At 36.2% G+C, this 72089-nt stretch overlaps 1 protein-coding gene and 1 non-coding gene across 2 annotated transcripts; both read right to left on the bottom strand.

Annotated features, from left to right (window-relative positions):
- Positions 1–4132: 4132 nt before the first annotated feature.
- TRNAK-UUU (transfer RNA lysine (anticodon UUU)) lies at positions 4133–4205 on the bottom strand. Its single transcript has one exon. It is a non-coding gene; the product is annotated as a tRNA-Lys (tRNA).
- A 15729-nt stretch (positions 4206–19934) lies between these two features.
- Positions 19935–46172, bottom strand: TMEM64 (transmembrane protein 64). The gene is made up of 3 exons (XM_028165294.2): positions 45135–46172; positions 28942–29097; positions 19935–22836 (listed from the first exon to the last, which is right to left on the bottom strand). Exons 1-3 carry the CDS (start codon positions 45936–45938, stop codon positions 22645–22647), a joined length of 1152 nt encoding a protein of 383 aa, XP_028021095.2. The 5' UTR covers positions 45939–46172; the 3' UTR covers positions 19935–22644.
- Between the last annotated feature and the right edge of the window lie 25917 nt (positions 46173–72089).

Genomic DNA, 72089 nt, shown 5'->3' with positions numbered 1-72089 from the left:
GTAAATAATGCTGCAGTGAACATGGACATGTATATATCTTTTTAAGATAGTGTTTTTTTCCCCTTTGGATAAATACCCAGAAGTGGAATTGCAAGATCATATGCTAGTTCTGTTTTTAATTACTTGAGGGACCTCCATACCATTTCTCATAGTGGTTTCACCAGTTTACATTCCCACCACAGTACACAAGAGTTCCCTTTTCTTCACATCCTTGCCAACACTTGTTATTTCTTTTTTTTTTTTTTGATAATAGCCATTCTGAAATGTGCGAGGTGGCATCTCATTTTGGTTTTGATTTGCAGTTCCTTGATGATTAATGATGATGAGTATATTTTCATGTACCTTTTGGCCATCTGGATGTCTTTTTTGGAAAAATGTCTATTCAGGTGTTCTTCCCGTTTTTTAAATTGGATTGTTTTTTGCTGTTGAGTTGTGTGAGTTCTTCGTATATTTTGGATATTAACCCCTTATCAGATATATGATTTGCAATTATTTTCTCCCATTCAGTAGGTTTACTTTTCATTTTGTTGATATTTTCCTTTGCTGTGCAGAAACTTTTTAGTTTGGTGTATTCCCAATTGTTTATTTTTGCTTTTTTGCTTTACTTTTTGTGTCAGATACAAAAAAATTATTGCCAAGACCCATGCCAAGGAGCTTACGGACTATGTTTTCTTCTAGGAGTTTTATTGTTTCAGGTCTTATATTCAAGCTTTTAATCCATTTTGAGTTAATTTTTGTGTATGGTGTAAGATAGTTGTCCAGTTTCATTATTTTGCATGTGGCTGTCCAATTTTCCCAACACTATCTATTGAAGAGACTGCTCCTTTCCCAATGTGTATTCTTGGTTCCTTTGTTGTAAAGGTTCTATAGTCTGTTCCATTGATCTATGTGTCTGTTTTTATTCCAAAAATTATATTGTTTTAATTACTATAGCTTCATAATATAGTTTGAAATCTGGAAGTGTGATGCTTTCAGCTTTATTCTTTCTCAAGGTTGCTTGGCTCTTTGGGGTTTTTGTGGTTCCATATAAATTTTAGGATTGTTTGTTCTCTTTCTATGAAAAATACCATTGGAACTTTGATAAGAATTACACTGAATCTGTATATTGTTTTAGATAGTATGGATATTTTAACAAAATTAATTTATCTAGCCTATGAACATGGAACATCTTTGTATTTATTTGTGTCTTCTTCAATTTCTTTCATTAACGTCTTTTAGTTTTTAATATACAGATCTTTCACCTGCTTGATTAACTTTACTCCTAAGTATTTTGTTCTTTTTGATGCAATTGTAAATGGGATTATTAATTTCTCTTTATGATAGCTCATACACTAATAAGCATACACAGCATATTTTTGTATATTGATTTTGTATCCTGCAAGTTAATTGAATTTCTTTATTAGTTCTAATAGTGTTTTGATGGAGTTTTTAGGGTTTTCTGTATATAATATCATGTCATCTGCGAGTTTCTTCTTCCTTTCCAATTTGAATTCATTTTATTTCTTTTTCTTGCCTAATTCCTCTGGCTAGGACTTTCAATGCTATGTTAAATAAAAGTGGTGAGAGTGGACATCTTGTCTTGTTCCTAATCTTAGAGGAAAAGCTTTCAGCTTTTATTATATTGAGGTATGTTTCCTCTATGCATGCTTTGTTGAGAGTTTTTATCATACATGGGTGTTGAATTTTGTCAAATTCTTTTTCTGCATCTATTGAGATGATCATATTTTTATCCTTCACTTTAATAATGTGGTGTATCACACTGATTGATTTGCAGATGTTGAACCATTCTTGCATCTGGGGAATAATCCCATTTGATCATGGTGTATGATCCATTTAATGTATTGTTAAATTTGATTTGCTGATATTTTGTTGAGAATTTTTGCATCTATATTCATTAGGAATAGCTTGCAATTTTCTCTTTGTGTGTGTGTGTGTATGGCAAACTCGTCTGGTTTTGGTATCAGGTTATACTGGCCTTGTAAAATGTGTTTGGAAGAGTTCCCCACTATTCTATTTTTTGGAAGAGTTTGAGGAGAATTGGTATTAATTCTTCTTTGAATATTTGGTGAAATTTCACCAGGAAGCCATACGGTTCTTGATTTTTGTTTGTTGGAAGGTTTTTGATTACCGATTCAATCTCCTTGTTAGTTATTGGTCTGTTTAGATTTTCTATTTCATCATAATTTGGTTTTGGTAGGTTGTATGTCTCTAGAGATTTATCCATTTTTTTCTAGGTTGCCCAGTTTTTTGGCATATAATTGTTCATATTGGTCTCACAATCCTCTGTACTTCTGTGGTATCAGTTATAATATCTCCTTTTTCATTTTTGATTTTTATTTATTTGAATCTTTTTTTTTCATTGACTCTAGCTAAATGTTTGTCAATTTTGTTAACTTTTTTCCAAGAACCAGTTTTACTGGTCTTTACTATTGTCTTTTTAGTCTCTTTCATTTATTTCTGCTATAATCTCTGTTATTTCCTTCCTTCTAACTTTGGGCTTTGTTTGTTCTTCTTTTTCTACTTCCTTAAGCTGTAAAGTTAGGTTGTTTATTTGAGATTTTTCTTGTTGAGGTAGGTGTTTATCTGTATGAACATCCCTCTTCAATCTGCTTTTATTGCATCCCATAAATTTTTGTATGTTACACTTCCACTTTCATTTGTCTCAAAGGATTTTTTGATTTCTCTTTTGACTTCTTCTTTGACCTATTTGTTATTCCACAGCATATTTATTCTCCAGTTTTCTTTGTGTAATTAATTTCTCATTTCTACCATTGGTTAGAAACAATGCTTGATATGATTTCACTCCCCTTACATTTATTGAGACTTGTTTTGTGGTCTAACACATGATATATCCTAGAAAATGTTCTGTGTACACTTGAGAAGAAGTTGTATCCATTGCTTTTGGATGGTACCTTTTGTAAATATCTGTTAAGCCCAACTTGTCTAACATGTCATTTAAGGCAGATGTTTCCTTATTGATTTTTTTTTTTTTTTTGTCTCAATGATCTATCAATTGGCATAGTGGGGTATCAAAGTCTCCTACTATTATTGTATTGCTGTCTATTTCTCCCTTTGGGTGTGTTAATATTTATATATTGAGATGCTCCTATGTTGGGTGCATAAATATTTTAAATGTTATATCCTTTGGTTGGATTAACCCCTTTATCATACCCCTTTTTGTCTATTATTATTTTTGTCTCTTAGTCTTTGTTCTAAAGTCTATTTTGTCTGATATAAGTATAAATACTCCAGCTTTCTTTTGGTTTCCATTTGCAATGAATATCTTTTTCCACCCCTTCACTTTCAGTTTGTGTATATCCTTACAGCTAAAGTGTGTCTCTTGTAGGCAGCATGTAGATAGGTCTTGTTTTTTTAATCTACTCAGCCACCCAATGTCTTTTGATTGGATAATTTAGTCCATTTATATTTAAAGTAATTATTGATAGGTATGTGCTTATTGCCATTTTGTTAATTGTTTTCTTGCTGTTTTTGTAGTTCCTCTCTGTTCCTTTCTTCATCTCTTGTTCTCTTCCTTTGTGATTTGATGACTTTCTGTAGTGGTATGCTTATATTCCTGTGTCTTTACCTTTTGTGTACTTTCTGTAGGTTTTTACTTTGTGGTTACCATGAGGCTTACATATAACAACTTATATCTAAGTCTATTATAGATATCTATAAAACTCCAAGAAAAATAAAATAAAAATAAATTGGGAAAAATACTTCCTATACAAATATCAAAGGGTTAATTAATCAATTAATCAATAAATTACCCCATTTTATGGAATATGAAAATTTCTAAGGTATTGATAAAAGATTTAAGAAAATAAACATTGAATTACTGAAAGTAAAGAAAGAAACTAATTTCTAAACCTTAATGACTGTACTTATTACACTGAGCTCTACAATATCCCTCAGTGAATTTGTGAAAGTATTCAGAAAGTTTCTATTAAATTCACAAAAAAATTAAATGTTCTTGTTTTCAATAATGCAGAAAAGGAAAGAGTCTCTGGTATAGTATAATTATGAGTAGTAAATTATATTCCCTAACATTTGTATCACATATGAAAAGTGAAAATTTATTTACAGTCAACATTTTTTTTGGGGCCACATCACGTGGCTTGTGGAATCTTAGTTCCCTGATCAGGGATTGAACCCGGGCCCTCGGCAGTAAAAGTGCGGAGTCCTAACCACTGGACCACCAAGGAATTCCCTAGAGTCAACATTTTTGAACATTTATTAAATACAGTGAAGTAAGTAAATCATATTCCATCTACACAAGGTCATATTAATTTTAGTATTCAGTAAGTCAACAAATGTTTGTAATGTATCTACTTGATACCAAGCACTATTCTAGGTGTTGGCAATACAGTGATGAACAAAACAGGGAATAAGACAAGTGCATCTGAGAGAATGAGGGTGTTGAAGTAAAATAATTAAATATGCATTAGTACCTATGACTAAGACTCCATGGAACATCTGGTTTCTGTATTTCTGCTTCAGCTGAGCCCTAATCAGTGTCCCTGGTCTATTCTAAGAAAGAGAAGAAAAGCAGTTGTGTACAGGCTAGTGATAAGGAAGAGAGACTTTCTCCAGCTGGCCCCTTCTTTTACTCTGTGCAATGGCAAATACCATTCAAGTAACTCAATATGCTACTACTACTGATTTTACTATTAAAATTTTGGAGGGTTAGAGCCAGGAACTCTAGCTATGCTTGTTCATAAACATGAGAAGGACAGAAAACACAAACTGAGGGAAATGTCAAGGCCAAACTCCATTTAGTGAAGTCTTTCACAGGTGAATGGCAGAGCTGAGATAGAACTCTTTCTATTAAATTGACAGATCAAGTAAGATTCTTCAAGTCTTTCAACATCAGCTTTCTAAAGATCTCTCTTAATACAATTTTGTAAGGGTGTACAAAGTACATATCCTATGGACACTGGACCAGATATCTTCCTTGGAATCACTATGAATATCTGTGACATCTTCCTAGAAATCCCCCTGCCAAAATGTCAGCAGGATCATCCATTTTATCCTGCTCCTAGGAAGAGCTGTTTTAATGGCTACTTAGTTTTGTTTTTCTTTCCCATTCACCAGTTACTGGGGTACCCAAAAAGCCAACGACCTATCTTTAAAAATAAAAATGCCAGCTATTTTTATTGAACTCGTGTAATAGCAAACATGTAAAATATATAAAATCAATCCACATATGTTTTGTATCTTTCAGAGACAGAGTTAAAATTTTGTGAAAGAATACTTAAGTAGTCTCAAGCTAATTATATTTCTTAAGAAAACTCTCATTTACAATCCCCTTTGATGATTATACTGATAGTGAATTGAAAGTGAGAGTAGTTTTCTCTCTCTTATATATGTAATAAGGCAAATAGTTATGTTTGTTAACGCTAGGAAGCTTCTAAATGAGCCCCAGGAGAAACAATAATTCCCAAGTTCTTATAAGGAATGAGCCTATTATTGCATGTGCAAATTTAAAACCAGATTTAGAGCTCATCTGTTTTCAGCTACTATTGCAATGGAGGATAACGCTGGAAGGAAGGCATGGTCAGTCCACGTAGCCTGAGGGAAAATTACCGTAGAGAGAGAGGAGCTGACAAACCTAGCACTCTGGCATGCCTTCCTCTTGGATAAATATGCAGATCCTATCTACTTTGCATTTTAGAAGTATGGGACAGATGAGCAATTATTTAAATAGGTTCCATCAGAATTGGTCTACTTAACTGCTTTCCTCCTTTAACTGATACACAAATGTTGGAGATCATCCAGGTTTAATTTATGGACTTTCTTTCTTCAATGTCTACTCTTTCTCTGCAGGTGATCTCATTCATCTCAATGGCTTTTATATGCTAATAACTCCTAAATTTACATCTCTGCCCCAAACTTCTACTCTAAGTTCTAGACCCATATAACCAATTGCCTACTAATACTAGGATTCTTAATTATAACATGTCTAAAACAGAACTCATGAATTTCTTCCCAAACCTGTTAACCCCTCCTTCTTCCTTGCTACACTGAATGGCTAGCCTCCACTCAGTTGCTAAAGCCAGAAACAAAAATTTATTTTTAATAACCTCTTTTGGAATTCCCTGGTGGTCCAGTGGTTAGGACTCGATGATTTCACTGCTGTGGGATTGGGTTCAGTCCCTGGCTGGGGAACTAAGATCTCACAAGCTGGCTGGTGCGGCCAAAAAAACAAAAAAAACAAAACAAACAAACAAAAAAAACCCACCACCACCAACAACAAAATAAACCCCTTTTTTTAACGCCCCCCATATCCAATTTGTTAATGAGTCATTAATTCTATCACTTAAATCTACCTTGAATCTATTTTTGCTTGCCAAATCTGCTGGCCCACTCTTTCTCATCTGGGCACCTGTGAAAGTCTGGAGACTTTACTTCTTGGCCTCTTCTAATCCATACTCCACATACCACCAGATTTACTTTTTGAAAAATGAGAATTCCAAATTTACAGGAAATTTTCAGGTATAGGGCAAAGACAAAGGTCTTCCTGAACTCAGTTTCAGATATGATGATGCATTCATAGTCCCTAAATTCTTCACTGAGTATTTCCTCTCCTGCCATCAAAATGTTTTTACCATCTAATACAAAGAATTAATTCAAGTGTTCTGATTATCTTGATAGTGACTTTGTGACTAAGAGATTCAATCCAGGATCACATGTTACATTTTAGTTGTATTGTCTCTTTAGACTTTTTTAACCTGGAACAGTTTTTCAGTCTTTTATTTTCATACTCTTAATACTTTTGAGGATTACAGGTCAATTATTTTGTACAAGATGCCTCAGTGTGGGTTTGTCTCATGTTTCCTCATAAAGAGATTCAGATTATGTATTTTTGGCATAAATATCACAGAAGTGATGCTTTTTTTCCCCTCATTGCCTCATATCAAATTGTCTTCCAAGAAAAAGATGCTAAGTTGAATTAAACATGAGACTTATTGGGAGAAATGCCTGTGAAGAATAAAGGGGAAGAAGCAGGAATTGGCAGAGAGAGGGTCTTTAGACCAATATTTGGGACAAACACCTGAGAAAGGTGAGAAGGAGGTAAGAACTCACACTCTAGTGCAGTTCTGAGAAAACCTCAAGACAGACTGATGGGGTGTCCCCAAGAAAATGTTTCCTGTTAGAGGAATCCCACATCAGGCAGGAATGGACAGGCTTAAGTATCCCCACCATCCTCAGTGATTGGCTGGGAGTAGACTAGGAGAAGTAGACCTCAGCATTCATAGGGATAGTGGCTGGAAGTGTCAGCAGCTATTCTCTCCAAGGTATGTTCTCTCAGCAGGGCACTTCCATGGCCACCGTATAGGTGGTATATAATTTTGATGATACCATTTCTGGTGATATGCACTTGATTAAAGGTGGTACCAGCCAGATTTCTCCACCACAAGTATGGTAGTTGCTGAATGGTGATTTTTTATTTCCACAATATCTTCTAGATTTATTAGTTGGCATTCTGCTATAAAGTAGAGCTTTCTCTTTTCCCATTTCTTTACTAATTTTTTTTCAGTATTGACTCATATACTCCTATTTCACTAATGGGCTATGACTTGTTTTTATCTTTATTTATGCTGGTGATCAAATTGTTCCAGATTTGGCCAGCAGGAGTCCTTTCAGGCTGGCTCCTGGTTTTTTTGTTTTGTTTGTTTGCTTGTTTTGAGATGTCCTATCATTCTTCGATCACTTCCTTCTCTTCACCACAAAAAACCAGCTCCAGGACCACATTGTCCTGCTCTGTTCACAACAAGAGCGAGACCAAAGGAGGGACAAAGTGGGGTGGGAATGAGGCCGGGTCATGGTCAGGCTGGGTGAGAAAGTGTCTGAGAAGGAAGAACACAGCTGCCCTTGCCTGGTGAAAAAAAAAAAAAAAAAAAAGCTAGGATTAGCCATTTGTCCCAGCTAGGATTAACCATTTGTCCAAGGAGCACTGGTTCCTTCTAGCAGAGAATGGCATTTTGAAACCAAGATCTGGGTACTAGGTGTTCTCATTATTATTGGAGTGCCATTGCTCCCAGACCATCTCAGTGAACAGAGATAGAAAAAAAAAATCTATATGCATATAGAACATATGTGTACACGCACATACTTATATATAAATATATGTTTATATATCTCTATCTCTGTTTAGAAAATCAAGACTGAAATTCTAATCCAATGTCAAAAAGTTCATTCTGACATTCCTGCTTTCCATATTTGTAGCTCCTTCCTATCACAGTGAGAAACATGACTTCCATTATACACAGTGTGTTTATTTATTCCTCATGTATAAAACCAACCTCATGACCTCATTAGGTCACCACTAGACTTTGTGCTCCTTCCTTGAGCAACCCCAGGCTTTCCTCTGAGACACTGTTGCACTCCATCTCAAAATATTTTATAAACACCAGGTCTTTGAAACAAGTTATTATCATCATTGGAATAAATAGTCCAATCAAGAAGTGAAAGAGTGGCATGGACTTATATATACTACCGATGTAAAATAGATAGCTAGTGGGAAGCAACTGCATAGCACAGGGAGATCAGCTCAGTGCTTCGTGACCACCTAGAGGGGTGCGCTAGGGAGGGTGGGAGGGAGACGCAAGAGGGAGGAGATATGGGGATATATGTATATGTATAGCCGATTCACTTTGTTATAAAGCAGAAATGAGCACACCATTGTAAAGCAATTATACTCCAATAAAGATGTTAAAAAAAAGAGAATCTGTACCTTTTAGAAAAACAAACAAACAAACAAACAAAAACCAAAATTGAATTTTGTGAAGTAGTATATAAACTTAAGGAAGAAATACAAAATACGAGGGGAAAATAACAGAGAAAGAAAATGACAGATAAGCTGAGAAACATTAAAGATATTCCTTTATTTAATCCTTTAACAGTTAATTATATAGCACCTACCACGTGGCAGGTGCTGTTTTAAGAGCAGGCTATGCACCAGTGAAAAGAAAAGATACAGACACAAATATTTGAGTAATAGAAGTGCTAAGTAAAGAATTCACACACACAAAAACCCCCAGAATCACTAATAAAGGGTACAACTGTAAACTGAAGATGCCTTTCAATATATTAAGAAATATGATTTGAGTTGGGGAGGAAGTAAAGAAGAAAACCAACAAACAGAAACCAAGATCAAACATGTCCTGGGAAAATTTTCAATGTCAAGGATGAATCACTGACTTTAACTATAAAGCTATAAAACTTTTAGAAAAAATAAGATAGAAGAAATGATTGATACATCCAACATCCTGGATGTATCTCCAGAGAATTATACTGGTGAAAAAAGCCAGTCCCCAAAGTTTACATCCTGTATGATTCCATTTTCATAACATTCTTGAAATGACAAAATTATAGAAATGAAGAACAGATTATTGGTTACCAGGGATAAAGGAGGAGGTGGGAGGAGGGAAATGAGTATGGCTATAAAAGGACAACATGCTCTGGCTATAAAAGGAAAGAAATTCCCTTTCTTGTGATGGAAATGTTTAGTTTCTTGACTATATCAGTGTCAAAATCCTGGTTGTGATATTGAGCTTTAGTTTTGCAAGATGTTACCATTGGGGGAAATTGGTAAAGAGTACACAAGATCTCTCTCTTATTTCTTACAACTGCATGTGAATTTAATTTACAATTATCTCAAAATAAAAAGTTGAATTAAAAACTAAAAGTATGTAGTCAAAGATTAGTCTGTTTACTCTAGCTATCATCTGTGTATAAAAGTACCTAAAAACATTTTTAGACCCGCAATATTTATTACCCAACTATATGTTTCCTGTAAAGATCTCTAGAAAACTCAAGAGAACCTGTGGACAGGGATAAAGCGGTCCCAACAGAGGCAGTTCAGTATTTAGAATAAGTATTATGTAGTTTAGAGATGAGTAAAAAAACTTTACTATAACTAGAAATTGATGTAATTACTGACAGAACAAGAGTAATTATGAATACTCTAGAAGGGTAAGGGATGTGATATTACTACTTATTACGAATACTGAAACATTAGTTAAATCTAACAACAAAAAGACTTTCCCATTTAACTAATGATGAAGAATGAGGGAACAGAAAACATCACTAAAGAGCATAAAATCATTTTTCTCTCCTTAAAAAGAAACAAAAATATAGGATGCTTGATTAGATAGTTATAAATTGATAATTGCAGTATCATGACTGTGAATTGCTTTAACTCATTTATAAAGTGTTAAAAGTAGGATATTTACTTTCAAACTTTATTAAAATATTAATGTAAATAGAGTGCACATCATACAAGTAACACCATAATGGAAAAAGGAAAATGGAGAAGTATAATTTCTAAATTATAAAGTAAAATAACAAAACGTGCAAGTGGTAAAAATTAATCAATCAAAATAAGTAGAATCTCAGATAAAAATAAAAATAATTTGAAATAGTATATTCTTTAAAATAGATAACAAAGTAGAAAAAATCTTAAATGCAGCCTAGAAATTAATTTAGAAAAGAATGATTTCTTTACAATTTGGTTTCCAAATAAAACCACAGGAGGTCTTTTTGTTTTGAACTTCAAAATGAGAGAGTTTGAGTCTAAAGGTTATGTCGTTTCTAAAATATATTGTGTAGAGAAAAAAAATTAAGGATTGTGATAGTATGTATCCATTTTTGTCAGTGAGATAAATGCCTACAAACATATTTAGACACACATTTATAGAGAAAAAAATCCAAAAATCTTTACACTAAATTATTAGTTGTGAATTATATATACCTGTTAAAAAGATAAGATTTCATTAAAATAACTAAAAATACTAAATAGACCTAAGACAAATCATACAACATTAAATAAAATGGAATGTAAAACGTAATGAACATACATGTCTGCATTAAACAATATGTATAGGATAATAGTTGAAAAAATTAAACATTTTAGGGAGGTGGAATTAAGGCTTGAATTATTTTTAGAAATTTAAAATTTATCCTTGTTCATTAATTCTGAGGGTAGCACCTTGTAATTCATTTTTTTTTCCACTTTGAATCTTAAATTCACCTTAATTTTTTCAAAAGATAGCTTGTTTTCACAATGCTATTTATTGATATCACCTTCTTTACATAATATATTCTTATGTATACATGGGTCAGATTCTGCACTTTCTCTTCTGTTCCATTAATCTAAGTATTTCTTCTGATTTCAATGACTTTACATATGACATTTTTGCACAGAAAGTCCTCTTTTGTTACCTTTTTTAAAAAACTTTCCTGGACATTTTCACACTTTTATTATTGCAGATGATCCGTGCATCAGTTTATTAAAATAAAAATCAAGAACAATGCTTTGGAATAATTATTGTAAGAAGACTAACTTGACAGGATAATTTGAGAGAATTCAGTGTGTGATTTAACAATGGGATGAACTGCCTCTTTCATGTTACAAAAATAGTACAGTCCCGCTCACTCATTCTCAGCTAACAGAACAGCTAAAAGTTTAAATATATTATAATCCCTGTAAGAAAAATAGTACAACATTCTATTTATTTTTTTATTTTGAATGATGATATGAAAGAGTAAGTCAAAATGAGAGAGGTGTTTCTAATTTGATTATAAAATTTTAAAATGTTTTATCAATTTTGACTTTGACTTCAAGTTAAATCAACACAAAGGGTTTTCAGCTCATCTGTCAGGAGTAACAAGGCAAGAAATTTAGTGTACTTATGTGATACTAAATGGTAGTAAAAGCTGCATCTAAATAGGCTAATTCTTAACTGATGAGCCAAGAGTAGCTCTGATACCCAACAGAGACATAATTTTAAATTATTTGGTCTCTTATATCTCAGTGAGAGTATTAGAGCCTCCCTTTTGCCCATGGAGCCTCTATACAGTGTCCCCTGCAGAAATGGTAATTAAGTCTGTCACTGAAAAAATGGGGAGCAGTGAGGGAAGGAATTCACATTTCTTAAATGTCTGTTATGGGATAAGTGCTTTGCTTTTTACTTTTTTGGGGGGGATACAGTACAAAAATTGAATCAGAAGCCAACTACTGTTCACTTTCCTCTCTGCAGAGTTAACTCATTTAAATAATTCAGAACTTTAGGTTAAATGATTTGTCAAAGTAGTTTCTATAAAATTTCAACTTTTCTGTAGTATTACAACTAAAATTGTTTCTTTCAATCAGTTTGAATAAATCCTATTTTAGTTCTAATTTTGTCTATCAAATCAATAAGTACAAAAAGTCCATAAGCTAAGTCTGATAATAAGCTCAGTTGATAATATCTACTCCTGAGTGTTTAGTGCACATATTTAACCTTGAAAGCATTTTATAACCATATGCATACTTAGAACTTTCACTATCATTTCTTAAGCTTGAGACTAATGCTGGAGCCGAAATGATCTTATAACTGAACTGATTCCCTACTTCTACATCCAGGAGATATGATAACGCTTGCATCTGCTACCTAGGAATACTTTTCCTTTTCCTTTCAATTACTTTTTATAAATTTCTATGTATTTTGAAAAAAGATTTTGCTTCTTTTGCTTCATGGGAATTATATCTATTTTTACACATAACAAATTTTTTCTGAGTGACACTGTCTAACCTAAGTGCCCTAAAATTCATTCTTCTTGATCTCAATGACAAATATTTAAAACTAAGAGATTGGAATACATATTTTTCCATTTGCCTCAAACTATTTTGATAACTATTTGTTATTATTATAAATGCAATTTTCTAGGGCTTGATATTTTCAAAGTGAGTTTAAAATTCAGCCTTAATCAAATTATGTCAAGTTTAAGTGGATATGTAATAAAACTTTCACTTAATCAGGGTGATGGTCCCTGGGCTTTGTGGTGCTTCTGAAGCTTCCCATATCACCAAGGCAACACAGGCTGGATGCTTTTGTGTCACTGCTTATGTAGGCTTCCCATCTGCCAAAGAGTGGACTAGTATAGAAGGCACAGAATGGGGGAATAAGATGCACCATTGCTAACTTTCTCTGATCCTGTGTCCTCCTCTTTCAACATGAGAATGCAGAACTAGATGAATCTTCATTCCTTTCAGCTTTAAAACACATTTTTCCAAAATTGAACAAACTAATTTAAAAATAAATTTCCCTGGAGTGTGAATGTTGAGAGTAGAAGAGAACGCAGTAAATGCAGTATGAGTTTCCTCTAAGCTGTGCAGTTCTCTTAGGATGTGCTTCATCCTGTAAACATTTTGAAATTTTTATTTCAGAGATGGAAGAAAAGGAAAGTTAAGGAAATATCCTAAGATTAATTAGAATTGGAACTATATTTAACTGCAGATACAAATTAGATACTTACTCTAGAGAGCCATGATTCTGCTCAAGAAGTAGATGAAAAATAAAATGAAATTGAGATGGAAATGGTCCTTAGGTACAGAATCATAGCCTTCACACTGTATACATGTGTGGATATTTTTTGACTTGCACAAAATTATATAGCAAATTGGTGAGAGTCAGAAATAAAGTGCATATGTCTCTTAACCCCCAGGTCAATGATCTATTTAATTCTCTAATATCAGTATCTTCTTATATAAGCTAATGGTATCTCATATCAATAAATTATAACATATAATCAATAAGCTATATAAATTATAGATTGTTCATCTTCCTCAGTATTTAAACAGTCTTCAGTCACTCCCATCTTAAGAGAAAAATCTTTTCTCAGTGGTTTTCAACCTTCAGTGGGTATCAAGGTACCTGGAGCTCTTAAAAAAAAGTCAATGCCTAGGCCCTACCCACAGAGATTATGAAAATAAGTAAGGGTAAAGCATGGATATTTTTTGAAAGGTGTCCAGGTGACTCAATGTGAGAGAACCACAGTCCTACCTCCTCCTTTTTCCCCACTCCCCAGCTACTGCTTTCTCCTCTTTAATTCATAGCCTTTTAAAAACTTTAAATGACATAATTAATGTAGAAACTATACAAGCAATGCAAATTTTAGAGTAGGTAAAGAAATGCAAATCTTTTTGAAAAGCAAGTCCTTTTCTAATTAATTTCAATGTTAATTGTAATTTTCCATGCTCCCACTGCCAAGTTTATTGAGAATGGTCTATATTTACAGTCTTCATTTACACTTTAACACACTTGCACGTGGCTTGCACACCCCCTACTTGCTTGTAATTACTGCCACCAAGCTACCAATGACTGCCTAATTGTCAAACCCAATGAACACTTTCAAATTTTTAACTTATTTGGCCTCTCTGTAGTATTTAACAGCCTCCTATTTCTCAAAACTTTTTATTTCCATTGCCTATGACACTCCCTCCTGGTTGCTATTCTCTCTGGCTGCTCTTTATCAGTCTCCTAGTCACCATCGTATTCACTTGGTACCAAATCCACATCAAAAGCCTCAAATACCATCTATGTGTGTTGATAATTTCCAAACCTCTATTCCCAGTCCATATCTCTGGACCCACATATCCACTTAAGCAGTGTCTCTTGATCTCCATACCTCATAGACATTTCAAACTCAACATCATCTCCCCCACCTGCAAACTGCTCATAAATATGTCACCATTCACAGAATCTGAGGAGCCATCACAGCTTCTCCCCTCTTTTTGGCACCCTCATCCTATACTCATCAAATTTATTTTCTATACCTCTCAAATGTAACACTTTCTCATTTTTAATTTTTTAACTTTTTATTGTTATGTCTTATTTGTGGCCTTCATCATTTCTCCCCTGGTCAGTCTTCAGAGTGAGTAGTAGTCTTGACTCTTCAATTCCTCCAATATTCTTAGTGTCATATAAAATGCAGACTCAATTGCCACTTTGATATCTCCTCATCCATGAACATAAAATCCTAACTTCTTACTTTTTAATATTCTACATAAATCTATTCATATGATATATATGTGGGTATATAACACACACACATACACACACATCATATATGTAATTCTCCAGCCTTAATTCAATATTCCCCACTTGCTCTCTATATTCTATTCTAGCTGTATTTAATTATTTGCCATGCTCTTGTGCTTTTGTCTTTAGAATGCTCTTCTTTCTCTTCCCTTGGACAATCTGCACTTATCCTTTCAAACTCAATTCAGTTATCACTAACTGTGGAATACTTTCCTACCCTGGTTCATTTCCCTCCCCCTCCCCCCAACCCCCCCCCCCCCACCCTTTAGTTCCCTCTGTCCTTGCTGCAACTCCTGATTCTAATTTAACCTTCTGCCTCTACGGTATAAACATTTATCATGGATCTGATCATATTTTATTGCAATTGTTCCTTTACTCTTCTACCTTTCCCACTAAATGAGAGTTCCTCTAGTATTATTCCTATCTCTCTAACTCCAAAGCCTAGCAGAATGTCTGATATCTAGCTAATTTTTTTTCAGTATTTTCTGAAAAAATGACTGACAATGAAAATTCAGAAAATTCAAATCTTGATAAAAGGGTAATATTGGCATCACAAACCACAATAAGGCAATAAACTTAAGGTCAACTGTTTATGAAGGAAATAACTTAGGTTCATAAGATATCAATTCAAATAAGTCTAAGCTATATGTTGGCTTAAAAAATTAAAAGAGCTGCTGGTAGAGAAAGCAGTCCACTGGGGAAAACTTACTAGACTGCAAACTCCTTCATTTTCCAAAAAACAAACAAACAAACAAAACCAACCCTCAAATAGCATAAAGTAGGATAAATTACAGGTTTCTTTGGTGAAATTTATTTTCTTATTAGCATTTAGAAAGTGGCTAGCCTCACAGACATGAATAGAGTCTATGAGGTGTAAAGGAAGAGGAGAGACATAAATACACTGATGCACCAATTCAAACGATGTACACAATAAGGAAAGGAATAAAATTCCTATCTGCACAACTTTCACCTTTTACCTAAAAAGACTAAGACATAACAATGTCTAAGACAATGTCTAAGACAATGTCTAATGACTAAGACTAAGACATAACAATGTGTCTTAGTCTTTTTTAGTCACAGATCCCTTTGAGAACCATGTACTTTACAGCCCCTATCTGCAAAAATACAATAAGCTAAATAAATCTTCTTTAGAAAACTTCCCCAACCTCTACCTAAATTCAATGATCTAAGTACTCCTTTCACTAATTACACAATTTGTGCTATAATTTTTCACTGATATTTTACCCTGTACATATTATATAGTAGTTATTTTGTGTATATGTTGTCTCTCCAACTTCACTGTGTGCTCTGTAAACACAGGAGCCAGGTAAAAATTTTAATACTCTCCCCTATTCTGGTCCATAAATGATCAACTCAATGTAGTCTGCCAAATATACACTCAAATAGTCAAAGTGCTTCTCAACTCCTAAAAGGTTGGTTTTGGGTAATAATACCTAATGCTTATTATATACTTACTACCTACCAGTTATTACTCTCAGCACTTAACCCATTTTAATCTCTTTAATTCTCACAATTACCCCACGAGGTAGGCTATCATCCAGGTGAGGAAACTGAAGCACAGAGAGAAGTTAAGTAACTTCTTAATGTTTCAAGGTCATGTAGCCAAGAAGCAGTGGTATTGGGATTTGACCACTGGCAGTTGGCCTTAAGAGAGCCAACTTCAATATTGTACTATATGACCTCGAGTACTTGAACAGAATAGCTATCAATTGGGATGGTTTAATAAGAGGATGACTTCTACCATGCCAAAGAAAGGAATATAGGTTCATTTTACCTATTTAAAAAAAAATTAGTGCAATTTTTCCCACTTTCCTTTTGGCTTTATTACCTTCATTCTCTCTCCTCTTCATTTCTTCTCTATTAGTCCCCCACACCAGCTCTCCACCATCATCAAAATAACCCATCTTAAGCTAGTAGGTTTCTTTTCACATTTTTCTCTCTACTCATTTAATCCGATATGAAGAGATGCACCTATTCACATGCACACAAATTCATGTATAGAAAGTCACATACACATACGTACTCATGCACAGGAAAGTGAGATAGGACTTTTTCTCAAAAATGTGGTATTTTTACTTAGTTTTCTGCATCTCATTTATTTCACAAAACAATACTTCCTGGAAATCCCTCTAATTTACTGGTATAAATCTGGTTCTTCCTTTCTAAGGAAGTGGCTAGTCAATCTCCCATGGTATGGATGGAAAATTATTTATTTAGCCATTCCCCTATGAACTGTGCTCACTTTGTCTCCAGTTGTTTGGCACTAAGAACAATGCTGCAATTAATATGGGGCATCAGAAATGCCAGAGGTGGAATGTGAAGTAGGCTCGCTGCAAATTCCTTCGAGGAAGTTTTCAGGAAGCTTCTCTGTATATGGTCTTCCTGAATTCTCTCCTGTTCGAGCAGCGAAGAACATTAAGGTCATTCAGCTCCTTCTCAGCCTTTTAGAGGTCAGGGAGAACTGACATATTTTTGTGAGACCGATATCAAACTTCCATTAGGAAACCCACAGATTTCAAAGCTGAAGTCTCCCCAAGATCTGCAGCTTTCCAGTCTTTCTTACCAGCATTTGCCAGCCCATGCAGGAGAAACCCCTGCTCTGGTTTTCTATACCAAGACCCCCACAAACTCATAATAGAGTTGATCCTAGCAGCCAAGTGGAGGGAAGCAAAGACACTCTCAGGTTCAATGTTACCAGAATCTGTTCCAAGTCCATTTAATAATTTAATGCACTGCTATGAAACCTACTTAGAATGCTGATTCCAAGCAAAGCTGTCCTATTATATATTTAAAGTAGAAATATGATAACATAAAACCAGTTAGTTAACTTAAAATCAGAATAAGTAACTAAAAAACCTTAGGGGAAAACTACTCAGTTCCCTGTCCTCCCAGCTGTGGTCAACTTGAGTGCAGGATTGTAAGAAATGAGCATGAAACAGGTCATGCATCAAAACATTTCTACTGAAAATGGCTTTATAACTAACAAAGACAGAATCAAAGAATTCACTCTTATGATGGTTATGAGTTTTATGCATCCTCGGATAAATATACTTACATTAAAACATACCACTCTAATTGTATACCTACTTCAAGAATTTTATAATTTTCAAATTACTCTTTTTTTTGGTTCAATATATATTTTACTCACTCTTTTCTATTCAGCTTCGTGCATATTTTTTGATTTTTAAGGCTTTCAACCAACAGGTTATCCCACAGAATATTAGTCACTGTTAAGACAGTAGTATCAGTTAGTAATTAGTTAATTCACATAATCAACTTTGTTGAAACATGACAGAATGATTAAATATAAATTTACCACATACATATATCCTGTTTTAACACTATCACACATATAATGCTTTCCCTAAAAATGTTCAATATTTAACTCATAATACTGTATACTATTGAAATATGTTTTCCCCACACTCTTGAGTGCTGACAGGCACCCTCAGCCAAGGAGGATGAGCACGGCAGAAAGTACTGTACAATCTTGGGTAATGAACACACTGCTAACACATTTATCCAGTGAGTGCTCCACTGCACCACCCCAGCTGAAGGCAGTCTGCAACATGTGGTGTCCCGTTTTTGGCCTATTTTATGTTCTAGCAAGCAATTTTGACCTAAAATGTCTAGGAAAAGTATACATGCAACAGGATGGGATCTGCTACAAATAAATAAGGACAAGTGTCTTTCTAAGTATTAAGACAAAAGTTTTATGGCAGCTGGAATGGGCCCTCAAGGAAACAGTCATAGAAACAGGGTAGAGGTCAACAGGAAATTAGATTTACCAAAGTCCTGTAACATTATGAAAGGCATCATAAACATTACTGCAGCCTGAGATAAATGACTAACAATTGTTTGACTGGCAGGTAGCATTTCATGATTTGGGGATATTAGAAAAAAAAACACTGAAGATCGAGTGTCAATGTAAGACATCAGAACCATTTATCCACAGGGCCTCTGCTATAACCATAACCACCCCCATCTAAGGTCAATTACCAGCATTCCCATTTTTAGGAGCATGTCCTCATTTGCTCCTGAATTGCTCCCTCCCCTGGCATAACCTTTTATTTTCTCAGGCACATAAGTGACCTGGGATACCAATTATCAAGAGATTTTACTGATTTACCTTTAGAATTATCTATTTTAAATCTTCAGCTACCTTAGAAAACAGTTTGCAGCAATCACTTTGCAATTCAGAAGTACCAAGTTATTATTTAGTTGTTGAATTATTTAACAGTTTTCATTCAACATATGTGAGGTTATTGGAGCTCATTAGCTTTAAATATCCTGTGGAACAAGTGATTCCACTCCCTTCTTTTAAGCTTTTCAGGTTAAAGACATGACCTTTAAAAAAAATATATCCTAAACAGTTTTTTATAACAGAAATTAGCAATGTCCAATTTAAAAACCAGATAGTGTTATTCAGACCACCATTCTGGTGCACTGAGTGGCCTGTGTCTGAAACAAAATTCCATCATTGAAGTCATCAACCTAGGTCAGTATCATTGCTCCTGAGGTCCTCATTAAACCTCTCTTATTCTCTGCAAATGCTGCCTGGTTTTGAACAGCATGGATTTACCATGCATCTCAGGATTTATCTGCATCAGCCTGGCACATACCTAGCAACTTTCAGCATTCTAAAGAAAGTCCCACAAATATTGACGTATGTAAGCCATAGCACCTTTCCTAAGAATAGTTACAATCAGCGTTGCACATTAACAAACACATACTGGTATATGCTTGTAGCTCCACCACTTAACTTAATAGCTTCTCAGGGAGGGAAATGTTTTATAGTCATAGGCTTGATCCTATCAGGGGAAAGTCTTCTTAAAAGGTTTACAGTTGGTTACAAAGTGCAAAAAGGAGAGTATGGTTGGTTCTGAACAAACCCACAAAGTCACTTCTGAACATAAACTCAAAATACACATTCTAATGACAGAGATTTGGTTCTATTATTTTCACAAACCAAAGTACAGATTTCAAGTTATTTCACAAATCAGATGATCAAATGAAAATGGACATGAAAACATTTAATAAATTATTATGTAAGTGTTTTTAAAAAGAGGTGCTGCTGTTTAAAAATAATTTACATGACAGAACTTGGCAAAGAGTAAACAAAATCATTAGTAATAAACCAGAAAATGTGGAAAACTAAGAAAAAGGCCCAACGAATTAAAAATAGAACATATCTTTCATCAGATTTGAGATAAGGTATATTGTGTGCTTTTAAAAATATGCATAAAGTAACTTTATACTGCACTTAAATGATTTGAGAAATCCAAAATATTTTCTCTTATAAATATATACTCTGTGACTGGATGCAATATTTGGGCAACATAAAAGGATCCTGTAGAAATTTGTTGCTGCCAGAAATCTGGGATACAGGGTTAAAGATGGAGTGAATAAGGCATGGTAATGCTTTGTACAATTTATAGACAGCTCATATAAAAAACCAGCTATCAAATAGCATGACTATAAGGGATAGTAGTTTATGTGGAGGCTAGAGATGATGAACAAAAGGAAAACTGCAGCTTTAGATTAGTATTTTAGAAATAGTAAATCCATACTATTTTAAGTAAAAATGGATGATTTTATTATATAAAATTATGTTGGCAGAATACAGAAAAATTACTTCTCTTTTACCTTTACATATTTAAGTACTAAGCAAAATGCAACAGTTGGAAGAACTCATGACAAACTACCAAAAGGTATTCATTTGGCAAAATTATTCAAGTTACAAAATGCTAATTAAATAAATGCACTTCAAAATACATGAAGTGTAATACAAGTGTATGAAAGTAGTAATCTTAAATTATTGATTTCTTTACCAAAAACTAAACACAAACGAGAAGCACAAGAGAAATACTGTCAAGTTAGACAGAAAAGAATAAATCAAACATATTGTTTATTGGGATAATTAAACTAAATAATTTTTAAAGATAACCAAACAAGTAATTAGGATTCAAAAAAGAATAATAATATTCCATTACTATATATTTTTTTCTACCAATAAAAGAAGGAAGGATTTGTAGGCCAATTGAATGCTATAGACCCAGGTGCCTATAAGATCATTTACACTGAGTTCTTCTTGGTATGGACATATGAACTTCACTGTTACTCAAAGGTGAGCAAATTTAGGCATTATGAAGGACAGGAAAACAATTATACCTGCAACAGGGCAAAAAATTTACACATTAAAGTGGCCAAATGCATCTTTAGCATAAAACTAAAATAATCTGCTTACAAATAATTATTTTGCACTTTAGTAAATCAGGGCAAAGATTTTACCCTAATGAAAAGGCAAATGGGAGGTCTCTGATAAGGTGACATCTTCATAGCTAAAAAAGAGATACCTATCAGAAAATTTGCATTCATATCTATAATAAGCTACTGTAAATAATAAGCTATAAGCTATTGTAAAAAAAAGAATCATTAAGTTCACAATTAAGCTATTTTAAAAATATAAGGTGATAAATGAATAATATGTCATATGAATCATACTGCCAAATCATTATATTCTATACACATAAGTGCTATTAATAAATACACTCAATTCATTCTACAGGAGAAAGAATTGCGAGACTTAATTTCACATTTCAGAATTCCTGAGTCTTATCAGAGAAAAATAAGTACCAAAAACCAAACAAAATAAGCCTACTCTATAGTACGGCAAATAATACAAATCTGGGCATTAAGTTAACATTACTTATAGTTTTAAAGATGAAGACTATGGGAAAAATATATATGTACTTCAATGGAATTATAAACATGATTTTAAAGCTTAGTTTTTTTAGAAAGGCGTTTTGATCAAACAAGGTCACCTGAGTGACATCTTCAATGATGGTAAGCCCACCACTTTAAAGGAATAACATCTTTATTTCAAAGCCTAATTATGAATATAAAAAGAAAAAGAAGTTTATTTTAATAAAATGTTTTAGTAAGACTGCAATAGGACAGCCCTTTGATGGAAGACCTAAGGAGGGTAAAACCAATGTAATGAAATTAGAACTCAAGTTCTAATTTGAGCCACTACCAATTTAAATAAATTTCCCTTTTGCTTTGCATATTACACAGTGAAACTAAAAAAGGTATCTTAAGAGCACTTCAGTCCCACAATGTAGGATTTAAGCTTGTGTGTACCAGTATAAATGGCCCTGCAACAATATGATCCTTACAAAAATACATTCAAACAAAAGTTTATGTCTATTTTCTAACTAGCAAGGAAAAGGAAAGCAAAGTGGTCCCACCTAAAACAATTAGAAAAAAAACAAAACAAAACACCGTTTATCCTTTCTGGAAAGACTACCAAAGCAAAGAATGTCCAATCATATTATACATTTAAAATTGCATACTTTTACTCATCTTTATAAGTAGGAAAGATGCTTACAACTGTTCATAGACTTTATAAATAAAGACACTAAGCAAAAAAATATTTGGATTACTTCTCTGTTCATAAGTACCCATAAAGAAAACAATGAAGAAAAACTAAAGTGCAGACCTATAGGCCATTATGGGTATAATAAATGATAAAGAGTTGCAGCCAAAACTGCATCTACATTTACACTTACCTATCCAGAAAATGATTCTTGCTTTTTAAAAAATGTGCAATTTAAAAACTAGCCAGTTTCTGTTTTGTTTTGTTTTGTTTTGTTTTTTTGTGCTGTAATACAATTAGAACTTGCATCTGCCCACTAGTGAGGGGATTGCTAGACCTTGGATTGTTAGGCTCTAACAATCATACATTTCATTAGAATCATACAATATTGATTCCACCTCCAGAAAATGTTAGGGTCCTCTTGTTGTAGGATGAAGAGCCACTGATATTTGGTTGATTGCCTTTAACCAGAGAGGTTTTCAGTTCCATTTCACAAGCTACAATAGCTGCATTCAATTCCACTTGAGCTCGATGAACTACATAAAACATGAGGCCTATACTTATAATAATCTGTGAATAAAAATAAAATATTACAATTAACAATATTTTACATGGAAAAAGGGGAGAAATATATCCAATAAATATTTGTCTTAGAAATGTTACAAACAGGATGCTTGTCAAATATAGTTAGGTAAAATTTTTAAATAGTTTACACACAGTTGTCATTTATTCTTCCTTTGGCTGCTGGGTGTGGAGGGCCAAAATCTACAGGGTAACCATTATATGGTATCCGGTTAACACAAGGCAACTATACATCCCTTTTAGTCCATATTAAATGATGTTTGTTTGATACAAGTCAAGCTTCTCTCTTTGTACCAAAAAGTTTCCTTCAAGGAATAAAAAAAATTTCTACAATAGAGGTAAAGCTGGCTAAACTTTATTAATGTAATAATGTAGTATTATTTCTATGCAGAACTATAAATGTCCATAGGTATTTTTAAGCCCACTTAGAGAGAAGCACTACCATTTGCAAATGATCTACCTGGTGCAGCCAAAATTAAAAATATTAAGAAACACTTTTAAAAAATGAAATGCTGGACTTCCCTGGTGGCACAGTGGTTAAGAATCCACCTGCCAACGCAGGGGACACAGGTTCAAGCCCTGGTCCGGGAAGATCCCACTTGCCACAGCGCAACTAAGCCTGTGTGCCACAACTACTGAGCCTGTGCTCTAGAGCCTGCGAGCCACAGCTACTGAGCCCACGTGCCACAACTACTGAAGCCTGCGCACCTAGAGCCTGTGCTCCACAACAAGAGAAGCCACCATATGAGAAGCCCACACACCACAACGAAGAGTAGCCCCTGTTTGCCACAACTAGAAAAAGCCCGTGCACAGCAATGAAGACCCAATGCAGCCAAAAATAAATAAATTTAAACAATTAAAAAAGAATGAAATGCCAATAAGCTTCAAAAGAAATTAACCAGAGATTGTGAACACGAAACTGTCTATACTTTTCAAAACAAAAACAAAGGAACATGGTGAGGGGAAAAATGCCAGTCAAAGGGATAACTAGAAAAAGCATTAAACTGAAAATCAGGTTCTAGTCTTGGTTTAGCCACTCACTAGTGCTGTGATTTAAGGTAAGTCCCTTTAAACCACATGGGCTTCTCCCATTGTCCAAAAGTTGTGGTCCCTCTGTGCTTAAACATTCTACATATAATTCAGCACAATGAATGTCTAAGCAGTCTACATCTTTTAAATGGTATTTATTCCAAAGTTCATTTTAAAGCAGTTCTTTAGAGTTCGGAGCAAATATTCTCAGAGATATTGTTTAATGTCCCAGCAAGCTTTCAAAGGCTGCTCTAAGCATAGTGATCCTTAAATATAACACTGTTTCAATTAAGCCTACCTATAATTTTATGGGAGAAATATTCTAGATACAAGTGTTGAGGGAGGTAGGGGGAAGGGCAGGATACTGGGAGTAAGGTAGGTTGAGTAGATGGGGGAACCTGGAACTTGCACAAGGGAATCTGTACATTAAGCGAATACCCATTACTTAATACAATTCTAAGCAAATTAGTTATTTTATTTTATTTTATTTTTTATGTTATAGGAAACAAAGATATTTATTTTATTCATCCTTATTTAAAACATTTTCTTTTTTAATATTTTAATCTTATTGGAGTATAGTTGATTTACAATGTTTTGTTAGTTTTAGATGTATAGCAAAGTGATTCAGTTACACCCACACATATATTCATTCTTTTTTAGAGTCTTTTCTCATATAGGCTACCACAGAATATTGAGTAGAGTTTCCTGTGCTATACAGTAGGTCCTTGTTGGTTATCTATCTTATATATAGTAGTGTATGTATGTTCACCCCAAGCTCCTGATTTATCCCTCCCTCGCCATTTCCCCTTTTGTAACCATAAATTTGTTTTTGATGTCTGTAAGTCTGTTTCTGTTTTGTAAATCAGTTCATTTGTATCTTTTTTTAAAAATCAGATTCCACATATGAGTAATATCATATGATATTTGTCTTTCTCTGTCTGACTTACCTCACTTAGTATGATAATCTCTAGGTCCATCCATGTTGCTGCAAATGGCATTATTTCATTCTTTTTTATGGCTAAGTAGTATTTCATTGTATATATATACCACATCTTTTTATCCATTCCTCTGTTGATGGACATTTGGGTTGCTTCCCTGTCTTGGTTATTGTTAATAGTGCTGCAATGAACATTGGGGTGCATGTATCCCTTTGGATTATGGTTTTCTCCAGATATATGCCCAGGAGTGGGATTGCTAGAGCATATGGTAGTTCTATTTTAAGTTTTTTAAGAAACCTCCATACTGTTCTTCATAGTGTTTCTACCAATTTACATTCCCACCAACACTGTAAAAGGGTTCCCTTCAAATTAGTTATTTTAAACTTAGGCCTTTAAATCTTGTCTTTGTTCTCTAACATGTGAGCTCTCTTAAAAACACAAGATATACTTATTGAACACCCTAAGTTTGATACTATGTGGATGGTGATACAATGTAAAGATATGAAAAAAAGTGTTAACTAATTGGGGGACGGTGTGGATGAGATGCTAAGTTCTGCTTAGCTGAATTTGAGGTGCCATGCTGAATTTGAGGTGCCTATTAGATATCCAAAGCAATTCAGTGAATGGGTCTAAAGGTATGGAAAGAAGGCTGAGCTGAAGATGTGTATTAGGGAGTCCTTGCAATAAACATAATAGCAGCCACCACAGTAACTGGATTTACCAAGAAGAAAAGTTTTCAGAGTGAGACTAAAAAGCTCTGGCTAGAATCTTGTGGAAGACCAAGTTAGGGATGAAAAGAGAAGGAGGTGCTGATAAATGAGCCAGGCAAACAGCGAAAAAGATCAGGAGAGTGGTATCAAAGAAGCTAAGAGAAGAAGGTGTTTTTAAAAGGCATCGTCAACAGAATCTTAGGTTGCTAAGATGAGAACTGGAAAGTGTATCTGATTTAGAGAAGGTTAGTGATGAAAGCTTGAGGGAAGAATTTGGCGAGGCCACAGAAAATAAGTTTAGAACCACTGAAAAAGTCTTTCAGGTTCCCAACAAGGGTGAATGGGCTACATCTTTACATGGAATTTTCCCCCAGATGCCTTTCTGGAGCCCAGGGCCTGGCAATGTGTAATGACTCTTCCCAACAGCCCAGTGAAGTAAACAAAACAAAAAAACAAAAAACTTTTTTAAAAGATTCCCTATTAAAATGAAAGAATTAAACACAAGTAGAAAGACAAGCTTTAAAGAGGAAGGCATACAGAAAGTGATTTCTTCCACCATTAACTGAAAAGCAGGCCGAGAGTATGAGCAGAACATAAGAGGGTTAGTACATTTCTTAGTTGGAAATTGAGGGCTTTCCCATTTGAAGGCTTTTGATTTTTCTGTTAAGCAAGAGAGTTAATCTGTTGAGAATGAAGAAGGAAGCCAGGAGAGGAGGAAAAAACTGTGAGGAGGGTGAGGATAAGTTTGAAATAGTCATTGAGGAAAATGGGGGAAAGGGAAGACAAAGGAAACAGAATATAGGGCAGTGTTGAGAAACCAGCTGAAGGTTTGCAACCATGAATTAAATATCACCAATTTGCTTGGTTGTATGACTTCCCCAAAAGAGCAGGTGCAAAGCAGATCAAAACTTGCATTTATCCAGGATTGGGGTTTTGGCCGATGAGCACACACAAAAATATATGGAAAAGATTAACTAAATTGACAAACCACAGAATCTAAGTTGGATTTCAGTACAGTAAATAGTTGTGCCTTCCTCTGAACATCTGTTTGGTATTTCTTTGATTTTACAGACACTGTGGACTCTATTTAGGTGGCTACAGTGAGAGGCAAATTTGTGGCTCATTTCTAGTGAATATGAGGAACCTCATGTTATTTACTCTGCTAACTTTAACCTATGCTTCATCCTTTTTTCCTATGCTAATTTTCTCCTTCAAGATGACTTCTTTCTCCTCTCTTTTTATTCTCCTGTATATCTTTTGTAAGCTAAATTAAATCCTCCCTGAAACAATTTACAAGTAACATCATCAATATATCCAATCAAGGCATAAACATGCCTTCACTTTTTTGTTGTTGTGGTGGTTGTTTTTTGTAAATGTCTGGGCTAAGAAACATTTACCTTTTTCTCCTTGTTTTGTATCCTAAGCTTAAATAATTTGCCAGTTCAAGCAAAGGGGTAAGAAATCGCTTAGAAAAAAGAACATCCTATATTTTAAGAAGCACCACTGACAAATGCATGAACTAGTTTGTTCTATTATAATTCCACTGATTATAGTTGAGTAATTTACTAAGATGCATAGAAATATAAAGTATCAAATAGTGAATATCTTCTGAAAACTACTAATAATGAGGAATTCTAATTACAATGACAAGAAAAAAAGGTGTTTCAAATTGTTTTCAGGAAACTTGAAAAACATAAAATATGCTTAAATATACTAAAAAAATCAATCTGAGAATGTAGTGTACATCAGAATCTTAGAGTACCTTGGGATGATTATAAACATAAATTATTAACATAGATACTACATAACACAGAAAGTTTAGTATGTGATTGGCATGCTACATTAATAAAAATAAACCAACTGTAACAAAAACTCTAAACCTATAGCAGGTTATCTTAAAAAAATGTAGCTCTGAAGAAAAAAATAGTAAAGGAAAATAAAAACTGACTTCCTGAATATCAAAAATATTACAAAATTTTTGTTAAAGCAAGCCTTTTCACTGACAAGCTTTATTTATAGTTTAATGTAAATATTCCTGGGCTTACTTTGTTTACTAAACTTGTACTGCATAAGCACAAAGAAAATTAACTCTGGCTTTATTTATCGTAGTATTTTTAATACAGTATAGTACCTCAATAAATTGAGAATAATACCACTAACAGTAAATTTGCAATGTGACACCATATATTCAATAACAGTATAAATTAAAACTTACAAGTCAAGGGACCAGTAAGTTAAGTCAGCTATCTCACTAGTATTATCTGCTCAGTAGACCACTGGTTATGAGCATGGTATCTAGAACCAACTGCCTTTGTTCAAATCCTGATACTACCCCTTGCAGCTCTGACATTAGATAAATTATTATCCAATGGTGTGCTAGTAAACTAGCTCTTAGGGATCAGAGGTGGGGAGCTTGACTTAGAGCAATTGTCATTTTCCATAACTGTAGATACCCCCGTCATGACTAATTTCAAGCTACCAGTGTGACATCACTGAATGTACAATTGGCTCGAGATAATAGATAATAAAATTATATGCCTACTAAGGTTTTGGTAGGCATTAAATGAGCTTAAATATATGGCATATAAAGCATTCAATAAATGTTAGCGACCATCATCATCATCATCTTACTAAATCATCAAAAATCATGGTGATTTTATATTTTGGTAAATCTCAGGAATGAAATGTATCACAAGCAAATGAATTTTTAACTCTTCCTGCATGTAATTTAAGGCACTGAATAAGTCTGCCGACATAGCAGGATTTTCCTCTTTTATTAACCTCTTATGTTGAATTGTATGTACCCCAAACTATGCTATAATCTGCATGGTAGTAATAATCTATTATACAAATATTATTTGAACTTGTAATGGAATACTTCTATACTTTTTATAAAGCAATACTTTCTAAAAAAATTTTTGTTCACATCAAATTGTACTAGAAAGAAATTTACATTGCCAGTATAATAATCTAAAAAATACCAATAGAAGAGTTCAATACCTTCAAAATTTGAAGGTAAAGTAACTAAGATAAAAACCTAACCCCACCAAATCTCATTAAAATTATCTTTAGAAATGTAGTATTAACACTTCATACAAACTCAAAATAGAATATTTGATTTAGTCATGACTTTGAAAATAATCACTGCAAAAAGAACCCTATTTTTGTCATTCCTTTTTTTTTGTTTAAGAGAATTTTCAATAAGTGTCAATTCAGTTCTATATATTTCCATATATCCACACAATTAAAAATGTAAATGTTGTCAAAATATGAAGTAGTATTGAAAAAACAAGAAAAGGTGTAAAAAGGAAAAAATCTTCTTAAATTATTTTCAGTGAAATTTCTTAGATTTAAATCAGTAATGTCATACAAAAAGGAAACAAACAAAACAAGACAAGCCTTGGTCTTAAACTCACCTGTAAACAAAAAACAAAATATCCACTAACACTTTGTTCTGCAATGACATCTTCCATGGTCCTCAGAGTGGTACCCAAATAAGAATTCAGGAGCTGGGTAGGAAGCAGTCCAACCGAAGATGCCATCAGATAGTTGGGTAAGGAGAGATCAGTAATCTAGAAGAGCAGATTAAATGGAATGATTCATTACCACATAAAATTTCAACTTCACATAAAACTGTGTGTACAAATCTTGCTAGCAGTTTTCCCTTGGAGTAGAGGAAGCTGAACTACTTTTCAAAGCATTCTGGTTTTTAAAAAATGATTATAAAGGGAATACATACAGAATGTAAAAGATTTAGAATGAAATAAAAGTTTAAAGAAAAATTTTAATATTCTATTATTCTGCCATTGAAAGCTAACATTTGTGACTATTGTTTTTTCCTTACACGTAAATAAAATGTGCACACACACAGATCACTCTGTAAAAACAGTTTTTTAAGTCTTCCTCATGTCATTAAATATTCTTCATAAGCATACTTAAATGGCAATGTGGTCACTGGGCTTTGAAGCCAGGTAACTCTAGAATGACATTTCAGGGCTGAGTCTTTGAATATCAGTTTTTTTCATTTGTAAAATGAGGATAATAACCATTACCTTACATGGTTGTTGTTAGGATCAGAAATATTTGTAAATATCTTAACAAATGCCTAGCACATGACTGACACTCAAAAAGGTAGAAATTATTATTATTATACAATTACACTATTGGGTTGGCGAAAAGGTTCATTCGTTTTTTTTCCATAAGATGGCTCTAGTAGCACTTAGGTGTCTTTAACTTCATTCGAAACAATTTTGTTAGATTGTATTGTGACAGCTTTCATATCAGTGTGCATTTAAAATATAGCTTATCAAAATTGAATTTTTGTGTAGCCATTTTAATATTAAAGATGGAAGAAAAAAAGCAACATTTTCGGCATATTATGCTTTATTATTTCAGGAAAGGTAAAAACGCAACTGAAACGCAAAAAAAGATTTATGCAGTGTATGGAGAAGGTGCTGTGACTGAACAGTGGTTTGTAAAGTTTCATGCTGGAGATTTCTTGCTGGACGATGCTCCACGGTCAGGTAGACCAGGTAAGTTGATAGCGATCAAATCGAGACATTAATTGAGAACAATCAATGTTAAACCACATGGGAGATAGCCGACATACTCAAAATATCCAAAACAAGCGTTGAAAATCATTTGCACCAGTTTGGTTATGTTAGTCACATTGATGTTTGTGTTCCTTGTAAGTTAAGCAGAAAAAAAACCTTCTTGACGGTATTTTCTCATGCGATTCTCTACTTAAACATAACAAAAACATTCTGCTTTTAAAACAAATTGTGATGGGCAATGAAAAGTGGATACTGTACAATAATATGGAATGGAAGTGATCGTGTGGCAAGCGAAACCACACCAACCACACCAAAGGCTGGTCTTCATCCAAAGAAGGTCATGTTGTGCATACAGTGGGATTGGAAGGGAGTCCTCTATTATGAGCTCCTTCTGGAAAACCAAACGATTAATTCCAACGAGTACTGCTCCCAAGTAGACCAACTGAAAGCAGCACTCGATGAAAAGCGTCCGGAATTGGTCAACAGAAAATGCATAATCTTCCGTCAGGATAACGCAAGACTGCATGTTTCTTTGATGACCAGGCAAAAACTGTTACAGCTTGGCTGGGAAGTTCTGATTCATCCACCATATTCACCAGACACTGTACCTTCGGATTTCCATTTATTTAGGTCTTTAAAAAATTCTCTTAATGGAAAAAAGTTCAATTTCCTGGAAGAATGTAAAAGGCACCTGGAAGAGTTCTTTGCTCAAAAAAAGTTTTGGAAAGATGGAATTATGAAGTTGCCTGAAAATGGCAGAAGGTAGTGGAACAAAACAGTGAATACGTTGTTCAACAAAGTTCTCAGTGAAAATGAAAAATGTATATTTTATTGTTACTTAAAAACCAAAGGAACTTTTTGGCCAGCCCAATAACACTGTGTGGATGTAGCACAATTTAACCATTCTTTTGCTGTAGAACATTTAAAACTGTTTCCTTAATTGTTTCTTTGTGTATATGTGATTATGTGTTTTTTTTTTTGCTATTATAAATTTTTTAAATCTATATGAAAACCTTTGTATATTAACCTCTGTGGGAGAACAGTATCTAAAATATTCCCAATAAATCCATCTCGTAGTATTCATGCCCTTGTGTGATCCTCTCCCCTAGAGTGTGGGCTGGACCTAGTGCTTTCTTCTAGCAAACAGACTGCACAGCATAAGCGATGAGATGTTAGTTCCAAGATTAGGTTATAAAAAAAACAGGACTTCCATCTCTCCCTCAAGAAGGTAAGTTACCATGTTGTAAGCAGCTCTATGGAGAGGTCCTTGCTATACCAAGGAATTGATGTCTTCAGCCAACAGCTAGCAAATACCTGAGACCTGCCAACAGCCACCAGAGTAAGCCTGGAAGCAGATTCTCCCCCAGTGGAGCCGTAAGATGGCTGCACCTCTGGTCAACATCTTGATTGTAGTACTGAGACAGAACCTGAATTAGAGGCACCTAGCTATGCTGTACAGGAATTCCCGACCCACAGAAACTGTGAGATAATAAATGTTTATTAAGCCATTCAGTTTTGGAGTGATTGTTACACAGCAAGAAATGCCTAATATGCAACTCCATTATTTTAGGAAAGATCATTCGGAATGGAATTACTGGATCAAACAGTAAAAACTGTTTTCCCAAAAGGTTCACACTGTTTTACATACTTATCAGTAAGTAATGTATATGTGTGTCCATTTCATCATACTCTTACCAACTTTAAGTTTTAAATTTCAATCTTTCTTAGTTTGATAGGGGTAAAAATAATGTTTGATCATTGTTTAATCTGTACTATGTTAATTTATATTTACATTAGTTTTAAATATACATTTTTCTATTTGCACTTCTTTATGGCTTTATTTGTTCACATTTGCTCATTTTTATTGAAATGTTAAGTGTTTTCTTATTATTTTTTTTTAATAAATTTATTTATTTATGGCTGTGTTGAGTCTTTGTTTCTGTGCGAGGGCTTTCTCCAGTTGCGGCGAGTGGGGGCCACTCTTCATCATGGTGCACGGCCTCTCACTGTCGCGGCCTCTCCCGTTGCGGAGCGCAGGCTCCAGACGCGCAGGCTCAGTAGTTGTGGCTCACGGGCTTAGTTGCTCCGCGGCATGTGAGATCGTCCCAGACCAGGGCTTGAACCCGTGTCCCCTGCATTGGCAGGCAGATTCCTAACCACTGTGCCACCTGGGAAGCCCGTGTTTTCTTATTTATTCTTGATATTTACTCTTTTTATAGTAAGGGCAACTTTTTGTCCATTATATGTGGTAAATATTTTCCTTTAAAGTGTCCCTTTAATTTTATGTTTTGACATACAAATGTTTCTAAATTTATACATATATTATTAATTGTTTCCTCTGATTTTCCATTGCTTTTAGCTTTAGAACGTCTTTTCAGATCCCATTGTTAATTTCTGCCTATATTTCTTTTCTTATTATATTTTCGTTTTTAATATTTACCACTTATTCCTTCTGTAATTTATTTGAATTAAAGGTGAGGATTCCTTATTCCTTATTCCTCCCTTTCCCCAGTAACCAATTTTCCTAGCATCATTTATTGAATAATCAATAACTTCTCCAGCAACTTATGATGTTTACTTTATTATAAATGAAGTTACTGTATATAAAGAGGTCTATTTGGGGCTCTAATACTGTCCACTGATATCTTAAACCTTGTGTTGAAACCAAATTATTGTAAAGACTATCAGTTTAATATCGCATAAGGAATTTCCCATCCTTCAAACCCCTATTATTACTCTTCTTTTTAAAATTTGCATAACCTTCTTACCTATTCATTTTTACAGATACATTTTAGGATCACTCTGTCACTCAAAAAAATTAGTAAATATTATACTAGGATTAAGGTAAATTTATAAATTAATCTGGACAGAGATGCAATCTCCAGAATATTCAGTACTCTTATCAAGAAATGTTTTCATAATTACTTTAAAATCCTCCACATTTCTTACTAAAGTTTGGTGGTTTTATTCACATATATCAGTTATTTCTTATTAGTTTATTTCTAAGCATTTTGTGTTATAGTTGTTGTTGCTACTGCCATTAATTTTGAGAATAACTTTTCCACATCCTTATCTGGGTATTACTGTTATATAAGAAAGCTAGAGGCTATTTTACTAAATTTCATTTTTATTAATTTTAAGATCTGGTATTTTAATCAGCTACAGGTTACTCTATAACTACAATCTAACCTAATAATTATGTAAATCGTGTTTTCAATAAAGATACATTTATCTATACTCATAGATGATTAATTGGAGATACACCACTGCTGGTTTAGAAAGAATACTGCAGTGACTGGTTGTTAAAGATTCACCTAAACAATTACTGACTCAAAGACTGCTCCATGCAAGATGCTCTGGTAGGTGCCTGCAAGAGAGGCAGTACAACACAACTTTTACCTTGAAGAATTTGCACACTGACAAGTACACACACAACTACTTCAGAAACAGGCAGAAAGGGAGCCTTGAGAAGAACTACACAGAAAGTATTAAAGAGTAAACAGGGGTTAAAATCTCTGTAGGAGTAGGGGGCCAAAGGGCAACATTGTGGAATAAGAGGAACTTGAAATGAACTCCACAAGCTAATATGGGTTTGGTGGGCAAAGATAGGTGGGATGAGGAAGTTAAGGTGTTCCAAGAAGAGAATGAATAAGGACAATGTGGTAGGGAACATACAGGATGTATTAGTAAAGTTAGCAGTACAGTTTGGATTATTTATAGGGCAAGGGAATCCTGTAAAATAAAGACAGGGCAAGTATTTGGGGTGATACTTGTTACGGGCCTTGGGTGAAAGGGGAATGAGTTTGTACTCAGTAGAAAAGCTCTGGGGAGTCTAATCAAAGAATGACATGAATGGGGCTAAGTATTAGGAAGGTTCCTCTATCAGTCTGGAGCACTTACAGGAATGGAAAACTTTCTTTAGAATTAAACATGTCAAATGTATAAAATAAGTAAATATGACAAAAATGAATCATAAAAATTATTATACTGCAGTTAATAATAACATTATATGTTATGGAAGTTATTTTTAAAATAAATATTTAAGTTCTAAAATATCAGAATGCAAAGCTTCAGTTCATAATCTTTAAATGTAATGAAGTTTCTCCAAAGAGAACACATAATTGACATTCATGGATGACATCAATAATATCCAAATGGCTATTTTAAGAACAGATATCTTAAATCTGAAACAACCCTGCCACTTAACTCTTTAACAAGACCTTTGTCCAAAGCATAAATCAAAGTTTATCTAACCTTTCATGACCGAACCTCATCCTACAGAAAAAGCAAGTGTTATTTACATACAGTTCTTTTCTGAAAAGCTGCATAGCTAAATAAAGCAAAGAAACTAATTTCAGGTAATCATTGTAAACTGTTTTGCTGGTGTGTCAAATAATTTAACCAATAGAACAAAACAATAATACACACACATACAGGTTTTCAACTATTACTAAGTGTATTAAAGATAAACAGGTTCTAAATTATTCTAATATGGCATTTCCTATAAGCCATGATCCTATTCAGAATCTGCATCTAGTTCCAGTCTTTGACAAACAAAGCTAATTTAGAATACCTGTTCCCACAAAGAGACCCATCCAGCCTTCTTTCCCCGGTAAGCCTTTACCCACCGACTTTTAAAAAAACATGTCTCCTTGTCCTACTTTCCAAAAAGACATTAAATGTGATCCTAGAATATTCCCACTGGAATTCCTGACTACAATACCCTGGGATCTTGGCTCAGGACTGTTTACCTATTCCAAAGACTCCTAGAAATCTCAGCCTAGGATGTCAGTGTTATCCTGCTGGTTAGTTTCTGTGATCAGAAATACTCCAGTGAGAGTTCCAGGGATGGTGAATGCTACCTGATTGCCATCTTCCCATGCTTTTAAAACTCTAGAAGCACCATGAAAGTATACACATTCTTATTCTCAGAGGTACTGTGATTTACTTGGAGATGTAACTCACTTTTCTGGGTCAGTAGGGGTTACTGTAGAATATTACTTTACCATATACCAGATAGATCCTGAAAACAAAGACATGCCCATCTGAAGAAAAAAAAAAGAGAAAGAAACCCTTAATTCTGAAGAGCAAGAGCTGATTCTTCTCTGAACACATATTTTTGAAGCTGACAATAAGAGAACCTCTGTCTTTAGATGGATCACTCAGATGCTCACTGAACCTGAGGCCTGCTGTCCTCTCAGGCACGGCACAAAGCACAGCTCCCCTGGCAACCCTGCCTCCAGCTCCTCTGCTTTCTCTATTTACGGCTGTTTACACAACGGCTTTACGGGCTTTAATTTAACACACTAAGAAACTTCATCATTTTTACAAAGACTATCTTGACACAGATCGAATGAAGAATATAAAGGTGATCTGTGTATGGAAGACCTCCAATTTTATCCATAGCTTTGTGAATCTCTATTAGTTTTGGCAAATTACACCTTCCTGTATAGGTGTGTTTCTTAGTTTATATAAAAGCAATGCTGCTTATTGACAAAGTTACTATTAAAGTAAATTCCAATTAAAATATATATTTAGCAATATTATACAGAAAAAATCATGAATCCCTATAATAATTTTTAAGGAATGGTCAAAAGAAGTTAAAATGACTACATTTGATCTTTTCATCTAAATATTATTGATAAATTGTATATTTTATAATATATATCCTAAATATTGATACTTACTATCAATATTTCAGAAACAGAGAGGGAGAAATAGTCAACAAATGGCAACTAGTTTGCACTTCCAGAAATATGAAATTTTAAAAACTGGTTAAAGGAAAAACATTAACTGCCCATTCCCTTCCCTCCCCAAAATACCTCTTTCAGTGTTCCCAATCTCAGTTGCCCTAGCTAGACACTTCAGAAGTCAGTCACACCACTCATTCTTCCCTCATTCTCACATCCAATCATCTACCCTTTCTTATGGATTCTACCTTTTACATATGTTAGAAATATACCCATTGTCTGTCCCTATTCCTATTCAGTCTCCCCCTCTCTAGTCTTGATACTCTAGACCTACCCTCCACTCACAACCTATGCTAAATTTTGCAGATATCTTTTAAAAATGCAAATCTAATCCTGCTTAAACTCCTTCCTACTGCCATCAGAATGAAGGTCAGGTTCTTCAACATGCAAACTGCTTCATGACCTGGCCTCTGAATGTCTCATGCTTCACATCACACTATGTTCCAGACACATCAAAATTCTCTTGTTCTTAGAACATTCCTTGCTCTTTTCTTTTTGGGCCTTTGTACATTGTTCCTTCTGGCAAGAACACTTATACCCTTCCTCCCACTCCTTTTATTTGGGCAAAGTCCCAAACTGTCTTTCACTACTCGGTCATCAATTTCTCTAGGACACCTATTCCAAGTTCCCAAGTCTGCATTAAGAACTGCTTTCAAGTTCTCTGACAGAACACTATTACTCACCAAGTCCCTTCACACTAGAGAGTAACAGAAGGTTTCACCATCTGTTTGCCCTTTACCCCTTCCTCAGACTATAAGTTTGTAAAGGAAGGGACCCATCTGTCTTGTTCCTCATTGTGTCTCTAGTCTTTAGTATGATGCCTACTATATATCAGATACTAAATATATGTTGATTGGATGTAGACTGTATCAACATTAAAATTGTTTTGTTTATAAATGTGGAGACTTATAATAGTTGCCAGTTTATAAACAGGCTAGGATGCAAAGTCCACTTGTAATTGGCTGTTCAGAAACTAAACATGCTTTCCCCCTTCCCCTCAGAGAAATAATGTATTAAATGGAAATTAATTCATTGTCAGCAAAATATTAGCCTTGATATATCCAGAATGCTTTCTCCCCTAGACTGCAAGCACCCTAAAGGATCTGGGATGGCTTTATTCATTGCTATTGTATCTCTAGCATCTAGAACAGCAGTGGGCACAGAGTAGTACCTATCAGTTACTTGTTGAGTGAATACTGAATGAACACTAAAAGCATTTCCAGTAACCTCTGAGGCCAACCTGATATCAAAGTTAAGACCCTCTGTGCAGGCAGCAACCCTGAATGTACTGAGAAAAGTCTTGCTACCGGAAAAAAACAAAAAAACAAAAAAAAAAACCAACAAGGCAAGGGCTCTGAGAGACCCCACTCTAACAGGTGGAGAGGGCATCAGCATAGAGGCTTCTACTGACAGAGATAGGACAATAAATCTGTCTACAATGCAGAAACCATCTTCATATATACAGATTTTTTCATTAGTTCACTATCCCTAAATTAGGAACTGCTTTTAACAGTTCCTAAATATTTTAGGGGTCACTGATCCATTTGAGAATCTGAATAATACACACATTGAACCGCCTCTCCAGGGGGGGAAAAATATATACATATATATATATATATATATATATATATATATATATATATATATATATATATATTATATATATATCTTACTGCATATAATTTCTGGAATATAAGTTAAAAAGATCTTCTTTATAGAGTTATGACAAACTATAGGTTTATTACTTCTACTCATTCAACAAAAATTTATCAAATGCCTTCTACACATAAGGCCCAGGTCTAAGCAGGGATAAAGATACAAAGATAGAAAACCACAGCTGACTGTGTGGTCATTTTAAGCCATTTTGTAGTATACTTAATGACCAAAATGTTCATTACATTCAGTAAAAAGTCACAAAAATCATTTATAACATTCACCCACAATGTTATATAATGAAAACACATGCATTAACAAATGCAAAGACTAGAAAAATAAACACTGAAATGTTACTGATTTTTCTTCTTTGTACTTACTATACTTTTCAAAGTTTTTACAATGAATACTTATTTCATAGAAAAAGCAAATACTGTTAAAATAAATTTTAATAAGACTCTCTGCCTCTAAAGAAATTTTTTTTTTTATCTAGGAAGGGGTAATAAGACATACTGTATTTGTTACTATGATACAATTGGCTAGAGATATAGATTTGTGAATTCTAACCCCATATATGACACATGAAAACAACAGAAGCTGGTGAGATAACAAACAGGAGAACACAGTTTTGAGGAAGTAATAGCCAGCTATACTCAGTGGTACTGTGAGGTCTAAGGATGTGGGCTAAGGTGGCATGACATTTTTCAACTTGGTCATCATGTCTCAACCTTCAAGACTTGATGACTCCAAGCTCCTTCAAAACACAGACTGTGCCTCTGTCCTTCTATTCCATCTGAACTGTACCACTGGCAATGAATCAGTATACTTTAATAGTAAGAAGAAATAATCATTAGATATACGGGTACAGTGACAAGTAGCATGACCCATCAACTGTGTATGAATGAATGATTATGTCTATAACACAGAATAAGAATTTAAGAAGATGAGAAAACATTTTTATAAAACATACTATCACCAAACTGTTAAATAAAAAGTAATGCTAGCTACTCAGAACATTTGTCTTTTTAAGAGCAAACTCTGAGACCCTGTCTAACCTCTCTCATTTTACAAATAACAAAAACTGGAGGCCAGATCATTAAATGACTTCACCAAAGTCACACAGGAGCTGAGACAGAACCTAAGGTCCCCAAATAGTCCATGAGGCTAAGATTTTACCATTTTTCCGGTCTTTCAGTCACTAGCCAATAAAATACTTTTATTTAATTAAAATAAATTTTAGTTTGATTGTGAACCAAATTACTAGAAGTAATGTATCTTTTTCTTGATTACTCAAGGCAAACTCTAGGAAAATACATTACAGTTACATTTGCTTTAACTTTGTCTTTAATCTTATTTTGCTATCATTAGTCAGTACACCAGTTTCACAGCTCCCTGCCCCTCCCAAAACAAACAAGGAACCTTTCTGTTGCTGCTTCTAACCTATTGTGGGCTAATAAAAATAGCCAAAGTAACTAACAGTTAGGTAACATAAAATTCTTTAAAGTGAGAAGTGAGCCAGGATGATGGGTCAGGCCTTGCACTTTTAAATTTACTCATTTCTTTTCTTTTCTTTTCTTTTTTTTTGCATTTTATCCACATATGGTCTTTTTTATAAAAAGGATTTTGCTAAATACAAAGGTAAAAAGATATATATGAGAGCTTAAGGGCCTCTTCCTACAGTTGCAGGGGCTCAGGCCTGGTGGCTGTGACTGCTGTAGCTCTCAGGCAAACTTTTTCTGCAAAGTGCCAGGTAGGAAATATCTTAGGTTTTGCAGGCCATAGGGTCTTTGTCGCAACTACTTAACCTGCTGTTTTAGCTTAAAAAGAACCACAAATCGTACATACATGAATGAGCATGGCTGTATTCCAATAACACTATTTACAGATGTTAAAATTCCAATTTCATGTAATTCTCACATGCACAAAACATTATTCTTCTGATATTTTTTCAAATCATTTTCCTGGGATGATGTCTAATTCAACTGTGTAGAACCTTGCCCAGTGCCTGACACATGGGAGGTCCTAGGGCAAGTGCTCTGCAACTATCAATGGAATAAGGAGATCTCTGAGCAACCCAGCTCTTCTCAGATCAACAATAGAATCTTAGGTAAGTTCATGACTCTACAATTTACTAACTGTATGTTCCTGGGATAGTTATTTCATCACTCTGCCTCAACTACCTTTGCTTAAGATGAGGATTAGGGTTTATATGAGTCTTAAATAAGCAATGTGTACATATTAGAAGAACAGTGCCTGTCAGTTAGTAAGTACAATATAAATAATGGTTAAATTACAACAACAACAACAAAAAAAACTTTGAGTATCAATGTCCTTTTTTTGGAACGCAGAGGATAGACAGAAAGAAATAGTAAGTAATGAGCAAGCTATATATTTTATCACAGCTTTGTAGTAGGTATTAGTAAACACATTTTACAACAGAAAGTATGGCTCAAAAGAGTAGCTCAAGATGTCAGAGTAAATGTTAGAACTAAATCTAATTTCAAGTGTGTGATATTTTGTCCTCTATATAACTGCCTATAAGTCACTAATAACTCCTCAGAGGACTGTTGTGATGATTAAGGAATATCATGTATGTAAATTTGCTCTGCATACTGTAAAGTGGTATACAACATATGAATAAGAGGATCTTCCATGCTATTTTTTATGTTTTTATTTGAGGTTTCAAAGATTTAACCATGATGGACAGAAAAATTCCCATGTGGAATTGTTTGAGAAGTTTTTCTATGACCGAAGTGAAAACAGAGAATGATTTTTAGGATCTCCTATGGAACAACAGCAACAACAAAATCAAACTCTTTTGGAAGTTGCAAGCACCAATATGAATACCGTTACCCATAACAACCAATTATCGTGTAATATATTTGGATTAAAGTTGACATTTCACTGGTGGTAACTTTAAACTGTAGAAGTTCAGATGTCTCCAAGGGGGCATCTTATAGGAGACCTTACAAGAATGCTTTAATGCTTACTCAATACAGAATGGGATGTTATTCTTATGAATGTTTACAGTTTTCAACTTTATCAACAAAAAGGAAATCCTGAAATTCTGAGGCTAAAGACAAGATTTGCTATGTCTGAATCAGAAATAATCATGTCTACCTCTTAGAATGAGGATGAAATAAGTTAACACATCAAAGGGCACTTAGTAATTGTGGAATGATAAGAGAGAGGCTATAGAGGTAAGATGAGGGTTGGGAATTTATCCTGAGGGGACAAGAAAACCCACTTGAGAGTTTCCCTGCAGGGAGTACCAAGATCGGATATGCATTCTAGAAAGATCTTTCTGGAGAGAGAAAAAATTAGAAATCCTTGTTTAAGAAGCAAGGAGACCAGATGGGAGGCTGAGATGCCTGAACCAGGGTAGTGGCAGTGGACTGAACTGAAGGGCCTGGGAGGCAGAATCCATAAGTCAAGTGTCAGAATCATGAAGACTGTTACCAAACACTCCAGTTCTCTCTCCTTCCTGGCACACACACTACCCCTTTGAAGTTAGCTGTGGCCAGGTAACTTGTTCAGGCCAGTAAAAAGTGAGATTACTTCCAGGTGAAAGCTTTAAAAACCAGTGTGCAATTCACCATGCCACATAAAGCAAGTGAAAGATGGCGGCTCTGTCATCCTGGATCCCAAAGTAAAAACGACATAAAGCAGAGACTCCCCACCCCTTCCCCAAACCAAGTTGAACCCGGATCTGTGTCAAGTAAGTAAACAAACCTTTGCTTTTTTCTTTTTTTTCTTTTATACTTAAAGAACATATATTTATGAGAAGTCATGAGAAAAATATGGCATCATATGCAATATAGAGTCTATTTAATAAAAAAAAAAGTTTTAATTGTATTATAAATGCTGGAAGCATATATTATAGTCCCCCAAATCATAAAAGCTGAATTCAAAATATAAATTAAATTTATCTCCCTCTCATCATAAACAATAATTCAAGCTACATTTTTTACAAACCTTTGCTTTTTAATGCACTGAGGTTTGGGGGTTGTTACTGTAGCATAATTTAGCCTATCCTGACTGAAGCAGCAAGAAATAGTCATCCTAGATATGTGCCCAGACAAGAACAGTACCTAGAAACACCGACTACACGTCTAAAAATCTGTCTTAATGTACAATAATACCTACAGATACAAGATTACATCAAAAACACTGGTCGGGGGGGAGGGGTTAACTATTTCCCAACAGAAACAATGAGTGCATTTTTAAAAGTGGAAAAAATTTAAATATGTCCTTGGGAAATTATATTTCTTATAATCTAAGAATTGATACAATGAAGTGTTATGTACTTATTTTCCATTTCAAGCTTTTCAAAAGTGGAGTGTCAGTTTGCTTATCCCTTTTTAGCACACATGGGAGAAGGAAAGAAATAAAGAAGTTAAGAATAGATAGGAAGCAAGGGAGAGCGCCTTTCCTTCTTCCATACATTCACCTTTTACAATCAGTTCCTGCCTCTAAAATATAAAAACCACTACACCTCTACCACTAAGAATAATAATTGCTAATAATTTTTGAGAATTGAGTACGTGCCAGGCAAATACTCAATGCCTTCACTGCATTAGCTTATTTAAGCCTCATAACTCAGCACAGACTAATCAAGGACTGTCTATTTCCAAAGCCTGTGCCCTTCATGACCACTATACTTCACTTCCTCTTTGAAGTAGGCCCAGATAAATTTCTTTAATCATGGGCACTGATTAAAGATCAATCAATCGTGGACACTGAAGATGAGTTTTAACTGAAATAGCAGGGAAAAGGGATAATTTAAAAGATAGGTAGGGAAGAAGAAAACAAAAGAAATATGCCTGGAAAGGGGGCAGCAGTGGGTAGCCTGAGGGGTAGGAGGGCAGAGACGGTAGAGGCAGAATGAAGTTCTAGAAGGCAGAAGGGAAAGTCAGGCTAAAACAAAAATCAGCCTAAACTAAGCTTTCTTTTCACTCACATACCCTGGGTGAATTCAGTAAACAGTTTTGGTTGAAAGAGCTACTAAGCAGACAGTTAATATAATAGATAGATATAATATATATAAATATAATTATATATATATATATTATATATTATAATTATATAATATATAATATAATAGATATAATAGACTATATCCAATGGCTCCACAACCCCCCTGCTTATGGCCAAGAGTGAGAATTTCACACAGTACCATGCACTTTTTCAGCTGATCTGGGGTTTATAACTCAGCTCACCACTTGGTAGGTGGGTGATCCTGAACAAGTTCCTGGATGCTTGAGCCTCCATTTCTTCCTCAGAAAAACTGTACCAATAATACCTATTTCAAGAGGCCAGTTTTCTTTTTTTCCTTCTTTTCTCTTGACCCCACAAGGCCAACTGAGAATTGCCCCTTGTCAAGTTTGGTTTCAATTACATAATTACCTTAAATTATTTCCAAGTACAAAGTATAACTTCTTAATCACATGTTTAATATGTTTAAGAGATTACTTTTAAAAAAACCTATCTTATTTTTAATTAATAAATATATAGAGTCCACATTATATACCCGGGACTATACTAGGTACTAAATATACAATGAAGAAACAGCGTCATGGGTTGAGACCCTATCTTCAAACCATAGTGCAAAGTTTGACTCTACCTAGGTGACCCTGGGTAATAACAACAGTAATGACGACAAAAGCCAACATGTGAGTGTTTGTTAATCCAGGGTCAGTAGCATGTATTTATTTTATGTAATTGTCTCAATAATCCTATGAAGTAGGTACCGTTACTTTCCCCATTTTGCAAATAAGAAAATGAACCACAGAGAGGATAAGTAACTTGACCAAGGTCAACAGATTCTATGGGGACAGTAGATTTCCAGAGCACCACCCCTGTGTTCTAGACTATTAGACAATAGTCTATGAAATATGTACAATCACCTTCTGCAGGGTTAGTTTAGATTAGAAATAATATGTGGGAAAGAGCCTAGGATAGTAGGCACATGGTAGGTGGACAAGAAAATGCACAAGGAAATAAACTATACTAGAGAGGAAGCAAACTAAAGGAATGAAACTATTCAGGTTCCTTAGTTCCCACTCTCTTTTAAAGTCTTAGGATACTTGATCTATTATTATCCAAGGTTGGGTCAAAGTTCATGTTTATAGGAGGTTGTGAAAAGGTAAAATTTTAAGGAAGAGAACATACCAAACTGCCTGTAAACACCAAACTTTATCTGTACAGAAAACTCCTTATCTATTTCCATGCCTCCACAAGCTTCAATCTACAGTCATTACTGCTGTTGGTTAGAATCAACATGGGATTTGCAAAAGGCATTTAAAAAGAAAAGAAGAAAGATAAAATCTTAACTTCATCACAGAGAGCTGGGTTGGTTAGAACTATTCTTAACATAAAACAAAATGAGAAAGTTTCTAGAGACTAACAATTTATTTTTGAGACAAAACAATGTGTCAGAATAACATAAAATACATTGATTCCTATGGATTTGAGTGCTAAATCTCTTTCTTCACACAGAGTTTTCTTTAGGTCTAGCTGAAGGGTTGAGTTCCTGGGAATCTCTATATGAACTCTTTGAACTTTAGAATCATTGAATTTGAGGAACTCAGTAACTAGTTCAACCCCTTCACCTTAGAAAAGTGGAAAGCAAGGGCAGATAGTGTTAATAATTTGTTCCAAAGACACTAAGTTTGTAAATACTGGATTCCTTTCTTCCAATGGGATGGTTTCCTCACTTCGCAGTGTTTCTATTCCTCAGTCAGTTACAATGTGATGTACATTAACTAGAAAAACCTAAACTGAATAAGCAGAACATATGAATACACGGCAAATAGAGCATAGAAGGTGTGTAAAAAGACAAATATATTCTCACTGGGAAAAAGGTTATCTGTCCTATTTTGTTTTATCCTACTACTTAGTGATTTCAAAATGAAGTTCCTCCAAAAAAAGATAAAAAGGAGGCTTCCCCCCATTACACTGTATTAAAGCAAATTACTTGATGGAAAAAAAAAAAAAGCCTATTAAAATTTTTAGGTAACTCCAAAATATGGAGTCTGTAACTACCCTCTACACTGTTTACCCAAACACTTCCTTTAGCCCCACGTTGTTAAAAACTTGAGTCAAAACACTGGATGCATTTACGCAGGTTAGAGAGAAAGCTAGGCATGTGAAGCCTTTACTCCCTGACTGTTGCCAAAGCTGCTACAGAAATCAGATGACAAATGTTTAAAATGGATATTTCCACTCATCTCCCCTCATAGTTAAAAGGGCTCTTCATTTCTTTTTATATCTTCATTGGAGTATAATTGCTTTACAATGTTGTGTTAGTTTCTGCTGTACAACAAAGTGAATCAGCTATGTGTATACGTATATCCCCATATTCCCTCCCTCTTGAGCCTCCCTCTCACCCTCTCTAGGGCTCTTCATTTTTAATCAAACTCATATGCCAAAAAAGGAGTAGTTCTTTCTCTACCAAATCTCCTATTGAGGGCCGGACTTAGATTTGCTTTATTTGTTTGAGATTTCTCAGGGTACGACGGAAAGTAATTTTAATTCCTGTTGCTAATGTCACTTCTCTGCTGGCATTTATCTGTTGGAGCGTCCTCCTAGGGCTGTCACAAGATCGCTCAAAAACAGACTTGTAGAGAGATGGACCAGCGGGACACCACTTACCGAGAACACTGCATTCTGAAGCCCAAAAGGTATGGGGGTCAGTCTGGCCAGTGCCACCACTTTCAGGCCACTTCCTCCCTCCACGACGCGAATAACGGCGCTCAGCTTCTCGCTGCTTTGGATCCTGGCGGTCACCCAGGCGGTGAGCAGCCGCTTGCAGACCACATGGGCGATGAAGGTGCCGATGAGGACGCCCACCACCATCAGTCCCATGCCCAGCACGAAGCCGTACAGGTAGCCGGCGGCCACGTTGAGCACGATGTACCCCCAGCCGCAGGGGAACGAGACCACGATGAAGCCCACCACGAAGAGCAGGACCCCCAGCAGCGAGTCAAGGCTCTCTACCCAGAGCAGGAGGTGCTGCAGGTAGCGGCGGACCAGGGCCAGGGAAGCGAAGCACACCGCGGCCAGCACGCAGACCAGTACCAGGCTCCGGCACCAACAGGTGCTGCCGAGGCAGCAGCAGCGCCAGTTTCTCACCTCGGCCACGCCGACCACCACGCCGCCGCCGCTGCCGCTCCCGGGGCTGCCCGCCAAGGCCGCGCCCGGCGCCGGCAGCTCAGAGGCCGCAGGCTGACCGTGGTGCCCCAGATAGGCTCCGAGCAAGGCTCCGGAGGCCGCCGCCGCCGCCGCCGCCTCCGCCGCGCTCGCCCCGCCCCCGCGGGTAAGGCGGTCCGCTGAGTCGTGCCCGCCCGCCGCCCGCGAAAGGGCCCAGCGGGGCGGCAGTTCTGCGCGGCCCGGAAGGGTGTCGTGCTGCAGAAGTCGGGGCAGCGTCTGAAGCAAGCTCCTGCTGGGGCTCCACATGCCTCGGCCCCAAACAGGCCCTCAGCCGACCAGTCCCGCCGCCGCCGCCGTCGCCGCCGCGCCCATCAGGCGGCGGCCGTTCATGGCGCCCCGCACGCCTGGCCTTCACTCCCCGCGTTCGCTCAGGTGGCAGTAGAGGGCCTCAGAAAAAGGCAAGGACTCGGAGACGGTGGGATGATGCCGCTGAGAGTGAGAACACTCCAGACCCCACACAAGCAGTGCCCTCCCCGTTTCGGCCAGAGGGGGCGGGGCCTTAGGCGCGCGGGGCGGGGCCTGGCGCGAGCTACATTTTGGCCCCGCCCCCGTGACGCACAGCCCCGCCGGCTGAGCGGGTAAAGAACAGAGGGGTAGTGACAGCGTAGGGAGGGCTGGGATGCTGAGGGGAGCGGTTGGGAGGGCAGAAAGAGCAGAGAGTACGCGGGCACCGGAGAAGGAGGGGACTGCAATGAGGTGTAGAGTCGGGTGACGCGCGGTGAGCGCGGGGAGCGCCGGGCGCTCCCGGCCTTCCTATTAGGCGTGCGCGTGCCTGCCTGTCAGGGCAAGCTCTCCTTTCCTCGGACCCAGTCGCAGTCCGCCAGCTGCTTGGATCCTTGCCCAACACCTGTTGGTTGTTTCTGCAGTAACCTCTGATCGTTCACATCCACAGCTCCTTTGGTGACACTAGAGGAAAAAGTTCTTGATCTACTTTAAGGAGGATTTGCTAATTTTTACCTACCCAGGTAGTGACGTCTCCGTGTAGGTTTCAGGTCGTCGTTTAGTCCTTAAGGAACTGAAGGAATTAGGTACAAAGGCCCAACCTTGACAGAATGCCGCTTCTAACCCCAGAAGTCCTTTACTGAGCGCCAGACACCTGGACTAGGGACTTCTCAAAAAGATTCACGGAAGGACATTTTTAGGATTCGCAGTATCAGATGGCTCCTTCTCAAACATTTTTTGCTGGTTTCCTTTCTTCTTTTTGCCCTCTAAGGTTAGTGTCCCCCAGGTCCTCTTTTTTCCTTCTCCCTATTTAGAGCTCGCTGAACCCTCTCATCTGAGCCCATAGCATTGATCCCACTGTGTCCCCATATGCTGATAAGCCCCAAGTCTGTGTCTCTTTTCCTATCCCTACGTTGCACTCCAGCCTGTGGACACATCCAGATGGAATTCCTGTAGGCACCTCAAACTCAGCATAGCATGGTAGAAAGATACCAACTTGGGCTCTGGTGCAGAACAGATTTGGTAACTATGTAATTGGTCATTAATCCCTGAATCTCAGTGTTTGTTTTTAAATTGCAAAATGAAGATAATAGTACAATTTTAACTCATAAAACTGTTGTGAGGATTAAATAAAATAATAAAGATGCTTGGCACTGTGCCTGAAATCAATATGGGAAGGTATCCATAATTAAAAAGTATTGTTCCCCATAGACTTTCTCTTTCTTTTCTAACCTCAGTGGATGATCTTCCACCTACTTACCAGCCAAGTAGCCACCAGGACACTTTGAGTCTCTACTGATTAGATGCCTGCTTTCTCTTTCATGCCATTTCTCTCAATCCATGTTGGTTTGGCTGAGTCTCTCAAAGGTGTCAGGCACAAGCTGCTTCCTTCACCTCCTTTTTTAACTCCTGTGGTTCACATGGAGGAGCAACTCACTTATTTAGCTAAAGTTTTACTTCTCCCTAGAAGCTTCCAACACTACCTTCCCATCACCATCACACCCAGTTTGGTGTCTCCTTTCCGTTCCCACCCCTCTTTTTACATAGTTATTATCATTTGCCCACTGTGTTGAAATTTTTTGTTTACATCAGTGTTTCCCTCTTTACACTGAATTTCTTCAAGGTGGGCCCATTACTTATTTAATCTAAGAATCAGTAAGCACTTTTTAAATGTTTGTTGAATGAATAAATTACAGTTTACAAGGGAGGATATGAAGGCAGGAAAACCAGACAGGAGGCTAACAGAATTGTTTGGGCAAGAATACATGAGGGACTAAAGTAAGGTAATGGTCATGGAGTTAGTAGAATTGGGATAAATTAGAAGCTATGGGCTTGGCGACTGATTGGGTGTTAGAAGAGAGAGAGAAAGAGTCAAATATAACACCTGGGTTTTCTATTTGAGGTAGTGGATAGATATTGGAGCCACTGACCAAGAGAAACAATAGAAAGTTTGTGAGAAAGATGAAGGTTCAGTCTTGGTACATGAGACTTGAAATGTCTATGATACAGTCCAGTTGTGGCATGTCAGTAAGTGGTTGAAAATATGGATAAAGAGGGAAAACGGGGCATCTCTCCTAGAAATTTTGACATTGGTATATAGACAGCAGTTAAAGCCATGGTAATGGATGAGTGAATGGTGGTGGGTGTGTCAAATATTTCCTGTTGTCTTTCAGGTACATGGTAAGATTGCATTTCCCGGCCTCCTTGTGGTTGGGATGAGCTAAGTGACACATTCTGCCCATGAATTATGAGCACAGCATTTAATTGCTGATGCAAGACCTTCCAGAACTCTTTTTCTCTTTGCCATGGCAATCAACAATGTTCCAGAGAATATGATCTATTAATCTTGGTCTTGGAAGGATGATGCAGAACAGTGTCCCATCCACTTCATGATGGATATTTAAAGTGAATGAGAAGTCAACTTTGGTTGTTTAAAACAACTGAGATTTTAGCTTGTTTTTGTTTGTTTGTTTGTTTGTTTGTTTTCAGAGCAAATTTTTATCACTTCTTACTGAGTGAATGAGAAGAAGAACGAAAACTTGGATACACCAGTGTGCTCATTAGACTATTTGCATGCAAGAAAGAGAGACCAAGAAGCCACCTTAATTAAAAGGGTTGGAAGCAGGAGTATTTATATGGATATATTAGTAGCTATTAGGAATCAAGTCACCTCTAAAGAGAAGCTGTTCTTTTCTTTCCCGTTGTATCTCTGTTTTTCTCTACCTCTTTGATCAGTTCTCACACTACTGACAGCTAATTAACCCTCTTCTTATCCTATAATACACATTTCAGAGGAGCACAATTCAGTTGCAAGAGCCCATAGCTCTAAGCCACATCATGGGCTGCCAACCAGCCTGTGGTTGGGCCACTCTTATATCAGGTGCCCATCCTGATCCAAAGAGTGCCACCACTTTGCAAAATACTACTCCTGGACATGGGAGCTCTGGTCAGACTATAATGGGACATTTCCATTTTTGTCCCACTACAATTTAATTTTCAAAGAATTGTGAGAGTTATATTTTACAAATGTTAATTAGATGTGTCTTAACTTACAAACGCTCCAACCTCCCACCCTCTGCCTAAAACCTTTCTGTTGCTTTAGCAAAAACACCCAACTCCTTGCCTAGCCTACAAGCCCTTTATGATCTGACCTTTACCTACCATTCCTACCTCATCTCCTGCCACCCTTCCCCCAGCCACACTGGCCTCCTGTCTCTCCCTTGGATAAGTCAAACTGGTTTCAGCCTCAGGATGTTTGCACTCTGCCTTTGATGATCTCTCTTGTTTGAATACTCTTCCCTTACCTCTTAGAAAGCTTTCTTATTATTCCTTTCTTTTTATTATCCATTTTAAGCTCTTCTGTCATCGCCTCATCTATATTAGAGTCATATACTCCTTTCCTTCATTGCACCTATCACTTGAAATTGTCTTGTATGATTATTGCTTTACTATCTGTCTTCCCCAAGGAGAATGAAAACACCATGAAAATGGGCATCTTTTCTGTCTTGTGATCCCCTGTATTCCTGAGAATAGTCCCTGACACACAAAATATTTTTTAAGTGAATGAAGGAGATGGGAGGTAGTGTGCTCATCTACTGGCTATTTTTTGCTAGTCCTCTATCCAGGTTCATTCTCTATTCTTCCCTGCCTTGCTGTGCATCTCAGGAGGTTGACTTCTAGAGTTTGCATCACCCAATCTTCATTGTGCTCTGGGTTTCCAATTAAGTTTGACCAATGAGAGTCACCAGAAGAAGAATGGAGGATAGTAGAGTGAGAGGTGGTCAGGGTATTTATCTCTTCCCAACCCAGCTTCACTGTGTTTTTGGTAGTAACTGAATTCTTCCATGTTCAAAGTTCCTGTTGAGTGGCCTTTAAGTTTCCAGCTCTTTCCCGGCTCTGGTAATGGTTTTCTGATGCTTCACCATCCCTTGTAAAACTCCCTTAATTAGACTCTTTACTATGGCCGCTGTTGCCTGCTGGGACCCTGACTGACATAGGTGGACAAGTCAGAGACTGATCAGTTCAACACAACACCTGAGTTCATATAACTTACTGAAGGCTACACAGGGAAAGTGATGGAATCAGGTTTCAAATTCAAAGTGAGTTCAGGGAATTTGAGGAGATCAGGAGAAACTGTTATACTAGAAATCTAAGGAAAAGAGAATGTTAAGAAAGAAAGAAGAGTCAGCAGTGCCCAATGTAGCAAAGGATTCAAGGTGAGAGAAGGACCAATAAGTGTCCCTTAGGTATCTATTTCAAAAGTAGCCACTAGGGCCTTAGGTAAAGTACTTTCAATAAAAAGGAAATTCACTCCTGGACATATATCCAGAAAAGATGAAAACTCTAATTCAAAAAGATACATGCACCCCAATGTTCATAGAAGCACTATTTACAATAGCCAAGCCATGGAAGCAACCTAAATGTCCATCAACAGATGAATGGATAAAGAAGATGTGGTATGTGTGTATATGTGTGTGTGTGTGTATATATATATATATATAAAATGGAATATTAGCCATAAAAAAGAATGAAATAATGCCATCTGCAGCAACATGGATGGACCTAGAGATTATAATATCTAGTGAAGTAAGTCAGAGAAAGACAAGTATATGATATCACTTATATGTGAAATTTAAAAAAAAGATACAAATGAACTTATTTACAAAACAGAAATAGACTCACAGACATTGAAAACAAACTTATGGTTACCGAAGTAGAAAGGGGGGGGAGGAATAAATTAGAAGTTTGGGATTACCATATACACACTACTATTGATATATATAAAATAGATAAACAACAAGGACATACTGTACAGCACTGGGAACTATATTCAATATCTTGTAATAACCTATAATGGAAAAGAATCTGAAAATATATATATGTGTATATATATACATATATATATAAACTGATTCACTTTGTTGTACACCTGAAACTAACACATTGTAAATCAACTATACTTTAATAACATTTTTTAAAATGATTAAAATGGTAAATTTTATAAGTATTTTACAATAGAAAATTAGAGAAAAAAAAAAAAGAGTGAGTTTAAATAGCTCTTTTGATCATCCTGAACAGAAAGGAAGGAAAGAAAGGATGACAGCTAGAAGATAATGCAGGATGAGGAAGATGGGGATATTATAAGTGAGATGTTCCAGTGTGTTTATAAACTGAGATAAAGAAGGCTGGAGTGAGAAAACAGTTAAGGAACAGAAGGGAGAAAGTAAGTGATGAAGCCAGGTTCTGAAGGAGATTAGAAGGAATGGGATTAAGATCTGGGGAAAGGATTAGATGCAGAGGAGACAATGCTTGAAGTTCAAAGAAGAGATATAGAAATGAATGCAGAGTTGCCAGTGCTTGTTTCTAATTGTAATGGAGTCTGTCATTTGAGGGTTTATTTGAATGTATTTGAGGAGATGCTGATAGTTTTTCTTTCTCCTTTGGTAGCCTAGGGCATGATTTCCATGAATTTCCCTGATCACAAATAAGGACTGATTTGTCTTCTCAGCTCTTCAGGTGTCAGTCATACAATGGGTACATTTTTCCAGCCTCCTTGTTGTAGACTTTCCACTGTGCTTGTCATTTAGATACCTTACTTTGTTAGTATCTGTGAGAACAGGGAATGGGGTAGAAGAGGGAATTCAGTCAAACATTGTTAAATAATCATGTTTAAATGCAAAATGGGAAGATGCTATTAAAAACTAATTCAATGGTAAATTACTCTGCAAACTCTAAATTACCTATTTTACAATTATGGATTTCCATGTACTGTACAATGTTACCCTCACTTAAATTTAAGTAGTGATAAATACAGTTTGATATGTGAATATTGACGCTAACAGTTAAAATTGGTTTACTGTGATTTGTTGTTATTCATGCAAATTGTTTCTCATACACAATTAGGCATCTCTTTTTCTTCTGACTTGGGTGGCCTGTGATGTCTTTGCCATTCTCTTGCTTCTATTTATGTCTTTGATTGGTATGTTTTGGGGGAGATTTCGGGGCTCTGGGATCAAAATTAGAATCTGACTTATTTTATAATAGGGTTCCAGAAGCCTTTGAATTCTTCATGACAAACTCTGTCAAATAAACGCACGTCAGGCATCTTTCAATGACAACTGCAGCCAAAGGAAATGAAGTGTAAGTGCTGCATCAAATGGTAGTAACAGGAGAACAGTGCTGTTCTTCAGTAGGCTCTCTAGCTAGCAAGATGGATACTTTGAACACCCTTTTGGAACACTGTATAAAAGACAAATGCCTCCTCTTTTCAGACCTGCTTACGATATATAATTTAAATGAGTATATCTGGACCCTGTATGAAGTTGCTATTTCAATGTTAGCAACTAGTTCTTTCTGAATGACGTGTATTTAACTTATTTGTTCAACAAGAGCATATTGAAGATACATACTTTGATAGACTCCATTGAGAATGTAAAGATGAATTAAAGGCATTTCCTACCTTTGGTGAGTCTAATTATGGAGAAGAGAAAAAATAACTCCACTACAGAGCATGTGTGATAGGTGCATCAGAGTGATGCCAAGAGTTTTGGGATGGCAGAGACAAGGAAGATAATTACTGATGGGGTAGTCATTTCCAAAGAGTGCTATTACTTCTGTTCCTGGGTTGTATTTAACTAGAATACTTCCAATTAAAGGCTTCCTTAATTCCCTGAGCTAAATTGTGAATATAATCAATCTTCTACAGTACCTTCTGTCTAGCATTACAGTTATGGTGGGAAATGCAACAATCTCATCCAGACTCAATCTGCCATCCTTACGCTTACATGCCTGTCCATCCTTTACCAAGTACACATCTTCCTGAGGAGTATCTCCAGCTCCCCTCTCCTCTTTCATTGCTCTTCACTATATATTTGACCCAAAAGAAGTGGAACTTATCAGAGATGGCAGGTAGGGATTAGTGGAAAGAAGAGAAGAATGCACTCATATCAGCTAAGTAATTGTTTAGTAATTACTACTCACAGTAAGAAAATGAAAAGCAATAGCCTAACTCTACAGATAAAACTTCCAGTTCAGAATAGTCAGAAAGATTTGTGTTTCCCATTTCAAGTAGTTTCAATTCTGTGGAAAATAGTAACTCAGGGTTCAATTAGAAAACTGTTGTTTATTCATGATACTGGATGAAAATGCCAAACCTTGCAGTTGTTATAATTCTGTTACTGTGTAAGTTGATGTACACACAAAGTACTGCTCAGTCTAGCCTCTACACTAATTAATACCATATAGGATATCAGGGAGAAAAATGAGTATAAAATATCACCTTTAAATTTTTGTTAGTAAGAGAAAGGAAAATTTAGAATATCCTACTGCTAATGAGCCTTGTTTCTCAGTATAGAAAATATGATTAGATACTGATATTGAGACTGATATTGATTAATTCCACAAAATGAATTCTTTATTTTTTAGCCACACATACACAGAAGCATATCTTCTCCAACATTTATTAAGTACTTATGGCTTTCAACTCTTCTCATAAGTCAAAATTGAAAGACAATATATGATTAGAGAACATTTAAAAAATTGAATTTGGATTTAAAAAAAAAATTATAGTCTATTTTTATTTATTATTTTTATTTATAGAGAGTATTTGTTTCATTTATTAGGTATGAGTTAGGGAGAAAAGGCATACTCTGCTGATCTCCAGGCATAAAATAACCCATCTGGCTGATACTTTTTACCTCATCTCTTCGTGTCATCCCTTCTCAAATCTGTGCTCTCAGTTGAAGAGGATGAAGAGGGGAATCTCCCCAGAAAGAAGAGGATTCATCTTCAGTTGAAAGAAAGGAGTCAAAACAAACAAACAAACACAGGAGACGTAGACAGGCTTGCCTGCTAAACCACCCAGTAAGATCTTACTCGATAATTTACTTGGGAAAATCTATAATCCCAGTATTTTAAAGGGCACCTTGAGGGTGAGACTGGGCCTCAAGGATTCATCTTCCAGTGCTACAGCCATAAACAACTGTCACACAACATGTTACACACAATGACAGCACAGAGGAAGAATGACTAAGTCTGGGAGTGAAAGTTTTGCAGCAAAGGTGATTATTTGAGCTTTGTGTTAAAGGATGATTATACACTAATTTATATCCTGCTCATTTCAAAAGGATTTTATGTGCCTTGTAAGAGTTGACCACACAGTGGAGGAGTGGAATAGCATTTTGGATACAGGAAGTACCAAAGCACAGAAGTGTGAAAAAGTACGATGTGCTTAGGAAGTGGTGAGATTTGAGGACAGATGCACAGAGCACACTTGTGAGTCTGGAGGAAGCGAGGCAGATATCACCATTCTCTAGTAGTAGCTTTCAAACTTGTGCGTGCATCAGTTCCCCTGGAGTACTTTTAAAAGCACAGTTTACTGGGTCCCCCAGAGATTTTGATTCTGAAGGTTTGGGGTGAGGGAGGTCAAGAATTTGCATTTTTTACAAATTCCTTAGTGATGTTAATGAGGCCGGTCTTGGGACACACCTTAAAAACCACTTTTCTAGAGTTTGGATTTTATTCTATAGTCAATTGAGAATATCTGGAATTTTTATAGCTGAGAAAGGAGTCAAATTTGAAGTTAGAAAGTTTATTGGAAGTTATGAGGAGAATCAGGGAGGGATTAGTAGATTATTTCACATGTCTAAGAGACAGAGTAAATGGGCCTCAACATATTTTTGGAAAGATGAAATAGAGTGGCTTGAGGAGTGATCAAGATTGCTTGGAATGATTGAATATGGGGAATGAAGGAAAGGGAAGGAATCTCAGAATGTTAAAATTGTGTTCCATAATGTAAATGAAACATTATAATACTTAGGTATTCAAAGAATCTTATCCTACCAAAATCTTAAAAATGGGGTCCAACAATTCATTCAGAGTTTCAGATCATTTTCTTGCCAGTGTCACAGGTTAAACCTTTACATCTAAAGAAAGTGAGATGGCTTGGCAATGGTCATTCAGCAGTCACACCTTAAAAATGTATGACATGAAGCCCACTCAGGTAAGATCAAGCCTTCCTAAGGAAGCAACCATCTAGGGGTGCTGTTTATCCAGTGTGCCTACTCTGAGTATCAGAATCTTGGCTGCAAGTATCAGTTGTGGTCTGGAAAGACCTTAGTATACTGTTAACTGTAGGAGGTTCCCTCAATACATAGGAATTTATAGATGCAACATGAAGGATAAATTGACACAGGCTGAAACCACAAAATGGAAAGAGAAGTATATATGACTAACTTGATCCTAATTCTATTAAACCCATTGTAATGTGCAGTGAAGTTTTGATTTTAACTTCTAGTTTCTCCTTCTAGCAACTGATCCCTTAGCCAAGTGTAACTAAGGAACTGTCACTGATCTGCTTTCTTTTTCTCTGAATGTTGTTGTTCTTAAGGTTCTGCTGACACTCTTCTGTTTGTGCTGTTCTTTTCTCTTGCAGGGCTGTTGAAATGGTCAGTTCCTTGTATAAACCATTTTTTATCTTTTTGCAATTAAAAAATTTTTCCATCAGTATAATCTCTGCCAATAGCGTTTCTAAGGAGGTTGCTTTCTTCAATTGTCATTGCTAAACACTTACAAGCCATTAACTTCTCTTTGTTTTTGCAGCCCATTAACCCTCTGTGCTTCTTGCATTGGGCTGCAGCCTCTGTGTTCTGCCCCTTGGTAGTGATAGGGAGGGGGTAGGTTGGAAGGAGAGAATGGAGTAGAGTGGGGGTAAGGTACGTGTTATACTTTGCTCCTTTTGACTAGAAGAGTAACTTCCAGATTGGGTCTAAACTGGAAACAGATCCCTCCCTTAGACAGAAAATACTACTCTGTTTTTAAACATTAAACATAGTCTTTGGCTGCAGCCTTCCAGGGACTTTTCTGATTCCCTCTCTTATGCTCATAATTCCTGTGGGAAACAAAAGCTTCATAATGCATTTAGTTACTATTGGAATTAGAGGGGGTTAATAAATTACTCCTTCTTCTCACCATATAAATTCTGAACTAATTGAGAGAGACATGAGTCAGGAAAATGAAGTTCAAAATTTTAACTCTATTACTGATAGTGTTGATGAAGAATGTATCTTAGAGTGAGAGCCAAGTATAACAACCTGCTGCCAGTCTAGTCCTTTGGACAACCCAGTAGAGGGAAAGTTTGAATCTGGAGGGCAGACACATTAACCTAAGTTCTTACCCTCCTCCCAGGTAATTCATTCCACCACCATGTGGAGGAGTAAAGGGGTAGAGGGCAAGAAGTCAAGATAAACACTTCCTCGTGGAAACCAGATATTTTATAATAGCATTTTAAAGAGTTATAAGAAAATAACAATGGTTAACCATAACAGTGTCTAACAATGACTTCTGAACTGTAGAAAAATTATTTCTTCCTTTAAGATAATTAATGTCACACAATTAGGAATTTTAGAAGATCAGGAAAGTTGATATTTATTTTCCAGGCTATGAATGAAGATGACAAAATCTGTATTTAGATGCATAAGTTGTGTTGATCCACCAATGATCTATTTAATTTAAATATATATATATAATTAAGGGAATTAAAGTTTTTAAAAGTTGTCACATGCTGTTAGTTATCCTCCACACCATTTTTCCATTTTCCATAGTAGTAAATTTATAGCTGGAAACATGGCCACCCAGCTAGAGAAACTATTGCCCAGTCTCACTTGCAACTAGGGGTAGCCATGTGAATAAGTTCTCACCAATGGAATGGCAAAGTAAAAGTGATGTGTGCAACTCCAACCTCAGTTGCTTAAATGGAAATTACTTGGTCTCCACTTTCTTTCCCCTTCTTGGGCTGAGTTGCTGATGTGGCAGAGACCAGTGGTGCCAGGGACCCTTAATGACTTAATGGAGCAGAGCCTTTCTACTAACCTAGCCTGGCCAGACTATAAGATGAGAGAGAAATAAACTTCTACCTATTTAGGCCACTGTGATTTTTTGGTCTCTTTTTATTTTTATTTATTTTATATTTTTATCATTTTTTTAAATTGGGGTATAGTTGTTTTACAATGTTGTTAGTTTCTACTGTACAACAAAGTGAAGTAGAGTTCCCTGTGCTATACAGCAGGTTCTTATTAGTTATCTATTTTATATATATTAATGTATATATGTCAATCCCAATCTCCCAATTCATCCCACACCCCCACCACTCATGGGTCTTTTTTTAATGTCAACATAGATACCAACTAGTACAAATATTTATGCCTATTCTATATGATATTTGTGAAAATATTCAATAGGAAGAAATCTGTACAATTAGGTACTATAGTCGGTTGAATAGAGGCCCCCCAAATATAAATCTACCTAGATCTTGTAAATGTCAGCTTATTTGGAAAAAAGGGTCTTTGAAGATGTAATTAAGAATCTCAAAATGAGATCATTCTGGATTGACTGGATGAACCCTAAATCAAATGACACATGCACTTATAAGAGACAGAAGAGGAAAATACAGAGAGAAAGGAGAGGGAAGCCGTGTGAAGATAGAGGCAGAGATTTAAGTGGTGCATCTGCAAGCCAAGGAATTCCTAGAGCCACCAAAAGCTGGAAGAGGCAAATAAGGATTCTCCCCTAGAGCTTTCAGAGAGAGCGTGGCCCAGCCTACATCTCAAGTTCAGGTTTCTGGTCTTCAAAACTGAGAGAATAAATTTCTATTGTTTTTAAGCCACCCGGTTTGTAGTAATTTGTAATGATAGCACTAGGAAACTAATACAGCTACCTAATAAAATTTGATAACAAAGATGAAGAATTTGAACAGGAGAAATAAAAGGAATCATTTCTTGTTTCCTTATGAAATACTGAAAGGAGCATAGAGCACTAATATAAAATTGGCTCATAAGACATTTTCTGATCGCCAGAAATGTGTCAGCCTCTGAAAGGTACAGGGTGTATAAAAATGACACACAATCCCAACCTTCAAGAGGTTCATAGTCTCCTTGGAGAGGATATAGGTACATCAACAACACTGATTCGTTTTAAAAAGAAACTAAAAGGAAAGAAACTTCATGTCAAAATTATAGGCTACTTGGTTAAGAGAAAACCACCCACCGAGTTGCTGAACAAACAAGTTTGACCATCTAAGAAAATCAGATATACAACTTGTACATAGTGAAAATTCTATCTGGGAAATCTGATAAAAACTGTTATTTAAAAAGTTCCTTGTATTCCTAAAGCAATTCACTTTATAAAATAATTCCTTAAAATAAAATAGCAACTGATTTACTTAAATGTTAATAATTAATGACTTGAGAATTATGTTAGAAAGAAAAGAATTTAAAAGCTTTATTCTTAGGAAATATTACCACTTAATGACTGATTGAAATGGAACAATATTATAACATGTAGAAGAAAAGGACTTGCAAATGGATCAAGATGGTGGAGAAGTAGGACATGGGGCTCACTTCTCCCCACAGATACATCAAAAATATATCTACATGTGGAACGACTCTCACAGAACATCTACTGAACACTAGCAGAAGACCTCAGACCTCCAAAAGATCAAGAAAATCTCCATGTAACTGGGTAGGACAAAGAAAAAAAAAAGAGAGAGGAGAGAAAGGAATCTGGATGGGATCTGTACCCCTGGGAGGGAGCTGTTAAAGAGGAAAGATTTCCACACGTGGGGCAGTCCCATCACTGGTGGGGAGATCAGCCAGGACAGAGGGGGAGATTTGGAGCCTCAGAGGAGAGTGTAGCAACAGGTTTGTGGAGGGCAAAGCAGAGAGAGAGACCTGCACAGACGATCAGTGCCAGTCAGCACTACCCAGCCTGAGATGCTCATCCACTGGGGCTGTCAGGGGCTGAGTGCTGAGGCTCAGGCTTCAGAGGTCAGACCCTGGGGAGAGGACTGGGCTTGGCTGCACAAAGACAGCCTGAGGGGGCTAGGGTATGGTGTGCCACAACCGAAGGAGTCCGGGAAGAAGCCTGAGCCCACCAGAGGCAAGGCACCATTGTTGGGGGTGTGTGCAAGGCGAGAGGCGGGCCTGCCATTGGATCTTCTTTCTCTGCACACTCTCAGGTGTCAGGGCACCACCTACACGAGCTACGGGGGCAGATGTGAGCCACAACTGCCATCTTGGACTCCAGAGGCGGGTGCAGACCACTGCTGCTGCCAAGGGTCCTGTGAGTGGGTGCAAGTCACTGCTCCCACCTTCTTGGGAGTGTGCACTGCCCACCAGCACCAAGGGTCCCATGACCTGGTGCCAACCTCTGCCCCTGCCTCCTCAGGAGTACATGCAGCCAGCCGCCTCCACCAAGGAACCAGCGACCCAGGGCCAACCATTGCCCCCATCTCCCTGGGGGCATGCATGACTCACCACTGCTGCCAAGGGTCCCATGACCCGGGGCCAACCACTGCCCCCACCTCCCCAGGAATACGTGCAGCCAGCCGCCTCTGCTGAGAGACCTGCAATGGGAGCCAACTGCTGCTTCCCACCCACCTGGGAGCATGGGCAAGTGCTATGCACCTGCACACCCCCTATCAAGGGGATAACAGCCAGCACACACTGAGGAAAGGGACAGCAAGCATCCAAACCAAAAACAGCCTGCACACCAAAAAAAAAAAAAAAAAAAAAAAATTAAAAACCACACAAGCTATGCAGGGATGCTCCCACATATAAATAGCCCTCTAAGACTACAGTAGATATTTGTTTCTCCTAAGGTCACAAAGAGAAATATAAACAAAATGAAGAGGGAGAGGAACCCCTCTCAGTTAAAAGACAAAGAGAATTCCCCTGAAGGAAATAACAAGGAAACAGAACTCTTCAGTCTAAGAGACAGCAAGTTCAAAAAGGAGGTAATGAAAATACTGAAGGAATAAAGAAAGGCTATTTACAGAAATGCAGGTTACTGTAAAAAGTAACTAGAAACTATAAGGAGCCAAGAAAAATTAGAAAAGTCATTTGTTGAGATGAAAGCTGAGCTCAAGGTAATGAAGAGCAAAATGAATAATGCAGAATTAAAAATAAGTGACCTGGAAGATAGAATAATGGAAACCACACAATCGGAACAACAGACAGAAAGCCAAATGAAAAAAAAAAAAAAAAAAAAAAAAGACAACAATATAAGAGACATATGGGATAAAATATAGCAGGCCAATCTGCACATAATAGGGATTCCAGAAGGAGAAGAAAGAGAAAAGGGGGTTGAAAATGTATTTGAAGAAATTATGGCTGAAAACTTCCCAAATCTAAAGAAGGAAACAGATATCCAGACGTAGGAAGCACAGTCTCCCAGACAAGATGAACCCAAACAGACCTACACCAAGACATCTTATAATAAAAATGGAAAAGTTAAAGATTCTACAGCAGCAAGAGAAAAGCAAAGAGTTAACTACAAGGAACCCCCATATTGCTATCAGCTGATTTCTCTACAGAAAAACTGCAGGCCAGAAGGGAGTGGCAAAATATATTCAAAGTCTTGAAAGAGAAAAATCTGCAACCTAGAATACTCTACTGGCAAGATTATCATTTAGAATAGGAGGAGAAATAAAGAATTTCTCAGACAAGCAAAAACTAAAAGAATACAGCACTACTAAACCTACCCTACAAGAAATATTGAAAGGTCATCTCTAAATAGAAAAGAAGCAAGAATATATAGGAAGGAGGAAATCACAAAGTAAATCACTTAAATTAGTCAGTATACAGATCCAAAACAACAAAAAAAAAAACTATTTTTTTCTTACATGATCACCTTATTCTTTTTTTTTTTTTTAACACCTTTATTGGAGTATAATTGCTTTACAATGGCATGTTAGATTCTGCTTTATAACAAAGTGAATCAGCTATACATATACATATATCCCCATATCCCCTCCCTCTTGCGTCTCCCTCCCACCCTCCCTATCCCACCCCTCTAGGTGGTCAAAAAACACGGAGCTGATCTCCCTGTGCTATGTGGCTGCTTCCCATTAGCTATCTATTTTATATTTGGTAGTATATAGTATATATAAGTCCATGCCACACTCTCACTTAGTCCCAGCTTAACCTTCCCCCTCCCCATGTCCTCAAATCGATTCTCAACAGCTGAGTCTTTATTCCTGTCCAGCCCCTAGGTTCTTCAGAACATTTTTTTTTGTGATTCCATATATATGTGTTAGCATATGGTATTTGTTTTTCTCTTTCTGACTTACTTCACTCTGTATGACAGACTCTAGGTCCATCTATCTCACTACAAATAACTTAATTTCATTTCTTTATATGGCTGAGTAATATTCCATTGTATATATGTGCCACATCTTCTTTATCCATTCATCTGTCGATGGACACTTAGGTTGCTTCCATGTCCTGGCTATTGTAAATAGAGCTGCAATGAACATTTCGATACATGACTCCTTTTGAATTATGGTTTTCTCAGGGTATATGCCCAGTAGTTGGATTGCTGGGTCATATGGTAGTTCCATTTTTAGTTTTTAAGGAACCTCCATACTATTCTCCATAGTGGCTGTATCAATTTACATTCCCACCAACAGTGCAAGAGTGTTCTCTTTTCTCCACACCCTCTCCAGCATTTATTGTCTGTAGATTTTTTGATGATGGCCATTCTGACTGGTGTGAGATGATATTGTAGTTTTGACTTGCATTTCTCTAATGATTAATGATGTTGAGCATTCTTTCATGTGTCTGTTGGCAATCTGTATATCTTCTTCGGAGATGTGTTGATTTAGGTCTTCTGTCCGTTTCTGGATTGGGTTGTTTGTGTTTTTTGATACTGAGCTGCTTGTATATTTGGAGATTAATCTTTTGACAGTTGCTTCATTTGCAAATATTTTCTCCCATTCTGAGGGTTGTCTTTTCATCTTGTTTATGGTTTCCTTTGCTGTGCAAAAGCTTTTAAGTTTAATTATGTCCCTTTTGTTTATTTTTCTTTTTATTTCCATTTCTCTAGGAGCTGGGTCAAAAAGGATCTTGCTGTGATTTATGTCATAGAGTGTACTGCCTATGTTTTCCTCTAAGAATTTTATAGTGTCTGGCCTTACACTTAGGTCTTTAATCCATTTTGAGTTTATTTTTGTGTATCGTGTTAGGGAGTGTTCTAAGTTCATTCTTTTACATGTAGCTGTCCAGTTCACCCAGCACCAATTATTGAAGAGGCTGTCTTTTCTCCATTGTATATTCTTGCCTCCTTTATCAAAAATAAGGTGACCAATGTGCGTGTGTTTATCTTGGGGCTTTCTATACTGTTCCACTGATCTATATTTCTGTTTTTGTGCCAGTGCCATACTGTCTTGATTACTGTAACTTTGTAATATAGTCTGAAGTCAGGGAGCCTGATTCCTCCAGCTGTGTATTTCTTTCTCAAAATTGCTTTCACTATTCAGGGTCTCTTATGTTTCCATACAAATTGTGAAAATTTTTTTCTAGTTCTGTGAAAAATGCCAGTGGTAGTTTGATAAGGATTGAATTAAATCTGTAGATTGCTTTGGGTAGTAGAGTCATTTTCACAATGTTGATTCTTCCAATCCAAGAACATGGTATATCTCTCCATCTGTTGGTATCATGTTTAATTTCTTTCATCAGTGTCTTATAGTTTTCTGCATACAGATCTTTTATTTCCTTAGGTAGGTTTATTCCTAGGTATTTTATTCTTTTTGTTGCAATGGTAAATGGGAGTGTTTCCTTAATTTCACTTTCAGATTTTTCATCATTAATGTGTAGGAATACAAGAGATTTTTGTGCATTAATTTTGTATCCTCCTACTTTACCAAGTTCATTGAATAGCTCTAGTAGTTTTCTGGTAGCATCTTTAGGATACTCTATGTATAGTATCATGTCATCTGCAAACAGTGACAGCTTTACTTCTTCTCTTCCAATTTGGATTCTTTTTATTTCTTTTTCTTCTCTGATAGCTGTGGCTAAAACTTCCAAAACAATGTTTAATAATAGTCTTGAGAGTGGGCAACCTTGTCTTGTTCCTGATCTTAGTGGAAATGGTTTCAGTTTTTCACCATTGAGGACAATGTTGGCTGTGGGTTTGTCATATAGGGCTTTTATTATGTGGAGGTAAGTTCCCTCTGTGCCTACTTTCTGGAGGGTTTTTATCATAAATGGATGTTGAATTTTGTCGAAATCTTTTTCTGCATCTATTGAGATGATCATGTGGTTTTTATTCTTCAGTTTGTTAATATGGTGTATCACATTGATTGATTTGTGTATATTGATGAATCCTTGCATTTCTTAGAGGAAAACATAGGCAGTACACTTGATCATGGTGTGTGAACCTTTGAATGTGCTGTTGGATTTTGTTTCCTAGTATTATGTTGAGGATTTTTGCATATATGTTCATCAGTGATATTGGCCTGTAGTTTTCTTTCTTTGTGACACCTTTGTCTGATTGTGGTATCAGGGTGATGGTGGCCTTGTGGAATGAGTTTGTGAGTGTTCCTCCCTCTGCTATATTTTGGAAGAGTTTGAGAAGTATAGGCGTTAGTTCTTCTCTAAATGTTTGCTAGAATTCGCCTGTGAAGCCATCTGGTCCTGGGCTTTTGTTTGTTGGAAGATTTTTCATCACAGTCTCAACTTCAGTGGTTATGATTGGTCAGGTTATATTTTCTATTTCCTCCTGCTTCAGTCTTGTAAGGTTGTGCTTTTCTAAGAATTTGTCCATTTCTTCCAGGTTGTCCATTTTATTGGCATATAGTTGCTTGTACTGATCTCTCATGATCCTTTGTATTTCTGCAGTATCAGTTGTTACTTCTCCTTTTTCATTTCTATTTCTATTGATTTGAGTCTTCTCCCTATTTTTCTTGATGTGTCTGGCTAATGGTTTATCAATTTTGTTTATCATCTCAAAGAGCCAGCTTTTAGTTTTATTGATCATTGCTATTGTTTCCTTCATTTCTTTCTGATATGATCTATATGATTTCTTTCCTTCTGCTAACTTTTGGGTTTTTTTATTCTTCTTTCTCTAATTGCTTTAGGTGTAAGTTTAGGTTGTTTATTTGAGATCTTTCTTGTTTCTTGAGGTAGGATTGTATTGCTATAAACTTCCCTCTTAGAACTGCTTTTGCTGCATCCAATAGGTTTTGTGTCATCCTGTTTTCATTGTCATTTGTTTCTGGGTATTTTTGATTTCCTCTTTGATTTCTCTAGTGATCTCTTGGTTATTAAGTAGTGTATTGTTTAGCCTCCATATATTTGTATGTTTTACAGTTTTTTTCCTGTAATTGTTATCTAGTCTCATCGTGTTGTGATCAGAATAGATACTTGATAGGATTTCAATTTTCTTAAATTTACCAAGGCTTGATTTGTGACCCAAGATATGATCTATCCTGGAGAATGTTCCATGAGCACTTGGGAAGAAAGTGTATTCTGTTGTTTTTGGATGGAATGTCCTATAAGTATCAATTAAGTCCATCTTGTTTAATGTATTATTTTAAGCCTGTGTTTCCTTATTAATTTTCATTTTGGATGATCTGTCCATTGGTGAAAGTGAAGTGTTAAAGTCCCCTACTATGATTCTGTTACTGTCCATTTTTCCTTTTATGGCTGTTAGCAATTGCCTCATGTATTGATTGCTCCTATATTGGGTGCATAAATATTACAATTGTTATATCTTCTTCTTGGATTGATCCCTTGATCATTATGTAGTGTCCTTCTTTGTCTCTTGTAATAGTCTTTATTTTAAAGTCTATTTTGTCTAATATGAGAATTGCTACTCCAGCTTTCTTTTGATTTCCGTTTGCATTGAATATCTTTTTCCATCCCCTCACTTTCAGTGTGTGTGTGTCCCTAGGTCTGAAGCTGGTCTCTTGTAGACAGCATATATATGGGTCTTGCTTTTGTATCCATTCAGTGAGTCTATGTCTTTTTGTTGGAGCATTTAATCCATTTACATTTAAGGTAGTTATTGATATGTATGTTTCTATTACCGTTTTCTTAATTGTTTTCAGTTTGTTTTTATACGTCTTTTCCTTTTTCTTTTGTTGTCTGCCTAGAGAAGTTCCTTTAGAATTTGTTGTAAAGGTGGTTTGGTGGTGCTGAGTTCTCTTAGCTTTTGCTTGTCTGTAAAGGTTTTAACTTCTCTGTCAAATCTGAATGAGTTCCTTCCTGGGTAGAGTAATCTTGGTTGTAGGTTTTTCCCTTTCATCTCTTTAAATATGTCCGAGCACTCCCTTCTAGCTTTCAAAGTTTCTGCTGAAAGATCAGCTGTTAGCCTTTTGGGGATTCCCTTGTATATTATTTGTTGCTTTTCCCTTGCTGCTTTTAATATTGTTTCTTTGTATTTAATTTTTGATAGTTTGATTAATATGTGTTTTGGCGTGTTTCTCCTTGGATTGATCCTGTATGGGACTCTCTGCTCTTCCTGGACTTGACTGACTGTTTCCTTTCCCATATTAGGGAAGTTTTGAACTATAATCTCTTCAAATATTTTCTCAGTCCCTTTCCTTTTGTCTTCTTCTTCTGGGACCCCTATAACTCGAATGTTGGTGTTTTTAATATTGTCCCAGAGGTCTCTGAGACTGTCCTCAATTCTTTTCATTCTTTTTTCTTTATTCTGCTCTGTGGTAGTTATTTCCACTATTTTATCTTCCTGGTCACTTATCCTTTCTTATGCCTCAGTTATTTTGCTATTGATTCCTTCTAGAGATTTTTAAATTTCATTTCTTGTGTTGTACATCATTGTTTGTTTGCTCTTAGTTGTTCTAAGTCCTTGTTAAATGTTCCTTGTATTTTCTCCACTCTATTTCCAAGATTTTGGATCATCTTTACTATCATTACTCTGAATTCTTTTTCAGGTAGACTGCCTATTTCCTCTTCATTTGTTTGGTCTGGTGGGTTTTTGCCTTGCTCCTTCATCTGCTCTGTGGTTCTCTGTCTTCTCATCTTGCTAAACTTAGTGTGTTTGTGGTCTCCTTTTCACAGGCTGCAGGTTCATAGTTCTTGTTGTTTTTGGTGTTTACCCACATTGGCTAAGTTTGGTTCAGTGGGTTTTGTAGGCTTCCTGGTGGCGGGGACTAGTGCCTGTCTTCTGGTGGATGAGGCTGGATCTTGTCTTTCTGGTAGGCAGAGCCACGTCCAGTGGTGTGTTTTGAGGTGTCTGTGACCTTATTATGATTTTAAGCAGCCTCTCTGCTAATGAATGGGCTTATGTTCCTGTCTTGCTAGTTGTTTGTCATAGGTTGTCCAGCACTGTAGGTTCCTGGTCACTGAGTGGAGGTGGGTCTTTGCATTGAGATGGAGATCTCTGGGACAGTTTTTGCTGTTTGATATTACATGGCGCCGGGAAGTCTCTGGGGGACCATGCCCTGAACTCAGCCCTCCCACCTCAGAGGCACAAGCCTGACACCTGGCCAGAGCACCAAGACCCTGTCACCCACACTGTGTGCCTCCAGAACTACTGAAGAATCTAGAGAAGCATAGCCAAAATCTCCAAGTCATAAAAGCTGAAGAGTGATGACTGCCTCTGGTCATGCCATCGGCCGTCTCAGCCTCCACACGGACCGCAGCTGACCTGGTGCCTGTCTACTCCCTTCTAACCACTCCGTCCTTGTCCCACCAGTGGGAGGTGAGGACCGCCACCACACCAGAATCTTGTGGTGGCCTCCCTGAACTCTAGCGAGCCCTCCAAAACTATTTTTGAAAGCAATGATAAATACAAGGAACAGCAAAAGGATAAACGTGAATATGTAAAAAGGGACATGAGAATCATAAAATCTGGGACTTCCCTGGTGGTCCAGTGGTTAAGAATCCACCTTGCGATGCAGGGGACATGGGTTTGATCCTTGGTTGTGGAACTAAGATCCCACATGCCATAGGGCAACTAACCCCACATGTTGTAGAGCCTGTGTGCCACAACTAGAAAGCCCACATGCCACAACTACTGATCCCGCACACCACAACTAGAGAGCCCATATGCTGCAACTAGAGAAAAGCCTGCACTCTATAACGAATAGCCCAAGAGCCGCAACAAAGGATCCCACACACCGCAACCAAGACCTGATGCAGCCAAATTAATTACTTAGTATATTAAAAAACCACCAAACATCAAAGAGAAAGAGATAATTTTTTTAAAATCATAAAATATGGGGAAGGAGATTAAGAAAATACAGATTCTTTTTATTATTATTATTTTGTTTTAGAATGTATTTGAACCTATTTGACTATCAGTCTAAAGCAAGCAGATATACAAAGGGGCTAACATACTTGAAAAACAGGGCAACCACAAATCAAAAACATACAATAGCTTCACAAAATCGAAAAAGAAGAGAACACAAGCAAAAAATAAAAGGAAATCATCAAACCACAAAAAGAAATACAATAAGAAAAAGAAAGGAACAAAGAAGAAACAAGGACTCAACTCGAAAACAAGGTTTAAAGTGGCAATAAATGCATATGTATCAATAATTACGTTAAGTGTCAAGGGACTGAATGCTCCAATCAAAAGACATAGAGTGGCAGACTGGATAAAAAATCAAGAGCCTACAATATGCTGCCTGCAAGAGACCCACCTTAGGGCAAACAACACACATTGATAGAAAGTGAGGGGATGAAAAAAGATATTTCAGGCAAACAGAAATGACAAGAAAGTGGGAGTTGCAATACTCATATCAGACAAAATAGACTTTAAAGTAAAGACTATAAAGAAAGATAAAGAAGAACACTATATAATGATAAAAGGATCAATACAAGAAGAGGATATTACACTCATCAACTTATATGTGCCTAATATTAGAGTACCCAAATACATAAAATCAAATACTAACAGACATAAAGGGAGAAATCAATGGGAATACAATAATAGTAGGAGTCTTTAACACCCCACTCACAATAATGACAGATCTTCCAGACAGTGAATCAATAAGACAACAGAGATCCTAAATAATATGATAGAGCAGTTAGACTTAATTGATATTTTCATGACATTACATCCAAAAAAATAAAAAAAACCCAGCATACACATTCTTTTCAAGCACACATGGAACATTCTCTAGGATTGACCACATACTTGGGCACAAAATTAACCTCAACAAATTTAAGAGTATAGAGATTATTTCAAGCATCTCCTCTGACCACAATGGCATGAAACTAGAAATCAACCACAGGAAATGAAATGAGAAGAAAACGACTACATAGAGACTAAACAATTGGTACTAAAAAACCAGTGGGTCAAAGAGGAAATCAAAAAGGAAATTAAAAAAATACCTTGAGAAAAATGATAATGAAAACACAACCATACAAAATCTATGGATACAGCAAAAGAAGTTTTTAGAGGGAAGTTCAAAGCAATACAGGCCTTCATCAAAAAAACAAGAAAAATCTCAAGTCAACAAACTAACTTGCCACCAAAAAGAATTAGAAAAAGAAGAACAAACAAAACTTAAAGTCAGCAGAAGGAAGGAAATGATAAAGATCAGGGAAGAAGTAAATAAAATAGAGATTAAAAAACAATAGAAAAAAATCAATAAAATCAAGAGCTGGTTCTTTGAAAGGGTAAACTCAGCTGACAAACCTCAGGCCAGGATCACCGAGAAGAAAAGAGAGAGAACCCAAATAAACAAAATAGGAAATGAAGAAGGAGAAATCTCAACTGATACAACAGAAATACCAAAAAAAAACCCTAAGAGAATACTATGAACAATTATATGCCAACAAATTTGACAACCTAGAAGAAATGGACAACTTTCTAGAAAGATACAGTCCACCAAAGCTGAATTAAGAAGAAATAGATGATTTGAACAGACTGATCACTAGAAGTGAAATAGCATCTGTAATAAAAGACAAAACTCCCTACAAACAAAAGTCCAGGACCAGATGGCTTCACAGGGGAATTCTACCAAACATACAAAGAAGAACTTATACCAATTGTTCTCAAACTCTTCCGAAAGATTGAAAAGGCAGGAACACTCCCAAAGACATTCTATGAAGCCACCATCACCCTGACACCAAAACCAGAAAAAGACACCATCAAAAAAGAAAATTATAGGTCAATATCTTTGATGAATATAGATGCAAAAGTTCTCAACAAAATATTAGCAAACCAAATCCAACAATACATAAAAAGGATCATACACCACAACCAAGTGGGATTCATCCTCAGTTCACAAGGATGGTTCAACATTCGCAAATCAATCAATCTAATATACCACATTAACAAAAGTAAAAAAAAAAAAAACACATGATCATCTCAATAGATGCAGAAAAAGCATTAGACAGAATTCAACATGGCTTCATGATAAAAACTCTTACCAAAGTGGGAATAGAGAAAACATATTTCAACATAATAAAAGCCATTTATGATAAACCCACAGCTAATATAATACTCAATGGTGAAAAGCTAAAAACATTCCTGCAAAAGTCTGGAACAAGACAAGGATGTCCACTCTCAGCACTTCTATTCAACATAGTATTGGATGTCCTAGCCACAGCAATCAGACAAGAAAAAGAAATAAAATGTATCCAAATTGGAAAGGAAGAGGTGAAACTGTCACTATATGCAGATGACACAATACTATATGTAGAAAACCCTAAGGACTCCACACAAAAACTACTAGGTCTAATAAATGAAACCAGCAAAGTAGCAGGATACAAGATTAACATTAAAAAATTGGATGCATTTCTTTACACTAACAATGAAATATGAGAAAGGGAATGTAAAAAACTAATACCTTTTAAAATAACACCCCCACCCAAAATACCTAGGAATAAACCTGACCAGGGAGGGGAAAGACTTATATGCTGAAAACTATAAAATATTAATAAAGGAAATTAAACAGGGTTCAAAGAAATGGAAAGATATCCCATGCTCTTGGACTGGAAGAATTAATATTGTTAAAATGACAATACTACCCAAAGCAATCTATACATTTAATGTGATCCCTATCTAAATACTCAAGACATTTTTTCACAGAAATAGAACAAATAATCCGAAAATATATATGGAACCATAAAAGACCCAGAATTGCCAAAGCAATCCGGAGGAAGAAAACAAAGCAGGAGCTATAACTCTCCCAGACTTCAGACAATGCTACAAAGCTACAGTAATCAAAACAGTGTGGTATTGGTACAAAAACAGATGTACAGATCAATGGAACAGAATAGAGCCCAGAAATAAACCCACACACCTATGGTCAACAAAGGAGGCAAGAATATAAAATGGAAAAAAGATAAGTCTCCTCAGCAAGTGATGCTGGGAAAGTTGGACAGCTGCATGTAAATCAATGAAGTAGAACACACCCTCACAGTATGCACAAAAATAAGCTCAAAATGACTTAAAGACTTAAACTTAAGACATGACACCATATAACTCCTAGAAGAGAACATAGGCAAAACATTCTCTGACATACATCATACCAATGTTTTCTTAGGTCAGTCTCCCAAGGAAATAGAAATAAAAACAAAAACAAACAAGTGGGGCCTAATCAAACTTACAAGCTTTTGCACAGCAAAGGAAACCACAAAAAAAGTGAAAAGACAACCTACAGAATGGGAGAAAATATTTGTAAATGATGCAACAGACAAGGGCTTAATCTCCAAAATATGCAAACAGCTCATACTGCTCAACAACAACAAAAAACAAAGAACCTAATCAAAAACTGGGCAGAGGACCTTAATAGACATTTCTTCAAAGAACACATACAGATAGCCATTTGGAACATGAAAAGATGCTCAGCATCAATAATTATTAGAGAAATGCAAATCAAAACTACAATGAGGTACCACCTCACACCAGTCAGAATGGCCATCATTAAAAAGTCTACAAATAACAAATGCTGGAGAAGGTGTGGAGAAAAGGGAACTCTCATACACTTTTGGTGGGAATGTAAATTGGTGCAGCCACTATGGAAGACAGTATGGAGTTTCCTCAGAAAACTAAAAATAGAATTACCATATGATCCATCAATCCCACTCTTGGGCATATACCCAGACAAAACTATAATTCAAGAAGATTTATGCACGCTTATGTTCATAGCAGCACCAATTTAAAATAAGGTTTAAAAATCTATTTAACAAAGAAAATTTTTCTTAAGTGAAGTCAATTATTGTTAATAATTCCTCTTCACATCCTGGTTTATAAAATTCACTTTTTAATATTAGGCACCCCATAAATAAAAATATTTATTTCAAAATTACATATTTACTGGAGCCATTCCTCAGGTTAAAACAATAATTGGTCCTGTGATCACATAGAAAGAATGCATTGAGCATTATTCCTCGGGCTGCATTTAGACTTTGGTATGAGCAATCCAAGATTGTCCCCCATATTCATTTCATGTTAGTGCAACAGGCTACAGAGTGCCCTAAAGAATGATTTCCTTCTTGGTATTACAGGTAAGCTACTAAACAATATGGAATCTATGTCTAAGTTACCTCTAAATTTTATTTTGGAACCTAAGATCACTACTAGGTTTTTTTATTGGAAGGGGCATCTTCCTTAGTTACACCTACTGCCTTCCACATGACATAGGTAATGTGAAAATCTAATTCTATCCCCGCACCACTCCCCCAGTATGTTAGTCTGTTTATTTTTAAATTTTGACTCACTTCTATTTTTTCATCCAATGCAGAACTTGTACAGTATTCTCTTTTATGCTGGGCATAAAAGGTCTTACATTGACTCACAAAATGAGGACTTACTGTGTAAGAAATAAATACTGAAAATTAAGTATGTATAAAAATACTAGAATGAAATACACCAAAATGCTCTCCTTTGGGTGTTGGATTTATGAGTCAATTTTAAAATCTCCTTAGTGCTTTTTATCCCGTCTAACTTTCTATAATAAAAATTTAATTGGTTTTGATGTTTGTTTATGTTTGTTTATTTGCAATTTAAGGTATCAACTTTATTCTACAAATGTAAATAGGCTTAAGGAGATTGCAGTGAGGTTGCTAATGCTCATCCTCAAGTGAAGACACTGAGCCCACAGTTGACTTCCCCAGGATCAGATGGAGAGACTAGAGTATCTTTTCTAAGGAATCCCTTCTAAGGAATCTCTACCTAGATGTGCTTATATGGTAAAAGTAG

This window comes from Balaenoptera acutorostrata, chromosome 17 (assembly GCF_949987535.1).
Source record: "Balaenoptera acutorostrata chromosome 17, mBalAcu1.1, whole genome shotgun sequence".
Taxonomy (NCBI): domain Eukaryota; kingdom Metazoa; phylum Chordata; class Mammalia; order Artiodactyla; family Balaenopteridae; genus Balaenoptera; species Balaenoptera acutorostrata.
Note: the sequence above shows the minus strand (reverse complement) of the source record. Positions and strands in the feature narration are given on the sequence as shown.

Coding starts and splice junctions, on each gene's coding strand:
- TMEM64 (XM_028165294.2), bottom strand. CDS start 45,938: ATGTGGAGCCCCAGCAGGAGCTTGCTTCAGACGCTGCCCCGACTTCTG. Junction 29,098..45,134: donor TTCAGAATGCAGTGTTCTCG/GTAAGTGGTGTC, acceptor CTGCTCTTCTAG/ATTACTGATCTCTCCTTACC. Junction 22,837..28,941: donor ATTTTGTTTTTTGTTTACAG/GTGAGTTTAAGA, acceptor TTTTATTCACAG/ATTATTATAAGTATAGGCCT.